This window comes from Primulina eburnea, chromosome 11, assembly GCF_022965805.1.
Source record: "Primulina eburnea isolate SZY01 chromosome 11, ASM2296580v1, whole genome shotgun sequence".
Classification (NCBI taxonomy): Eukaryota; Viridiplantae; Streptophyta; class Magnoliopsida; order Lamiales; family Gesneriaceae; genus Primulina; species Primulina eburnea.
Window position 1 is genome coordinate 40901162 of NC_133111.1, and position 72089 is coordinate 40973250.

Here is a 72089-nt window from a genome sequence, read left to right on the forward strand (position 1 = left end):
CAAATGAAAGAAAATGATGTTTATAATTCAAAATATTTGTAATGTTAAATATAATCTTTTGTGGAACCTTGTGGACAAAGTCGTCCAACTCGCCATCTTTTGGAACATTTTTGTAGAAAAAGTTGGGGAAGAATATATAATTGTGGATTTGTAGTCAACTTGGAAAATTAAGGAAATAAATAATTAAATGGAGTCAATAATTGGCTTGAGAATTTATTCCACATTAGTCGTAGGGCTGCCATTATCTTTCCACGCTTGCGTCTTTCAGTTTTCTTGTTTCTTTTCCTAGTATTTGCTTCTTCTTTTCCACATACACACACACACTTGTAATATTTCGGCTTAATTTTTTTTTTTAAATGTAAAATAAAATATATACCCTGAATATTTATCAATGAAAATAAATATTCCAACTACTCAAACGCACTTTAGGCAATATAAATTTTAAATTAAAAAAATATAGTTGAAAGAAATATTAAAACAAGGATGATAAAGACATGACTTACAAAACTATTTTTCATTTTGTTTTTTTGCCATTTTTTAATTTGTTATTTGAGCCGGGAAATTGTGCTATTTGATTCACATTCCCGGAAGTATTATGGGCCGGTTTTTGGGTTGGGTATCATGGACTAGGTTTGATATTTCACAATGAAAAAAAGTGTTTCCCATTCCACAATTCGTATAACTAAACCATGTATATTTTCTTATTTACACAAATAAAAAATACGTAACTGTAATAGTCACGGTTAAAGTCATTAAATATCTAGATTGAATACATCTTACAGTAAAACAATCGACTTTTGCTCGATTACAGCTTCTCGTGAAATTAGAAGGGATGAAGTTGACAAAGGAGTTGAGGTTGGTGTCCAAGAGTCAGGTTCATGCGGTCGGATCAAGATAGGCAATAAACTTTGTTGTCAATGTCCTTTAAACAACTCGAAGTATAGAATATGTGTTTTTTTTGGTATGCCTTTAATTAAATATTTAGACTAGTCTAAATATTTAAAAAAATTAAAGTGGAAAAATATGTTAGTTACAGAAAAGTTACAAATTTAATAAATCTGGTTTCTTATGGTATTTTTTTATTAAGTATAACAACCATACCAAAATCAAGAAATAAAATAATAATGATAATGTGTTTTTTGAAAAGAGAATTAGTATGCGAGAGACTTATTTAATATGTGAGACATGACTAAAATAAGTCATAGATAATATTGAGATGAACGTGAGAAAATAATTTAATACTTGATTATGTAAAATATATTAGACAAATGAATTAGTTTAAATAGTTTATTATTTTAAATATTTAAACGACTTTTTATTTTTTTAAAAATAAAAGTTAAATCAGTTAGTTAGCCGATAATCTAAAATAAAATATCGAAACCGAACCCATTTTGGCCAATATTTTTGAAAATTAAAAGCAAAGTTCCGAATTATTTTGATTTGATTGGTTAATTAAATTTACCAAATCAATGGTCGCCCGTTTCTAAATGGCAATTAAGCCTCGAGATTTTATGTATGAATATCTCTTTTTCATTTTTATTTTATTACACACAAAATGGGTGAAAATACCATTAAAAGTAGCTCCTATTGACGTTGATGGTCGATCCAACGGCCGAAAGAAGAATTGCAACGAGACGTCAAACTACTGGGCTTAACCTACGGCAGTACACAGCACGGTAATTTCACTGCCACTGTTTATAATTTTGTGGGGTTTTTTCATTGGATTTATTCTTACGAAAACACCACTAATTTACATAGCAAAATAATAGAGAAAAATGGAGAGCGGCGCTGTGTTTGCCGGCCGGCACCCAAATCTGCCGACCCACCACCATCACCTTCTGCCTGGTCCATTGCGCAGCGCTATCCAAATCCTTCCGCCTGCTTTCACCGAGAAAAGGCTCTTTTCGCCGCAACCACTCCAGGTATGTGCTATGCTGTTCTTGAATCACATGAAATGTCGTTTATTGGGTTATACTTGTATCCCCTTTTCTTCCCTCTTCGTTATTTTTCCTATGCTCTTGTGGGTTTCGTGATTTGTTCTTTTCCTGTATGAATTTTGGAAGTGTTTGATGAATGTTTGTGCAGTTACAGAAGCAATCGCATTTTTCTTCTTTCAGTAAATTCAATAACAACAATGTTAATAGTCTTCAAGTGGCCTCGCCTTCGAGGTACTATTTTTCATAAATCGAGGTTTTTCGTTTTTTTTTTATCGGGCGATGATCTGTGGTCAACTGGGTTGCCTTTTTTTTTTTTTCCTGTGATTGGGTTTTGTTTTGATGTTTAATTTTTGCAGCAACATAACAGTAGAATTAGCCGACGTTGATTGGGACAACTTAGGTTTTGGGTTTAGACCCACCGATTATATGTACATGATGAAGTGTTCCCAAGGGGAAAGCTTTATGAAAGGTGAATTACAGAGATTTGGAAACATTGAGTTAAGCCCATCTTCTGGAGTTTTGAACTATGGCCAAGTTAGTTTCGCTGTTTTTCTTTGCCATTTTGTTTTTTTAAACAAAAGTTTGATTCTTGATCATGTTTTTGGTTTGTTCTGCATAACTACTCATTCAAAAGAAATTTGCAGGGATTGTTTGAAGGTTTAAAAGCTTATAGGAAACATGATGGTAAAATTTTGCTCTTTCGTCCCGAAGAGAATGCGCTACGACTCAAAATGGGAGCTGAGCGAATGTGCATGCCTTGTCCAGCTGTAGAGCAATTTATGGAAGCTGTAAAAGCTACTGTTTTAGCTAATGAAAGATGGGTATTGTCATATTTCTACCTGTAACTCTAGATCTTATTATTTTCCAGCATTGGTTTGAATCAATAATTTTTTCTTGATTCATTCTCTGTTTCAGATCCCCCCAACAGGTAAAGGTTCTTTATATATAAGACCGTTGCTTATGGGGAGTGGAGCTGTACTAGGTCTGGCACCAGCTCCTGAATACACCTTTCTGATTTACGTTTCCCCAGTGGGAAACTATTTCAAGGTACACAATGTTTTCTTTGAAGTCTCTGCTGCAACGTTACTATGTGCCACTTAAATCATTAGCTTCATGAAATGCTGTATTGGTGTTTAAGTATTTATCATTGTATTTCATCTACCTGAATCTGCAATTATGCCGTGCTTCTTAAGGATTATGCATGTCTTTTAAGTCCCAATTAGCATTTTGCTGCGGAGAGAATTTTGTTTAAAATGAATTGTAATAATTTTGTATATCAGATATAAATGTTGTCTTAGATGTCATAACATCTTGTGCCAATATGTAGCAGAATAATAAAACATACAAATAATTAACTTAATTAAAATAACTGAAAATAATTATGTACAATTATAAATACTTGTACGATGCCTCAAACAAAATAATCACTAGAAAATGTAAATGTCAGTCTACAAAACCCATACCAGTGATTTTTTAAAAAACTCATAGTTGTCAAGGGCGCAAGGCGCACCGAGGCACACAAGGTCTCTGGAGCCTGATGCGCAAGGCGCAAGGCGACGCGTGCGCCTTACTGAAGCAAGGCGCTAATTATTAATTTTTTTAAAAAAATATATTTAGCTTATAATAATATATTAAAATATGAAATAATTAAGTCACAATGTCACACAAAACAACAAATAATTAATAAGTTCATAACAATAAGTAACATAATTAAAATTCTTCAATCATCCTCAGAAGTTACGTTTGGGGTTGGTTTGGATTTTTACATTTAAGTTACTATTAAAAAAAAACTGAGAAGTTGCATTTTCAGAATGCAACTTCTCTGTTACTGAATTTGTTTTTTTTAAAAAAAGCAACTCAGGCGCGCCTTAGCCTTTCCAAGGCGAGCCCAGGTGTGCGCCTGGGCGAGCCTTTGTGAACCGTTGCGCCTGGGACGGCCCCAGGCACAACGCCCACGCCTGGTGGTGCCTTTCGCCTCAAGGCGAGAGGCGCTCGCCTTTGACAACTATGAAAAAACTAATTCAACAAGTTGAAAAAAACAAATTGCACCCTAAAGCAAATAACCAGATTTAAAACGAAACCAAGGAATGCAATACGATCGGTTGAAAATTGGAGCAATAAAAACGAAATCTTCAATCAACACTTTCACAAGTGTTGTTTTTAGATGTCGCCAACACTCAACGATAACACAGTATAAACAACTACGATCTCCTTTTGAATATCTTCAAACTTCTGATCACTCTTCTTATATGAGGCACTCTTTTTTTTATTCTGTCATCGTGTGCAGCAATCCTTCATAGGTATGTATTGAGAGGTGTTGTAACCTTGATAGAGTTCCTTAATTTCCTACAAAATGTGGAAATAAATCTTTTAGTCGGTAACAATTGTTTTTAACATAAGATAACAACAATTTTAATTAATCAGTAGTCTTAGAAAGGCAAAATTCATAAGTAAAATCTTATCAATTCAAAAAGATAATTACTAAGAAATTTATGTCTTACAAGGCAAGCCACACGTTTCCTTTCAATCTACTATTTTTTGTCTTTCTGGACAAAATAAGCATAAACGTCTTGATTTAGCTTCCCTGAATTTGAAAAACATATCTCCTCCTGAATTTGATCATGTTAGCTTAAATATTAGTGTTGACAACATGGGAACATAAACATTTAAAAGCAGAGCATATCATTAAGACGACTAAAAAGATGAAGGACCATAAAAAAGCCTAAACTAAACAAACTCAGGCTAAACAGGCTTAGAGGAAACATAAAGCAAACACTGATTTCTTGCATCTCTTAGGCATATATTTTCTTGTATTTCTGTCGTAGATAATTTGTAATAGAACGTCTTTCTGTCTGTTTTCCTACCTACAAGAATTTGACTGTAATGTTTTTGTGCTTTTAAGAACATTATATTTGCTGGGTTAGTATGTAGATGTATGATATTTAGTTTTATAACATTTATCTTTAGTTATCGTCTTCATCAATTTTACGAGGTACAATGATGCTATTTTTCCTTTTATTTTTTACATCTAATTCCAGGAAGGTTTGGCACCAATCCATTTGATAGTCGAGACTGAAATGCATCGGGCAACCCCTGGTGGTACTGGAGCTGTCAAGACTATTGGAAATTATGCTGGTGTAAGTGACTTTTGTGATGATTATAGTTACATACCATCTCATTGTGCTGCTTCTCATTTTTCATGCCTTCTGCATTTGCTTGCATAAATACTCTCTTCCATTTTCTGGCTTTATGATCGGATGAAATGATTTTGCTCTTCTTTTCACATGTACATTAAATATTTTGAAAAATATTTTCTGTTTGATATTTCTCTGAAAATTGTCCTTAATGACTAGTTTCTTGGCTTAACATCGTGCCTCTTGGTAACTCTCAGAACTCTTTGTTTATGGTACGATGTTTTTTTTTACATGAATGTTCTTTGTGTTTGACATTGAAACCTGAGAGCTATATTTTTTGATACATCTTATTTGTAGGTCCTAAAGGCACAGAGTGCTGCAAAAGCAAAAGGCTTCTCTGATGTTCTGTATTTGGATAGTACTTACCAGAAATACTTGGAAGAGGTGTCCTCCTGCAATGTATTTGTTGTTAAGGTAAAGTATCTTCTAAATTAGTATCGGCCATTAAATGCAGTGTTCAAACAATTTGCAAATAACTTGTTTTTAGTGATCAAGTACTTAGAATACATTTTTATCACTTTAGAAGGTTTTTATACTGTTGCTTATAAGTGCAATGGATAGAAAAGTTCTTCCTTTAAAAATGTTATTCTATTATTTTTTAAAAACATTGATGTTTGGATTGAGAAACTCTCTTAAAAATGTGTATAAAAAATGTCAAAATTCAGATGCCCGGAAATTTGGCTTATCACCTTTTGTGCTATGCTTCAACTTCTATGTGAAAAATAAACAAAATTCTCTTTTATTGTCACATCCACACGTTAAAACCACTTAAAAAACTGATTTCAATAAATGCTTTTATTAATTTATAACATCTGTATTCAACTGACTTTGAACCAATTTTATGGCTTTTAGTTTAGCTTACAAATTTTTTATTCATCCTTTGATAAGCTTTGTACTAGTGTTTAATACTTTACAATTTCGTATGAAAAGTACCAGTGTTTTAAGACTTCACAATTTCATCTGAAATCGAATTACCATATTTTCAGGGTAATGTGATCTCAACTCCAGCAATAAAAGGGACCATCCTACCAGGCATCACTCGGAAGAGCATAATAGATGTTGCTCGGAGTCTAGGATTTGAGGTACTTGTTTGAACACTCAGCAGATTGATTGATTTTTCAGCAGACTTCTCTGTTGCCAGCTAATAGTTTTGTTCCTCATGATTTGTAGGTTGAGGAACGTTTTGTGGCAGTTGACGAATTGCTTGATGCCGATGAAGTTTTCTGCACTGGAACTGCTGTTGTGGTTTCACCTGTGGGCAGTATAACGTACTTTGATAAACGGTAATTTCTCGATTATAGATTTTTAGTTACTTCATGACGAAAAATTGTGAGAACGGACCGAAGGAAATCTAAATGGATAATATTCTATTGGTCTCACATTAGATGAGCTCCTCTCGGCTTTTTAATTGTAGACATCCCATTTTCCCTCTCCGGCTTCCCATTTTCCGGTTTGCCTGTTCTGTGAAACCCAACTTATAATGTCAGCGATTACATTTGAGTTTTTAAGTTCTTGTATTACAGTATTCTCAATAAAGTATGGTTGTTTTACGATGTTCAGGGTGAGTTATGAAAGTGACGGGGTCGGTCGTGTGTCGCAGCAACTCTATTCTGCTCTTACCAGCCTACAAATGGGACTCACAGAGGATAAAATGGATTGGATTACTCAACTCTAGTAGGCGCAGGTTCTTGTTTTTGTGTTTCAATCTGTCTCGAGTTCGGATCTTCTGTGCTGGTTTAGTACTTTTTCTTTCTTGGCTTTTCCGATGTTAGTCACCGTCTCTGTTTGTATACCATGGATCGTCTTTTCCTGTAATTGGACGACTATTTGAGACAATATCTCTGTTAGGCCACGCTGCAAGATTTCACCCAACCTTGTGGGACACTGTCCCATGAGAAGATTAAAAGCTCAATTTTAACCACGCATATGTGTGGTCAATCAATTTCTTTAAAATCAGTGGTCCAGATACTGTGGAAGTACTGCCTCCACAGGTAACATCGACACTACCGGTCACAGCTCTTGTCTTGAGTCGAATTCGACAATAATCGAAGATAAAAATAATTATGTTATTGATAATTTTCAAATTATTATCTCATTAACCCATTTTATTGGTCCTTTAGCATTCCGTCGGATTCAAGTTTTGATTTTTGTTATATTTTCCCCTACAAAAATTGAAAACTTTAAGAAACGATCCACGTGGTTGGTTGTCAAGCAAGATTTTTAAATAAAATCGAATTCATTTCTACACCGACTATTTCTTTAGAGATTGGATTTATTTCTACTGTTTTAATTGGCAAACCAATTTTGAACGAGAATTGAATATACAAAATAAAAAAAAATTAAAACATCATTTATGGGACAGCGAAAAAGAAAAATATGATTTTTTTTTTCCTCCAAAAACTAATCATCCATATTTCAATTACATCGGGGAATATATTATTATTTTGAATAAAAAAATGTGTCAATTATTTTATGTTCAGTTCCTATTTCCAAAAATTCTTTATATATTTACTCCCTAAATGCTCAAAGTATAAAACAACCCTTCTATCCACCATTCTTCTTCATAAATCATAAATGAAAAGTCAGTTATGCCATATTAAACAAATATAAAATAATAAATCAAAATACAAGTCAAAACGTAAGAAAATATTTAAATAAATATTATCATAATTTCGATCCCAAGCACGGCCTTCGTGTCCAAAACTTTATTTCTTCTTTTTTTTAAAAAAAAAAAAATCTAACATCAAGAATATGTATTAAATTAAAAAACAAAAGGGTATAAAAAGAATTCAATTTATGAACCTAGATGTAGGCAAGTTCGTTTTTTAGTCCCCTAAGTTCATGGAAACCCACAGAACCAATCCCTCTCTGGGTTACTGTTTCGATTTCGGATACGTCAAATGTCACGCTAGTAATATCACCATGTGAGCAATATTCGACGCAATATCATCAACGTTCACTTCTACGCCGTCACTTGAAAAAAAAAAGAACTAAAATTGATGAAAAATATAACACTGTCATGTAGAAATTTACCAACAACAAAACAAGATAGCTCCAATAATGTCTCAACAAACTAGCCCCACCCCAAAATATTCCGAATCTAAACCTTTTAATCGGATATGATTATCAAGAATTCATTATTTATGATTTTATTGTTAAAATGAAGGTGCAGAGGAAAACAAAAAACAAAAGCTAACATCCAACGATAAGTACTACAAAGTACAAGCAACCAAAAACCAACTAGACGTTCCGGTTGGACCTACATGGCGACCCGGCCCATGAGTGGCCCAGCTTCTGCATTACCCTCTAAACGGTCCAAAATTTTGGAATCCACGAGCCACCAAAAACGTTTTGTGTTAGTTTCTTAAAATACAAGCTCCATACTTTCTTGCAAGGAAAATTGCAAAAATAGCTTTATAAATTAGCTCGTTTTGGCTATTGCCTATTAGTTCCTTGATTTTAATTCAATAAGGTTTTTTTTACGATATTGCTGATATGACACCAGACACGATATCAGTATCCAACATTATGTCGAAATTTTATGGGTTTCATGTCAGTAATGTTCGACATTATGTCAGCATTTCTATCATTGGATTAAAATCAAAATTTGACTTTTCGTAAATTATTTAATAAATTGAATATATCAATATCCCGATCAAGTTATTTGTTTTGTGTATCAATCAGATCAAACAGTGTACTCCAAGAAAGTCATTGCCAACTTAAATGCACTATAACGCTTAGGATCCAAGACATGCCACGTTATTCTATGTGGAGCCCAATTCAGCGTTCATGTTCATTTGCCATATCATAACGAACGCAATTTGTCTCGTTCCCGATCTATACAAATTGGCGTGAGAATAATTGATATACACACACACGCTATTGAAATTAATGAAATCAGTTAAATTTAATTTATTAAAATCCGAACATAATATGTCATTTTCAAACTTAATAAATTTTCCAATTCGTCACGAAATGTGAAGTCCGAGCCCAGGTCCACGCCTGCATAACTGCACAATGAGCGACTATAGCAACTATTTCGTATTTGTCATCGCTTTACGAAAATGATTAACACAAATTACTATAGAAGTCCATTGTAAGCCCATTATAAACTCATTTTAAATATCTAATTTTTAAAATGCGAGACAAGGGTATCACAATCACCCTCATTTAGAACGCGACGTCCTCGTCGCGGCCTGCCCATTCGATCCATCAGCGCTGAGAATCTGGAGGTGGCTCCTACAGGTTCAAGAGGTGGCTACCGTCATGTAGCACTTTGCCCCGCAGGTTAAAGAGGTGGCTCCCATGCACGTAACACTTTGTCCCACATAACACTTATTTCTCGGTGTTCCTTGCTGATGACCGGCTCCGATACCATTCTGTCACGCTTGAGCCCGTGCTCGCGCCTGCGTGACTGCACAATGAGCACATATAGCAACTACTTCGTATTTATCTTCACTTTACGAAAATGATTAACTCAAGTTGCTATATAGGTCCATTGTAAGCCCATTATAAATTTATTTTAAATATTTAATTTTTAAGATGCAGGACAAGGGTATCACACGAAATAGCAAAACTTATGTTATTAATTGTAATAACAACCAGGTTTTATTATATTTATTTACATGAAAAGGTCAAAATTATAATGATTTTATGATAAAGTACTCATCAATTGCGACTTGTACTTGAATCTTTCTTTAATAATCTCTTTTTTGAATTGAAAACAACTCAGCATCAACTATTCCTATGATTGCTCGCCCAATTCAAATCTTTCAATTGTGTCCCAATCGATTATATATATATATATATATATATATATATATATATATATATATATATATATATATATATATATGCGTGTGTGTGTGTGTTTTTGAGAGGTAAGAGGAGTTTATTATAATCGAGTCTTGAACCTGATACCCCGTTTGAAGCCTGAGCATCAATTTTATTTGGCATCATTTCAAGTTAATTACTAATTTTAGTGCATTGAAAATCAAATATAAAGTGGTGGTGTAAAAGACTAAACTCTCGCCTTTCATCATTCTAGTACATCTGATGCTATTCATTTTTCTTTACTTAACCGATTTAATTATAATACATATTCATCATACCTTAAAAATGCATGCCAAACATGGCAAATGTGACATGCACAAATAGAAGGGAAAAAAAAATCCAAAAATCATATTGCAAATTAATTTGCTTATACAAGATTTTTATCGTCAAATTAGTCAAATTTTGTACAATAATTGATTGTCTGCACATTTAGTCCAATTGTTTCTAGAACACATGAATACAGGATTGACATTGCTAATAAATGTTTGGTGTCGTGTCATTATCGGAAAAAACAACTAAATATGAGGAAAAAAAACTAATTTATTATGCTAAGATAAAATTTTGAACCAATTAGAGAAACAAAATCTATATATTAGCCCAACTTAAAAGACCAAATTTAAAATTGCCCCGAAATCAAAACATAGAGTAGTCTAAAGAACAAAATTAACGAACAAAATAAGTGTTAGAATTCATCTAAAAATATTGTCGAATTCAATCCTTTTAACCAAAGCATGCCTAGTAAATGTGAACAAACACAAAATTATTGGACAAAATATCATTCTACCCTTCAAATCTTTATGCCATATGACTTATATTTACCCATCTTATTTTTATGAACTTTTGTATTTTTCAAAGCGCCAAGAGAAGAAAATGCCTGGAGAAATGAAATGCTATATATTAAAGATTTAGCTGTAACCCGCAGAGGGCTTTGCAAGGGCCCCAAGATTTCATACTAGAAAACAAAAATGGAGAAAATCAAACCCTCATTTTAAACATAAAGTGAAACTGATTGTCTCTAAAAGGAGTATGAACACCAGAAGAAATTTCACCTTTCCCCCAAGTCAATGCTTGTGGGTTCAGTTTATATGAATTTTTTTACCAACTTTAACTATATACCGGAGTTGAATATTACTGCGATTGGTGGATATATCAATCTTTAATACCGATATTGCAGGAAAAGGAATGAAACCCTAATAAATTTTCAACGAGGAAGAGGGAGCAGTCAACTGGTATAGCCCCACTCTCCACCAATTTTGATCGGTTTTCTTCGAGAGGGAAGCAAAAATTATATATATATATATATATATATATATATATATATATATATAAACGCCTTTATGCGAGAACTTTATAAAACATCATTGGTTATTCATATGACAATTTCCACTGTGTGTGGAATTGTAGGGTCGATGAAGTTTTTATTCTTGATGAAAAAATTTGATCTTGGAAGAAATCTTGTTATGTTATGTGTTATATATATATATATATATATATATATATATATATATATATTTCATTAAATGATTTTTTTTTCTTGTAAAAGAAAAAAAATGAAGAAGATCGCTTTGCTTTCTTTTGGCTACGTAAATTATACAGAATCAAATAAAATAGAAAGAGGTAAAGAAAGTTGAATTTTGTGAGATGATGACGATAATTTGGTGCAGATTCAGTTTAGGAGTGATCATCATCCACGTGTTGTTTGATCTATCTCCCACGATAGTATTTTTCTAATTAAGTTTTGGATGATTGAAGCTAAATAAAATTTATTTACATATAAATGAGACTATGATTTTTGTCACTAACGGAAAAAAGCGAAATTAGTTTCGTAAGTTGATTAAATTGGAGTTTTGATCTTCTAATTGATATTTCTTTTTTAGTACTGTACATTGGTTTTGTTTGCACATATAACTCATTTTTCGCTTAAGCTTTCAGTTTTAATCATATACGTTAGTTATATATAATGTTACATCAGTAATGTTTGATGACATATTAATATTGTTCAATGTCATCTCTAATATCATGTCGGCATTCAAACGAAAATCAGATTGAATGTGCCAAAATCCAATTTGTTGCGGTAAAATTCAAATCTTAACCAATTAGATCATAGATGATCAAAACTAGGGGTGAGAAAAAATATCGATATTTCGGTATACCTAGATTACCGTACCGAAATTTTGGTATACCGAAGATTTCGGTACTGTATAGTAACAATATCGAATTTTTCTGTACAGTAACGATATGAAATTTGAAAATTTCAATATATACCGGAATACCGAAATATCGAAATAATATATATTATTTTAAAACAATAAATTTATAAAATTTTAAAAATGTAAAGCCTTTTCGGTATAAAATGGTATATAGATAGCGTACCGAAATCTAGTTATACCGTATAATTTCGATATAATCGATATTCTAGTCATATGTATCGAAATTTCAATATGGTATCCGTATGAAATTTGCTTATATCGTAATTTTCGGTACAATATACGATATATAATTTTCAGTACAATATGTTAAGGTATGATATACCACCCCAAAATCTTATAAAATCCAACTTAAAGGATCGATTTGATTTTTCCCTATTCTAAATGTAATTTTTATCAAAAAATTTCTTGGAAAAATTGATTTTGTATATTCTGAATTCCTGTATTACTTTAGTCAACCAACTTTCTAAGTCAATCATGGTTATTGGCACCCTTGGAACAAACAAACGTACGTAAGATCCCATTCAACTCACCTTAAAATAAAATTTCTATTGGGGTAAGTTTGTTTTATCATTAAATAAGTTCGGATAAGTTGCCCGAAAAAGTCCATCCTGAAATATGTACAGTAGCCATTATGACTCACACTACTCCAAGAATTAATCTAAAGATGAACATTTATCGAAATATGTAAGATTTATTGATATTTCAGTGGACGTGGTACATAATATTAAATATTCACCCTTATATACATCATTAGTGTAATATTTATATATAGTTTGAAATTTTCCCATTGGGTAGTAACAATTTCATGTTTAATTTATTTATAATTTTCACCTTGTTTTCAAAATAGAAATGTGATTTTTTTCTTTCTTTTTCTTAAAGAAAGACTTCACTTTTTCCTTATATATACCATTACTGTTTGGTATGTGATGCATGCATATATATTAATTTTTGTGTGGTAAGTAAATTTGTAAAAATATTTAGAGATTATATTATGATTAAAAATTAAAATCCCAGGGATAGTTTTTTTAATTAGATTTTTATACACTAATTTTTGGAAGAGAAGTGATATGTTAAACTTAGATAAGATTAACTGCATAAAAGTAAAATAATTTTTTACAATAATATAATTTTTTTCGATGATGTTAATCTATATCTATATATATGTATCATGACAAAAAAGTTACTAGGCCTATCCATAATTAATCAAGGTTTCGAATTCTTTCATTTGCGCTTGTGTGTGTGTGTGTGATCAAAGCTAGCTTGCGAAAGACGACACCAAACAAAAGGTTTTCCTCATACAACATGAATTTGATATGTGCATTTTAAATTGATTTATTTTAAAAACTTGCTTTTAATTAATTAATGGATTTTATCGAAGAGGGCGGGGTGATCGTCGGTGTCATGAGGTTGCACGGACAATGAGCGACTTTAAGTAGGCTTCTAGACGAAAAGAACACATCGGATTGAGAGAGATTCTAAAACAGTTTAGATAGGAGACTTTACAGTTGATGAGTGCTTAAAAGATTTGATGTGTACTATTCATATCAATAAGATTCATATTTTATTTAGGAACTCAACACATAGAACTTCAAAGTTAAGCATGCTTGAGTTGAAACAATTTTAGAATGAGTGACTCCCTAAAAGTTTTCTAGGATTTGTTGTGAGTAAAAACAAAAAAAGACTCGTTTTGGTACAGTGGAGGGCGTCACAATTGGATTTCGGTTTTTTTTTAAAAAGAACAAACATGAAGAAAAAATATTATAAGATTAAAAATGCAAATTCACTATTAACAAGATCAACAACAGAAATATACAAATTACGGGATAACATAATTTTTCCTTTACACTAATTTATTTATTTAATTTTTTGTTCCATTTATTTCAAATATATTTGATCTCTAATCGATTCCTCCAACTTTCTAGACATTTGTCGAAACAATAACTTGGCTTTATTGTTTGGTTTTATTAATAATTTTTGGTAACGGAAACGTGGAGATCAACAGAGAAATTTGTAAAGAAATTTTGGTCAACTATTATTTTAAGAAAATAACATTTCAACCGCATTTCAAATAATACACTTGAGAATTTTATTTTCTTAAAAAAAATAATCAACAAAAGTTAAAAAAAAATACCCAAGATGAGCTTCCCTCGTTTATATCTTTAATTAGCTTATTATTTCAATTAATTTTTTTATAAAAATATGAATGTCTTTCTAAATATCTATTCGCTGTATAAGATGACAACATTTGTTTCCCAAAATTTCTCGTCTCGAGAAGTGAAATTAACCTTGAACTCTCCCTATGATCGAGTAATTAATTAATTAATTAATTTAATTTTACAGAATTACATGTACCCTGTGTGTGTGTGTGTGTATACACACACACACACACACACACACACACACACACACATATATATATATATATATATATATATATATATATATATATATATATATATATATATATATATATATTGGTTTAATCCATAATGTTACATATCCTGTGGATAAATTGTCTTGAAACTAAGAATTATTATAATTCGTCCTTTATGCACATTATTTGTAGTTTGTTTGATGTGGTTGTAGATTAGTTTAGCATGGAATAGCTTTTTGAGGGAGCCATTAATTAAAGGTCGTCTTCCACTGCGAATTAATAATTAAGGACATATAATGTGAGTCATCGTATAATAGAATAATTAAAGTATATCATCTATTTATATTCTCGAATTTTTTTTTTTTAAAAAGTGTGCGACTTAAGTTAATATTCTGTAATTATTTACAGCGGCTAGTTTCGATGTGTTTACCCATTTTTGAACTGAATTATCTGCTTTAACTTTTAGATGTTAGAACTCATTGATCTACTAATTGTGATGTGATTACCAAGTACAAAAGTAACTTAGTAGGCTACTTAAATTTGAGCCTACGTTAATTTGGTGTTTATGGAGATGATTATCTAATTACTAGGATTTTAAATTATCTAAGTTATAAAAAGAATCCAGTGAAAAAACATTTGTGGTATGTAATTATACATTTTCAATTTTTATTCATGTTGTAGACAATTCATAGATTTAGTCAGTTAATTTTTACTTATTTTCCAAATTTTAATAATTTTTTGTCGAAATAGTACTGACGTTACATGTTACACATAATCATTTTTTAGTGTCACATCAGTTGATGAGTGCTTAAAAGATTTGATATGTACTACTCATATCAATAAGATACATATTTTATTCAGGACCTCAACACACAAGAACTCCAAAGTTAAGCGTACTTGACTTGGATCAATTTTAGAATGAGTAACCCCCTAAAAGTTTCCTAGCGTTTGTTGTGAATAAGAATATAAAAGATTCGTTTTGGTACAGTGGAGGACGTCACAATATTGGACTTTGGTAAAAAAAAAAACATGAAGAAAAAAAAGTTATAGGATTAAAAATGCAAATTCACCATGAACAGGATCAAAAATAGATATATACAAATTATATGACTAAAAATATAATTTTTCCTTTACAATTTATTTATTTAATTTTTTGTTCCATTTATTCAAATATATTTGATCTCTAATCGATTCCTCCAACTTTCTAGACCTCTGTCGAAACAATAATTTGGCTTTATTGTTTGGTTATATTAATAATTTTCGGTAACGGAGATGTGGAGGACGGAGAAATTTGTAAAAAAATTTGGTCAACTATTTTTTAAAGAAAATAACATCTTCAAGCGCATTTCAAAAAACATTTGTGGTATGTAATTATACATTTTCAATTTTTATTCATGTTGTAGGCAATTAATAGATTTAGTCAGTTAATTTTTATTTATTTTCCAATTTTAGTAAATTTTTTGTCGAAATATTAATGACGTTACATCGAACATATCCGTATTTTTTAGTGTCACATCGCCATTTTTCCAAACATATAGTACTTATTTAAGTGTTTAGAAGTCAAAATAAATCAAAATAAACATTCCTCAACGTCGAAAAAAATTATGGCCACCGTCACATCTCGATTTTTCCGTTGGCTTCTTTATTTAATTTTTAAGTCATAAATTGCTAAAACATTATTGAAGTGAAATAAGAAAAACAAAAATGAATACACCTTATACAGTTATACTTTCAAATCCAACAAAACTCAATTAATAAGTTTGTCTATTGTTTTCAAAAAAAAAAAAGTAATCAAGCCAAACTTAGTATATTTCCCGAAATCCCATTGGCTTGGTTTATAAAGGCATGTAAATAAACCGTGTATGAAATTTAATGTTAGAACAACTTCATAGGATCATTAGTATGTGACTTTGTATTCCTTCGTCCCTCCTATCCTAAATTTTTGTGGCTTTAACTTATTAGGAATTGACCCAGTTTTCGAAAATCATTTTAATACAGAACAGTATTTCAAGAATATACAGAAACTCTTACTTTCAGAACAGGAATCAGTATTCAGAAATCAGTAATCAGTAATCAGTATTCAGTAATCAGAAATCAGAAGTTTAACAAGTAAGCACTGAGCACATTCGTGAATTTCATGGCTAAACTGATATCAGTCCCCTATATGTTCTCTCCTCTAAGGGGTGAGGCCAGTAATCAGTAATCAGAATTCAGTAATGTTCAGAATATATATTCCTACCATTAGTTCACTAAGTTTCAGTGCTTCAAAATTAGAAATCGAGAATATACTTTGCTTTAAAACAGAAATCATCAAACGGGTTCTAAGATATTTATGTATAAGCCCACTTACAGTAATTTGCAATAAGGTTTCGGTAGAAGTCTGGAATATGCTCGTTCTTGCCACTGGTTTCTACTGCTCGAAAATAAGCACCCTCCCTTAGCTCGAAATTCAAATGATAATCTCAGATTTGTGTAACACCAATTCAGAGATTTGAGAGTGTTATTTATAGGCAAGATTCTGACTGTTAGTCTCCCAAATAAATGGCCATAATCTGCCATTAACAGCTTTTATTTCGACTTAAATGCTTCAGTTACAACTCAATAGCTGAATCAGTAACTGTCTGCTGGAATTCGCTCTTCTGCTGCTGGATTCGGCCTGCTGGATTTTGTCTGCTGGAAAATACCAGCTTTTGAAATATTAGCTTCTACTGGAATTTTTAGCTTATGCTGAAATTTGCTAGCTGCTGAAATTTCAGGTTCTCACACTATCTATGCCAGTGGGATAAATGGAAACATTCTTGCATGTAGAGCCGGGTATATTTAGTACTGAAAATTGAGTCATTTCACTCTTACTCGTTTCAAGTATCTACCAAAATTAGTGGCCATTTTTTGCTTTGGATCTCAAACACCGGCATTTTATCACAATTTTGGAACGTTTTTGTCAGATGACCTATAAATAATCGACAAAAATAAGCAATGATTTACGTAGGAACATTAACCTATATTTTTACAATCAAAAAGAAAAACCCGTTAAAATAATCGTCAACAGTTTTAAAAAATAATTTTCTATCAAAATTATAACCTAAGCGTACCCATGATTTTACAATATAATAAAGTAAAGTGAGGATGATCTCTGATCACATTGTACTGTATAAAAATTAGATTCTGGACTAAGAATTAAAGACAATGAGAAAAACTTGGTCTACAGTTCTGGCATTCAAATTCCTCCATTAGTTTAATATATTACATAAAGAGGTCTTCCTTTTTTCCACTACACTTTTGAAATCCCTCTGATCGTTCCATACTGTTCCTCTCCTTCATCTCCAGCTATTATAATCTCCACTTCTCTCCCCCAACCTACCGCAACCCACAGCATATATATACACGCACACACATATAGAACCTGTTGCAGGTAACAGCAAAAAGAAAACAACACAATTTTTCTTTGTTTTTTCTTACATATTGATTTCGCTTTTCTAAGTTCTGCGAAGAAATGGGGAGAGCTCCATGCTGTGACAAAGCCAATGTAAAGAAAGGTCCTTGGTCACCTGAGGAAGATGCAAAACTGAAATCTTATATTGAGAAACATGGAACTGGAGGAAACTGGATCGCTCTACCTCTGAAAATAGGTATGATTGTAAAGAATTTGAAGTTACTGTTGTTGTAATGAGATTTTAGTCATGATTTTATGTTGTTGTGTACGTTAAGGTCTTAAGAGATGTGGTAAGAGTTGTCGGCTTCGATGGTTGAATTATCTCCGGCCGAACATCAAGCATGGAGGGTTCACTGAGGATGAAGATAACTTGATTTGCAGTCTCTATGTCAGTATTGGGAGCAGGTGATTTATATTAAGTTATTTAAACTTGACAGTTTTCTAGAGATTTCGAAAGGGAACGACTTTAACCTCGTGAAACATTTCGATATCTTGTGTTTTTCTTGATTTATTTAGTACTTATTTTGATGTGTGTGGATTGTATAGATGGTCTATAATAGCTGCACAGTTGCCTGGAAGAACAGACAATGACATAAAGAATTACTGGAACACAAGGTTGAAGAAGAAGCTGTTAGGCAAACAGCGAAGGGAACAGCAAGCTCGAAGGGATACCAAGAAAAGGGATGAAAATTTTCTGAACAACCAATTATTCAGCGTGTGCCCTCCACCGCCACAGCTGCTGGTGGCACCGCCCTTGTTGGTGGGCTACGGGGTCCAAGAGTCTCGTCTGATCAGAGAGCAAACTGACGACATTCTCAGGTCTCAGGTTGAAGGATTAATCTTTCCTTACGATTATGATCCACATTCCGACAGCAAAAACCCGGAAAATGATGAAAATTATCGCTATGTTCTGGAATTTTCTTGCGGTGGAAACCCGCCACTGAGCAAGAACTCGATGATCAGGCTCGACCCGACCACGTTCCCGCCATTGGAATGCGATCCGCTTGCTATAAATGGTGCAACAAAGAATCATTTTCAAGAATTCGACAAGATAACAGAGATTCAGGAGATAATGCAAAGCATGCCGCAAGAATTAGGTGGATTAAACAGTTTATCGGCGGCGGAAATGGGCAGCAACACAAGCTGGGGGTCAGATATAAATCCTGATCTATTGTACCCTTGTAACACTACATTCTCAAACACTGAAGCTTTCCAGCAAAAGATTCAACAAGATTGGACATTATTTGATGATCCAAGGTTCTTAGGTTACTTACAGTAATCATAATATATATATATAAAACTATTTTCTTGATTAATATTCCTGGTTAGCTTGTGGGAAATTCAGGTGTAGTTTGTTGGAAAAGGAATTATTACCTTGTTGATGCATGTACTATCACTTTCATCGAGTGAGATGCTTTTTTTCATTTATTTTTATTTTTAAAATTCTTGGGTTTTTAATTTTATGTCGGATTGTATATTAAAAGTTAATTTGTGGTATTCTTTTAACATCTTTTCTCTGGACAGAACTCTTTGTTGCTGCTGAAACTGGGAATCTGGGGAGATGACAACTATTATGATAGTTTTACTGACATGAATAATGTGTTCTTCAGTTTTCAATGCTTTCTACTTTTCAGCGCCTCTTGTTTGATTCACAATTTTTTAACCTTAAATATAAAGGAATAATCTCTAACATGGAATCAATTTTGATCAATGTAAAGACTAACTAAAATGTACAACAATGAGGTACACAAAATTTTCATAAAAGATTGTGTTCCGCTCGTTGTATTTGTCCCATTTTTTCAATCATGCATCATCTAAGTTCTTACTCATCAACCACTAAAACTCCTCATAAATTTTTTTAGAAATTATAATTAGTATATGAGAAATTTGCATTTTAGTCCTATAGACTAAATCATTTTTCTAGGCATCAACACTCTCAATGAATTTAATTGTTCTAATTTTTACGGCTCCAACGTTCAAAGACATGGTCAAATGGTGGCGTCCTTTCAGAAGTTTAATTCTCAGAAAAATCCACCATGAAAATCAATGAAGGGGAAATAATATTAAAGTAAGAAAAAGGTGGTTTGACGTTTTGGCCACAACTTGTTAGGATTTAGTAAACAAAGCATCCTAAAATGGCGCCATCTTTTTAATTTTATCTCACACTGTTTAACTACTGTGAGAAAAGGATTTGGCCACCATTTCTCTTGAAAGTGACAAACAATGAGTAGCTCATCATCACCATCTATTACTCTCTAAAAAGTTGAAACTTCACAGTATATTATGCACGTACAATGCTAAAGTTTCATGCAATTTTTTTTGTCAGGTCCAGTGGGGGACATACATAATATATGCAGGTTGCACGTACAAATTTGATGTTGGGTTTAGGAAGTTAGATTTTGGTATTTATCTATATATTTTGAAATGAATTACCACATTGAATTCAATTGTATATTATCAGATATATTAGGTTACCATGCAACTAATTAAGTCTTTTTAAAGTATAGGATTTGGACCAAATTATAGCACACTTCGGATGAAAATAGACCACCAAGTAAAACTCATTCATTTTCCGTGATATTCTGTCTTGTTTTTCGGGTAAGTCCCATAGTTGAAGCCTCCAAAATGACTTTTTTTTTGGGTATTATATTGCAGAAAAGGGTGAATCAATGCATAAAAATATTTTGAATATTTGTCTTAATTTTTAGATATTCCTGGCTGTGCATGTAAGTCGATACGACAATGGATCGATTTGTCATATGATTTGGATAACCGGTTCATGATTTAATTGTTTTTCACAAGTGAGATGAGAACGAGACCATTAGATATTTAGATTATTCTCTAGGCTTGTTACAGAATTTCACAATTTCAACTCGAGTAGGTAAAGAAAAACTGTATCGCCTTATTTATATCCAAATATATTCACTTTTACCATTCTATGTAAAACTAGGTATATCTTGAGGTAAATCTTGATAATGAGTAGTAGTTCTTTGTCGATGAGAGCGAGCTCGTTTAGTTTGTTCGATTGGATGAGATGAAAATTAATAAAATGTATACTAATTAATTATTAAAATGGTAAAATTATAATTTATCACATTGTTTCAAATTTAATCAATCGAACTGAATATATTATCATTTATCAATTACTATTCCATATTCGACTCACACGTTTTAATAATCAAACAAATTTTTCTATATCGAATCTCATACATCCAAACAATTTTTTTTATTTTTTTTTATCATATCGAATCTCATCCATCCATATTGCGATTTCTTCAAAGGGCTAGTCAAATTTGGGAAAATAGATTTATAGGAGAGGTGGCGTGGCAACTCGACGAAACTTATTAAAGTCTAAGGGGAGTTGGGATTTAGTGGTGGTCCTAAAATAAAAATGCGTATAAAAACATGAAAAAAGAAATTTTTTTGACCCATTCAACCAATCTGAAATGCGTATCTTTTGCAACAGAAAATTTATCCCTTTTTCTGAGAGTAAAAAATGGGAGCAACTTAACATGCCTCTCTTAATGCTAACGTCAAGCGAAATAGAAATTGTCGATTTTTTCAAAAGTTTGTTGTGAAATGTTCCCATTATCCCCAGTCACTTGATGCTTGGTCTACCACTTTCTACACAGGCAAAAACTTGTATAAGACGGTCTCACGAGTCGTATTTTGTGAGACGGATCTCTTATTTGGGTCATCCATGAAAAAATATTATTTTTTATGCTAAGATATATTATTTTTTATTGTGAATATCAGTAGGGTTGACCCGTCTCACAAATAAAAATTCGTGAGACCGTCTCACAAGAGACCTACTCTTCTACACAAGCCAATGAAACTAGTTTTCCTCGTGTGGATGTGCCTAAGTTCTCTTTTATTTGACACAAATTAAGAATCAAATTATCTAATGTCTCATATAGATCTCATATTGAATTTTGAGAGAGTTGGGAATTTGGTTCTATTAGGTCGGAAATAAAAAAAAATGGACGTGTGGAGCGTAATATAGGTGTCACATCAATACGCATATGGCAAATGAACAAAAATGACATACGTACTAAAATTGAAATATAACAACATATCAAGAATAAAAAACATATGCGAATAACAATTTCCCTTTTATAATTTTATGTTTTGTTGCATGATTTTTCATTATTGCACCATAAATAAGAAAGCTTAGTGTTTATAAATTACTAATGTGGGGGATATGATGCCGCATTGACCAAGTTACCTTTCACCATTTAATCAACTTTTCTAATGAATATAAATCAAGATATCGGTTTAATTTGAGGTTATTTCTATTCTTTGATCTCGTTAAAAGCATCTTTATTATATTAAAATGAAAGTCTTGTCTGAGCCATTAGTGAAACAATAGTTCATTCTTTTTGTGGTATAACTTGTGGGTGTTTTTATCTTTTGATCACGTCAAAAGCATCTTTATCCACTAGGTCAATTTGAGAATTTCCCTTTCAAATTAAAATGATCCGTTTGGAGAAGTACTTATAAAATATTTTTATAACTTTTTTTAATAAATAAAAGGTTTTAGAAATTGTTTTAAGAATAGATATGTGTTTGTACAACTATTTTATAAATTAAAAATGTTTTTACAGTTAAAAATGTTTTAAAAAATCTCTCAAATATTCTTTTAAAAAGTTTAGTTAGAGAAAATATTTTTTAAAAATATTTTTATAAAAACTTTTACAAAAGTCTTGTCCAGACACTTATTTTAAGTCTTTTTCACAAATTTTTTTAAAGTGCTTGTACAAACAAAATCAAAGTTGTTAAATCATATTATATTTAGAAATCTCATTACTTTTACTTAGGTTATAGAAATCTGAGTGGTTTTTCCATTAGAAAAAAAGTAGTAGAAGAAATTTAAGTGGTTTGGTCGGCTGTAGCCCAGTTTATACTCAAAGCCCGGCCCATCAAGGTGATTGAATAGTCCATGTGTAGCACTGAACATGCTTTACATAAAATCGAGGCCTATGGAGTCTTAGCCCATTAATTTCACCCACTTTCGACCCCAATTTTTACACATTTTTTAGGTTACTGCAACATCATCGTCATTATTACTATTATTTATGACACTAGAACTTGCTGTCGCTATTTTTCAATACACACTAGATAAGCTTCATATTAACGCATTAGTCTGTAAATTATACTCTATAATTTTATTTGTTTTATATTATAAATGTTGACTTCATACAATTTCTTGTTGGATAGGACAAGAAAAATGGGCAATGGAACTAAGATACCAAGTGAATGGATAAAGTGGTCGGTAAATTGAACATGGATACAATCCAATGCCACGAAAACCCAAGATCTCTTGTCAGAAATTTAGAAATTATTATACTTTTGGAACATATTGAAATTATATAATATTACATAATATTATATAATATTACATAATAATATTACATAATAAAATAGAATCAAGATAATTTTTTTTCAATTATTCCATGTGGGAGTATTATTTAGATATTTAAAAGTAAACAAGAACCCATATCTTTCTTTGTATAATCCACCGGGGAACGTGGGTATTCTTCGTTTACCAGTTTGAACGTAATGCAAATATTCGTTGGAGAATTAAAAACATAAAAATATTATTTATTTAGAATTGGACGGCTAAAAGGGCCAATAGTAACAAGTCTATGTTAGTTCATTCTGATTTTACAAGTTGGTAATGATTTGAAATTTTATATAATGATATTTGTCTAATTAAATTAGCAGTGGTCGTACTCATGTTCTTGTAAGGTCTCTTACGAGACGATCTCATGAATCTTTATCTGTGAGACATGTCAACCATATCGATATTCACAATAAAAAGTAATACTCTTAGAATAAAAGTAATATTTTTTATGGATGACCCAAATAAGAGACACGTCTCACAAAATACGACCCGTAAGACCGTCTCACACACGTCTTCTATTTAATTCAATATCTATCTCTCCAAATTACTATATTATTACATTAAATCATAATCCATAATACAACTCGATATAAATTAAAATTTTCATATATCCACGTATTTAAAAAAACTCAATTACAAACCAAACCAAATGTGATAATTTTTCAAGAAATATTGCTTTTTTTTTTTTATCTTTTTTTTTTCCTTTGCGATTTTGATATTTTATTTTATCAAATTTTAGTCTCAGTTTGTTATCTTTGTCTTTTAATGAGCAATTGCGGTCCTTTCTCCGACGCAGTGTCAATACGATGTTGATGCGATGCTGACAGATGTAATGCTATATCAGCATTCCCACTGAAAAATAATAAAAAAATTGAAAAATATAGAAATAGGACTTAAGTCTGTATATATACACCACAAAAATTACAATTTTCCCAATTTGTGAGGTACAATAAACTTTGATTTTTATTGTTTACAATTATAATATATCAAATAATCCATCTCCTAAATATTTATTTTGTTACATCACGTATTGATGATTCAAGACCCTCAATCCCCTCATTAATTCTTCAGACCATTTCACGTGGAAATCGTACACACTATTTCTTGTGATGGTCCTAATTCTTTGGGGCCATATTTTCAATTGAATAAGAAGGTATGGGAAGTAGGTCAAAACATTGATGCCCATGTAAATATTACAAGACAAAAATGGGTCATGTTCATTTGGCCATTCCTGTCTTGATCAGAGAGGAATACGCATACCAGGTTGTTTCTTCACTCCCATCCCCGCACATTATGCAGGTGTTCTATGTTCTCTTTCACTTGCATGTGATTTCCACATGAATCGCCATACCACTCAATCAAATTGGTCACTTCCTGCCCGTCAACTTGATCCGGATATCGTCCCGTAGGTCTTGATATGATTTATCAATCCATTTTTCGGGGGAAAAAAAGAAAAGAAAAAGCAAATAGGCACTTTAAATATATCTTGAAATGACAACGAGTAATATATTCTACGTTGCATCAGATTATCATGTGTGTTTTGTCTCTACCTCGCATCAAGTATTTAACGTTAAATGTCGTGTAATATTTTATAGCACGCAAGCATGTATTATGAAAACTTACATGGATTGGCATTGCTCATATAAGTTTTATGGTTTTTGTTCTTGTGCAGTAGTAAATTAAATGAGAACATACTACATACTATATATATATAGAGGGTTGTTACCCTGCACCCAAGGGGTGCAGGGTAACATGGGCGCCTGCACAGCTGGCGCTGTGCTGGCGCCGAGCTGGATGCGCATAACATAACAACATTTAGCGACGGTTTCGCAAAATCCGTCGCTACTAGCGACGGTTTACTATACGACGTCGCTAATAGCGACAGATTATGAGAAACCGTCGCTGAACTCCAATTTTTTTTTTTAAAAAAAAACTGACACAGACGCGCCCACTCACAGTTCAATAGGTGTTACACCCCATTCTAAGTGCTCTTATGGACGTGATTTTGTATCCATACTGTAGATAAATTGAGATCAAACAACAAAATGCAAAATTTCCAAGATGTGCAGGGTGTTTGAAGGTAAATCTTGTGTTTGAAAAATCAAACACTGAAGCTGTTGGATATAAAATCCGGTTTCGGTTGGTGTCCTATAAATCTTTAACAGCCTATATAAACCTTTTTTTATACAATTGTGCCACTGTTTGAAGTTCAAACAAAAATATTAAAGATGAATACAAAATGCCGATAGAAAAGGTAGATTTACAAATTTTATCGAACAATGAAACACCCTGTACATCTTGGAAATTTTGCATTCTGTTGTTTGATCTCAATTTATCTACAGTATGGATACAAAATCACTTCCATAAGAGCACCTACAATGGGGTGTTAAATAGGTGTTAACACCCCTCTATATTGTGAGTGGGCGTTGGTGTGGGGAGTTCAATTCTTTGAACGCTGTAAGTTTTTTTTAAAAAAAAATTGGACAATTAGCGACGGTTTATCACAATCTGTCGCTATTAGCGACGGATTTAATAAACCGTCGCGATTGGCGACGGATTCATCAAACCGTCGCTAAACGTGGCGCCCAGCTGGCTCAGGCGCCCATGTTACCCTGCACCCCTGGGGTGCAAGGTAACAACCCTCATATATATATATATATATATATATATATATATATATATATATATATATATATATATATATATATATATATATAAACAAAAGATCACGATTAGAACAGAAAAATTGAATTAGTAAGTCCGTCATATTTTCTTTCCTAAAACGCTTATAAAATATTATAAAAAATTATAGAATCTATTTTATACTTAGCAAGTAAAGACATCATATGTTAGTCTCTTTATACATTGTATTTAGTTTCCATGAAATATGTAGTTGGATTTCAGCAGGAAATTTAAAATTGTTCGACACCTCTTACCCTTAAATGCTGCATGAGGCTCCAATATGAATTTTTTCATGATGGTTAACTGGTGGTATATATATGGAACATCACAATGCAAGAACAACTTTGTAAATATTCTTTTTGGAAAAATTCAATATTAGTTCTTTTAATTAGTTGACATGTTTTAGATTTTAATTAACATTATGACTTGTCAATATTTGGTTTTCATCCAATAAACTGTATTTTTTTTTGTTTTGATAATTTTTCGTCCGAACCACGAAATCAAATAAATATTGTTTATTTGATACTGGTTCTCTCCTACATGACTAATATGACGAGAATAAAAACTATATTATACATATTAAAATTTATCTAAGCAAAATAAGGGGAAACAACATGTTTTTTTCCTCACATTTTGAAATGTTGGGTGTCATTTTGACTTTTTTTTTCATTTTTTTAGACTTATTTTAATGTGTTTATTATATGTTTATTATCGCTACATAAGCTATATATGTAGGAGATTATCAGTGTCAGATAAGCAACATTCAATTATTTATTGGCTTATAGCGGAAAAAAAAGACGGAAACAAAAAAAAAATCCGAGTTATTGTATGAAAAACAAACATGCTCAAATTAAAGGACTAAAACTCAAAACATATCAACTTAAAATATCGGAATTTCAATTTTCCCAAATTTATATGAAATACATGTAAGGCTCATACTCCACTAACGGCGACAACTACAATTATAAATTCTTTAGTACTCGATAATAAGTGGAACCACTTTGAAAATTTAGAATGATTATTGTCTTCTGAACTCATCTCTTAACTATCTATTTGTATATGTTGATGGCTTTATTTATGTGCCGATGATATATTTTTTTTTTTTTGAAATGATGTGCCGATGATTGTCTCTAGCAAGAAAGTCAATATCATCTTTTTGAACGGCTCATCAATGATGTGAAGACCCGAAATCTTGCAACGAGAAAATCTATATATGTCATAGGAAATTTCATTTCATTTTTTACACAACATTTTTTTAGTTCCATACAATCATAATCATGAAAATTTGAATAATCATTGTCCCTTCATTACTGACCATTTATCACTATATGGAAGTGCACCAATCTTGGAAGAAATTAATGCAGCCAAAATCACTCTCCATTTGCACTTAAGGAAAACCAAAATCACTCATGAATCTCGGGTGTGTATCTTGAATCAAGAAGAGGCCACGTTCATTCGGGAGAGAAAAGTGCAATCATCACGTTAATTAAGCAATCAACGACATTCTTGGAGTAACACGGGCTTACCTTTATAGTTGATTATTCAAGCATATATAAGAAGAAAACTCCCTCCCCATAACTTCAAGAATTCGAAATTTAGCATTTGCAGCATCCTAGTCGAAGCTCTACCACAACCTTGTTCGAACGAAGTTCTTTTAGCATGTCTCTCTAGCGCCTTAATCCAAACGAAATCAGGTAAGTGGGCTTTTGCTATGTATTTCTTTGTAACTTAAACTTTGTATAAGTATTTCATGACATGCGTCTATGTGTGTCAAAACATTTTCAGAAAATGCTATTATATATTTTATAAAATCTCGATCGATGTACGATATGTTCTTCTATTTCCAATGTTCTTTGATTCTGCTGAGTTCATTCAAAAATTCCGATAAGTGTTGTTTGATACATCTGATTCTGTGGTGCACTGTTATGATTCGAGTGAGATATGGAACGACGATTGTAAATTTATATGGCCCTCATCAGTGGGTATAAAACTGTGTTTCGGCCCTCATCAGTGGGTATAAAACTGTGTTTCGGCCCCCATCAGTGGGTATAAAACTGTGTTTTGGCCTCACCCCTTAGAGGACTAACATATTGGGGACAATTTGACCATGGAAAACGAGATGATTAACAGTGTTTTCGTTTGTTCTGATTCGTTCTGTTCTGAATTGTCTGATAATCTCTGTTTCACACTTCGATTCCGATTCTGATCTGATATAAGATACTATGTTTTGAAAAATCAGTTTGCAATATGGGTTTTAAATTATATTTATATGTATTTGTGGTAATCGATCGGCCCCCACTTGCTGAGTGTTTCCCAAACACTCACCCCTTACATTTCTCCCCAGATAAGAATGAAGATCAAGTAGACGAGGATGAAATAAGACATGCTTTGGAGTTGGTGAGGAAGTTTTGAGATATGAAGATTTCTCGCTTATGTTCTTCCTAAGTTTCGATTCAAGTTGTACAATGCTTCCACACATTTTATTTCGTTTTGGAATTTATCACTGTAAGACAAGATTATTTTGAGTTATTAATGAAATAGACTGGTTTTGGTTTATACTGAACTACGAGGCTTGTTGTTTGACGATTATGTGATTGTTGAACAACGCCGGTGTCGACTAACCCAGGTCTCGGGGCGTGACAAATGAAAAATAAATGTAGTTATTGTTAGCTAGTATATTTGGGTATTCCAAGAAACGTGTTTTAGGTGTTTTACGTTTCCTTGTTTGACCAACTACTATAAATAGTAGCTTGCTTGTTCCTTGTAAACAGTTAGTGCAAATACAGAATAAATTTGCAGTTCATATCTTGCACACTCTAACATGGTATCAGAGCTTGTGATCGATCACTTCTGATGAGAGATTGCGGATTATTAATTGAAATGCAGACAATGTCTAGCTCAGCTTGCTGCGATTATTGTAGCGTTACTTGCAATCCTTTTTTCCTTGAAGTAAAATCGAGATCTAGCTCGCGATTGGATTTTTTTTTCCAGCAAATCAGTGCTTAATTGAGTTCTTCCGATTGTACTTGATTGCAATTGATTCAATTTTTCTGTAATGGCAACCATTACCGCTTTCAATGACCCGTTGTTTCTGCATCCTTCGGACATGCCAGGGATGAATTTGGTGACTGAGTCACTTCGGGGTGTTGAGAATTACGGCATATGGAGTCGAGCTATGATCATCGCTTTACGAGCTAAAAACAAAATCACTTTTATCGATGGATCATATCCACGACCTGAATCTGGCCATGCGACTTTGAATCAGTGGGAGCGCTGTAATGCTCTGGTTTTATCATGGATCATGAATGCTGTGTCCAAAGAGATTTTTAGCGGTATTGTTTATTCCATTGATGCTTCCGTGGTGTGGTCGGATTTGAAAGAGCAATTTGACAAGGTAAACGGTTCTCGAATTTTCTCCATTCATCGGGATATTAGTCGTCTGGTTCAAGGAAGTAATACTATATCTGTGTATTATTCGAAACTAAAGCATCTTTGGGATGAGTATTCCTCCTTGGTCACTCTCCCCTCTTGTGAATGTGACACTGCTAGGCAGTATTTGAAGCATGAACAACAGCAGAAGTTACTGCAATTCTTATAGGATTGAATGAGAGCTACATGTCAATTCGTAGCCAAATACTTATGATGGATCCTTTACCGAGTGTTGGCCAAGCATTCTCCATTATATCACAAGAGGAATCACATCGGTCTTTGATTCCCATAGATGTTCAGCCAGCTTCTGTCTTTTATTCTTCTCAACATAAATCTGAGGCACCTAAGAAGTCTCAAATTCAGCATTCCAAGTCCAATTATTGTGAGTATTGCAACTGGACAGGGCATACTAAAGCTACATGTTACAAATTAGTTGGCTATCCTCCTTGGCATCGTCTTTATGAGCAGAACTCTCGTTCTGATAATAAGAAAACCTTCAGAGGTTATGGAACATCAAGGAAACCATCTATGACTGCCAATCTAGCAGAGGATTCCCCATCTATTATTGCCGAGTCATCCATTCCTCAGCCCATTGCTTCAGTGTTTACTCCCGCCCAGTATGAGAAAATCATGAAGTTACTGGGGGCTAATACCATCCATCATCCTGAGACTCCGGTTGCTAACATGGCAGGTAACATGCTGCAGTTCTGTGATGATTGGATCATTGACACTGGTGCAAATGAACACATGACAGGTTGTTCTTCTATTTTGCAATGTGCCAAGTCCATGGCAGACTCTTCTAGTTCTGTCCGACTGCCAAATGGTAGCAAACTTGTTATTAGCCATGTTGGTTCAGTTAGGATATCACCTACTCTTACCCTTTCTCATGTTCTTTACATTCCTCATTTTCATTTCAATCTTTTATCTGTCTCTAAGTTTATCAAGACTCATAATTGCTTCGTCATATTTTTTCCACGATTTTGTATATTTCAGGACCTAACGAATGGGAAGATAATTGGGATTGGTGAAGAGAGAAATGGGTTATATCACCTCACAACTCATTGGCTTCAACCAGCAAATACAACACCTACTGAGTATCCACCTTCCTTTTTCAATTCTCGTTGTAACACTTTACGTGTTCAGGATAGTCTTGTTGTTTCCAAGAGTTCTATTGATTGTGATATTTGGCATAAGAGATTAGGTCATATGTCAGTTTCTCGAATGTCTTTGTTACCTTTTTTAACTAATAATTTGTCCTTGGGACATTGCACAATCTGCCCACAATCTAAACAAACCAAGTTGGTATTTCCCAAAATGAGTGTTTCAAAATCTTTGCATCCTTTTCAGCTTATACACATTGACATATGGGGTCCTTTTCAAACACCTACATATAATGGGGATAGATATTTCCTAACTATTGTTGATGATTTTTCCCGAGGTACTTGGGCATTTCTTATGCAGTCAAAACTTGATGTCCTTCGTCTACTCAAGAATTTTTTTGCCATGATCACACGCCAATTTTCAACTAAAGTTCAATCTATCCGGAGTGATAATGCTGCTGATTTCTTCAAAGCCGAATGCCGAGAGTTTTTCTCATCTCTTGGTGTGACTCATTTCAGTTCTTGCCCTTATACACCTCAACAAAATGGGGTAGTAGAACGTAAACACAGACATATTCTTGAAATATGTCTAATCAACAGAACACCTACCCCATTACGATTTCAAGCCTCTTTACCCCTTCGTTTTTGGGGAGATTGTGTTTTAGCTGCTGTTTATCTAATCAACAGAACACCTACCCCATTACTGCTCAATAAAACTCCTTTTGAGTCTTTGTTTCATAAAGCTCTTTCTTACAACCATTTGCGAACATTCGGTTGTCTTTGTTATGTCACATCACCCCATATTGATCACAAATTTTCTGCTCGTGCGACAGCATCTGTTTTCCTAGCATATTCAAATGTCCAAAAAGGCTATAAGGTCATGAATCTTGAAAATAGGAAGGTCACTACTTCCAGAGATGTTATTTTTCATGAGGCAATATTTCCTTTTGCTAGCCAACCATATGTTGTTCCTCCTTTTTCACACCATGTTCCTAGTCCAGAGCTTTCTGAGTTTTTTCAACATGTCCCTGAGTCTTCCCCTTTACAGATACATGATCCGAATGTTTTCCCCCTTTACGACGTTCATCTAGGATACGAGTCGCCCTTAGTTGGACCAAAGATTACTCTTGTTCTACATTTCCTCGGAGTCATGCTTCTCAATGTGTGTACTCTTTATCCAATCACCTTTCCTATTCCAAAATTTCGCCTCCTTACCAGCATTTTGTGACTGCTCTTTCTTCTATCTGTGAACCTCATTCTTATCATGAGGCCGTTCAGGATCCTAGATGGAAGTCAGCAATGGACTTGGAACTTGCTGCTTTGGAATCGAATCATACTTGGGACGTTATTGATCTTCCCTTAAAGGTTAAACCCATTGGATGTCGTTGGGTTTACAAGGTTAAACACAACTCTGATGGGTAAGTAGCCAAGTTCAAAGCTCGTCTTGTTGCGAAGGGGTACACTCAGCAACCAGGAATAGATTTTTCATGATACTGTTTCGCCTACGGCCACAATTTGTCACCATTCGGTGCTTTATGAGCTTGGCCAGCTGCTTTTCAATGGCCCCTTACACAAATGGATGTGGCCACTGCATTTATTCAAGGGGATCTAGATGAAGAGATTCTCATGTCATTGCCGCTTGGTTATCATATTTACAATGAACATAAGGTGTGTGTCGTCTCCCGCAATCTTATATGGACTTAAGCAAGCGTCTCGACAATGGAATCTCAAATTTGCTGCATTATGACTGCTTCAGGATATTGTTCCGAGATTTGGGCACTAGCGGGGAGCTGCTGGTCTTGTAGCAGAGCTGTGCTCTAGTTGGGAGCTAGCGGCATCAGCGGGCTAGCGACGGACGAAGGTTTGGAATTTTATCAGTATTTATCTCAGGATTATCTAGTTAAGTCTGGTAGATAAGTTTAGTGATGGTTTTCACTTGATGAATAGGCTTGGATTAGACCTGTTGTCTGGTGGTTCCAGTGGATTAGGATTGCTGTGATAGAGGTACGAAAGTACTATCCGAGATATCCTGGTTGAGTATACATTCTTATATGTGTTGCATGATTATGTGGTGCATTGATATATGTCATATGATGCATGCTATTATGTCACGTTTATTACTGCACGTTGCATTTCATGTTGAGCCGTATCTTCTTCGAGATAGCCTTTACTGTTGAGCTGTATCTCTTTCGAGATAAGCTATATCTTGGGGCCGCTCAGCCCTGTCTTGTGGACGCATGGACACCGAGAGTACACAGTGGCCGACGGGTCGGGAGGGCTTCGGTGGTCCGGGACATTTTAGGTCCACGTCTGTCTTGTAGTGGATGCAGTGACCCAGAGGTTGGACCGCGCGGCACTATCCACTTGGCGCCTCTAGACTGAGCAGTTTGAGATCCTTTGTGATTCCTGTTTCTTGACTACCCCGGTATCATGATCATAGCATGTGCATTTCATATAGGTCTGTATACTCATACTTTTGTACTGGGCGTTCTTATCGCTCACGTCCTCGGTTTTGTTTATTCTTGGACACCCCATTCCCACGGGGCAGGCCTCAGGTTGGACAGCTCAGGAGGAGCAGGAGGAGGACGTGAGTATCTGGTTGGTTTAGTTTATCGGTATTGTTTTGATTCGATATGGTTGTATTGAATATTTTATTTTTGAGTTATTCTAGACTTCGATTGGGTTGTATAATCGGTATTGTTGTTGACTTTTCCGCTGTTATCTCTGATTATTGTTAATTAGGTTAATTGCATGCTTAATTTTTAATTAGTAGGTGATTCTGGAACGGGTCACTACATTTATGGTATCAGAGCATGCATGCGATTTTGGGATATAGATTCTGTTTTGGGATTTCCGTTGACCAATTTACTAGTTTCTCCATTCTATTGTTGTAGCAATGGCTGACCACTTTGGTGATGAGAGTAGTCAGGGAAGTGTAGGTCGTTGGGGTGACCAGGACGATCGTAGGCGGCATCGTGACCATCGTCATCGTCGGGATGGTCCTAGGCGTTTTGATATGCATCGTTTCATGCAGATGGGGCCTAAGCCTTTAGTTGGCGGTGAGACTCCCGATGATGCGGAGGATTGGTTAGAGCGCATGGAGAGTTGTTTCGTTTTGTTCATCCTCTAAGCTTGATTTCGAGGACGAAATCGTTTTTAAGGGGGGGAGAATGTAGTAGCCCGAATGCCGAATTGGGTAATTAACGGACTAATGGTGATTGATCATGATCGGAAGGTCTGAAGATGGTTCGGAAGCACCGAAGAGGTCGGAAGGTCCGAAGTGAGTTCGGTGGATCCGATCATTAGGTGTCAAGAGTTGATCGACACGTGGGAGTTCGGACGTTCCGAAGTGTAGGTTCGGTGGATCCGATCATGAGGTGTCAAGAGCAGCTGGACACGTGCATGTTCGGACGGTCCGAAGTGTATGATCGGAGGATCCGATCATGAGCTGTCAAGAGCCAATGGACACGTAGCGTTCGGACGTTCCGAAGTGGTGTTCGGAGGATCCGAACATGGCCTATAAATAGTGGTCGGATTTCCTCATTTTGACTCGCCAATTCAGAGAATTCCATAGCATTTCAGTCGTTTCTGACAGGTTCTAGTCTTGTTCCGAGATTTGGGCACTAGCGGGGAGCTGCTGGTCTTGTAGCAGAGCTGTGCTCTAGTTGGGAGCTAGCGGCATCAGCGGGCTAGCGACGGACGAAGGTTTGGAATTTTATCAGTATTTATCTCAGGATTATCTAGTTAAGTCTGGTAGATAAGTTTAGTGATGGTTTTCACTTGATGAATAGGCTTGGATTAGACCTGTTGTCTGGTGGTTCCAGTGGATTAGGATTGCTGTGATAGAGGTACGAAAGTACTATCCGAGATATCCTGGTTGAGTATACATTCTTATATGTGTTGCATGATTATGTGGTGCATTGATATATGTCATATGATGCATGCTATTATGTCACGTTTATTACTGCACGTTGCATTTCATGTTGAGCCGTATCTTCTTCGAGATAGCCTTTACTGTTGAGCTGTATCTCTTTCGAGATAAGCTATATCTTGGGGCCGCTCAGCCCTGTCTTGTGGACGCATGGACACCGAGAGTACACAGTGGCCGACGGGTCGGGAGGGCTTCGGTGGTCCGGGACATTTTAGGTCCACGTCTGTCTTGTAGTGGATGCAGTGACCCAGAGGTTGGACCGCGCGGCACTATCCACTTGGCGCCTCTAGACTGAGCAGTTTGAGATCCTTTGTGATTCCTGTTTCTTGACTACCCCGGTATCATGATCATAGCATGTGCATTTCATATAGGTCTGTATACTCATACTTTTGTACTGGGCGTTCTTATCGCTCACGTCCTCGGTTTTGTTTATTCTTGGACACCCCATTCCCACGGGGCAGGCCTCAGGTTGGACAGCTCAGGAGGAGCAGGAGGAGGACGTGAGTATCTGGTTGGTTTAGTTTATCGGTATTGTTTTGATTCGATATGGTTGTATTGAATATTTTATTTTTGAGTTATTCTAGACTTCGATTGCATGTTGTGTTATCTCTAATTGTTAAGTTAATTGCATACTTTTTATTAGAATTCTGATCATACACATACAATCTCAGCATGATCATTCATTGTTTGTTAAAAAGAGTTCCGAACATATTGTGCTTCTTGTTGTATACATTGATGACATCGTGATTACAGGGAGTAATGAGGATATGATCAATGATTTGATGCGTTTTTTGCATTCTCAGTTACAAATCCGGGATCTTGGTCGTTTGAAATATTTTTAGGCATTGAGGTAGCTCATTCCCCAGCTGGTCTATTTCTTAATCAACGAAAATATGCATTAGAACTTATTGAGGATACAGACATTTCTAGCAGCAAACCCTTTGATACTCCAATGGAGCAACACCTCAAATTGACCACTGCGGAATTAGACTCCAACATCAATCAATCTTCTACTCCATCAACTACTGATTCCTGCCTTCCTGATCGTGATGTCTATCAAAGGTTGACGCTTGATATATCTTACCATTACACGTCCAGATATTTGTTATGTTGTGCAGCACCTAAGTCAGTTCATGCATTCTCCAAAGAAGTCTCACATGGATGCTGCTATTCGTGTGGTAAAATATTTGAAAGGTTCTCCTGGCTTGGGTATTTTATTGTCTTCACAGAACTCCTTCACACTCTCGGCTTATTGTGATTCTGACTGGGCTTCGTGCCCCATGTCTCGACGTTCATTGACTGGTTTTTGCATTCAACTTGGCACCTCCTTGATTTCTTGGCGTACCAAGAAACAAAACACCATCTCACGTTCCTCAGCCGAAGCTGAATATCGTGCTATGGCAGCTACAACTTGTGAGATTGTATGGATTCGTGGTTTACTCACTGACATGGGTCTTACTCTACCTAGTCCAGCACGTTTGTTTTGCGACAACAAAGCTGCACTTCACATTGCTTCCAACCCCATGTATCATGAACGCACTAAGCATATTGAAATTGATTGCCATTTGATCCGAGAAAAGCTCAAGTTGGGAATTATTCAAACAACTCATATCTCTACGGATCATCAACTTGCTGATGTTTTCACGAAAAGTTTGAGCAAAGATCACCATCATTTTTTACTGTCCAAGCTTGGTCTTTATAATTTGTACCAAGCTTGAGGGGGGGGTGTTAGCTAGTATATTTGGGTATTCCAATAAACGTGTTTTAGGTGTTTTACGTTTCCTTGTTTGACCAACTACTATAAATAGAAGCTTGCTTGTTCCTTGTAAACAGTTAGTGCAAATATAGAATAAATTTCCAGTTCATATCTTGCACACTATAACAGTTATTATAGTTAATAAAATATGTATTTCATGAGGTGATTTACCATTTTGGTACTTAAACGTTTGCCTATTTACTATTTCGGTCATCAATGCTGTCACAATTGAGTTATAGTCTCGCATCTTTCAGTTTTTGACAATTTTGATATTTTGTTTCGATAAATTTAGTTCTTATTCCGCGGGAATGTTGATGCGACGTTGCAAACATGAGCATCATGTCAATGCCATTCTGGAAAACACAAACCGCGAAAAGACCAACATACCAAGTCACAATTATATTGCAATTTTTCATATTTCACGATTGACAACCATTACTAACCACATTTCACATGAAACAAAGAAACTTCAAAAACTTTATCTATATCTAAGCTTTAAGCATGGATGTACGTATAAAACGTGCTAAAAAAACTAATGTTCAAACTTAAGATATATTAAGAATAAGTAACAAATTCAGCCTAATGTTGGTGTTTGTATAATATTTTGAAATGCGGGCGTGCCAGGTGCTAAAAGTTTCAATTTGTATAAAAAAACATAAAAATCTAACTTCTACAAATCAAATGAAAATAAATATTGAATTCAATCATAAGTTATAATCTCATAAACTGATATACACCGAAATAAAGGAAACGGATTGAACAACACTAGAAATTGAAGAAAAAAACTCCCAACATGATTTTATATTCATAAATCTCTAGGCATCTGCAATTATAGAAATTACAATAAATTTGATAAAATCTGGAATGAAGATGACCTAAAATACTTGGAAATATAATAAAAAAGACTAAAACGCTTGAAGATGAAATTTAGAGAATTTGTTGTTGAGCGATTGACTTGTCAAATAATTATTCAACTATGTACACCATGATTTTACAGTACAATAAGATAAATACAGATATAATGAAAAGAATGGAACGATCAAAATTTCATAGTTTTTTGCTTGTTAAGTTTAATTAGGATACATATTGGGAAATAAATATGAAAAATTAAATCTGAGGAAAAGAAAACAAGAACGGAAAAAGCGTAGATGCCATTATATATCAACCTGTATGATTAAAAATTATTCCTGAGCATCTTTTATAAGTAATAGTAATGGTAGGGATGAGAAAAAAAACATTGAATTTATGGTATATTTAGGTTATCGTACCGAAAAATTCTGAATTTATCAAAAAATTTGTGTGGTACAGTATTGATACCAAAATTTTAGGTAACGTTTTGAAATTTGAATTTTTTTGTTATATATCGAAATATAAAAATTAAAATATATATAATATTTTAAATAATAAGCTAATTTTTTTTATAAAATACTTTTTCGATATAAACGGTATATACCGACACCGTACTGAAATCGCAATATACCACAATATTTCAATATAATCGGTATGCTATAAATACTGAAAATATCAAAATTTTCGGTACGGTTTTGGCATAAGTATTTTTAATACTGTAATTTTCGGTACGATATACGGTATGTATTTTTGGATACGGTACTCTATGGTATACCACACCCAGTAATGGTTCATTGTTCAAAATATGAGATATTTCACGAACAGGGAATGACTTAATTAATCCTAGTTGGAAGACCTGACCGGTGGACATCAGGCTCTTTTCACCCCCGGATCTTTTTCCCAGAATTGCCATGAATCAGAACCTGAACATAATTTGTAAAAAAACGTAATATTTCGTATATCAGGTGTTTGGTAATCTAATTAATTCTGAACCCTGATTACGCCGTTTGGCTTTTGCGATGTCATTTTGATCAACTATGGTGCATACCAAGGAGGAAATGTCCCTCCAAAGCACTAAACAATAACCCAAAATACAACAGTTATTATTTTTTTCTTCATTCAAAAGCAAGATTTGAACGCTAATAACCCGATTTAATTAGCCCGCAAAGAGTTGGAAAATTAGTAATTATGTCGACAAAGTGTTTACTCTGTAGTCGTACGACAGGAAACAACTCCATAAAGCTAAGGGGTTCATGTCTGGAGTTGGCCTCCATGCAAGCCCACCAATTAGTAGTCCCCTCCTTTGTTAACTTCAATCTTTGTTTTTTATAAGCATATTAAAGGCTTGATTTGTGTGATCTGCCCAAGAAATTAAGAAGATGGGATCCTGAGAGCAGAAAGAAGGAAAAAATAATTGGTCATTTTTGGAGTTTAGTTGGATCTTGAAATTTCTTGGAAGCTACAGACCAATGCCTAACTAGACAAGAAAGTCATTTGTGTAAAGCTCGTGGATCCTTTACAGCTTCACTTTTGTACACATATCTCAAAAGAATCTGATTTTAGTAGAAAAGTTGGGGTTTGGTATAAATATCATGATTCGTTAGTGCTCCTTTTAGATTTGTTTTCCTTTTTATTTTTTTAAGAGGGAGGTATATTTTCGGTTGAAATAGCTCAATATTATCTACACCTATATATAACGAATCATGTAGTTGAATATGCTTCCGATTTTTGGTTCGAGACGATTACAACAGTAGAAAAATATATTTGTGGTCCTTTAACTTGTGTGGCTTTCATGCATGTCTGGCCTTAATTATCGATCAGTTTAAAGTATTATTAAACTAATTTATAAATATTTTTCAATTTTAATTATTTTTCATTGAAATGCTAGCGTAACGCTTAGAAATAATGACGTGAGGTCAAACAATGATGATGTGTGACATGGCGTGCTAAAATGTTCGACACCATGACAACATTTAAGTTAAAAATGACTAAACTTGAAAAAAAATTAAATTAGTGGATTAAGATAGTGAATTGACCTCTAATAAGATTAAAAATAGAAAATTTTCAAGTAACAAGGATAAAATGTTATTTTCTCATTAAACTGCCATATGAATTCAATATATACGATGGTGAAATGATTTGGAGAATTGTAGAATAAATTTGTATAGTAGCGCTCCTAATCAATCAATTTCGTGTAATGAAAACATATATCAAATCGTTCCAATAAGATATCTGAGTTGGTGAAGTAGGTGAGTATTTGTCCAATGATCATGAATTAAATTTGATTACCCCTACCAATAGTTTCTCGGGTGAGCCTGTTGCAGAGGACTTGTCTAATGCGATTTACCTGAATAACGTGATTTAAAATTTATTGTATTAGCCAGATAGTTTATCCAATGCGCACTGATTTAAAGATATCGGCAGCAGGTTCTCACGTCATCAAAACAAACATGAATAGATATCAAATAGTTGTCAACATGACATAATAATAACTGTGTGATATTTATCATCTTCATTGAAAAGAAATGGTAATTAGTAATATTTTTTTACTAGGTCGCACATCTACTAGCTAGCTAGTAGCTAGGATATATTTTTTAGATTAGTCGATAAGTAAAATGGCAAATTGTTATCTGGGTTTTAATATAATTAGTTGCGTAGTAATCTTTGTATTGCACTTTATTTTAAAATTTTGAGGTTAAAAACCATTAGATGAAAAAATGTTTTTTTTCAAAATTACTTTAATTACCTGAAGTATGATTTTCTGCATATATTTCCATGATATAATTATTCATGACTTTTTAGCCCGTTTCAAGAATACATCTCGTAGGAAACTTTTTAAAAAAGCTAGCTAATTTTTTTAAAAAAATAAACATGAAAACCCATGAATTAGTAAAATAAAATAAACCACGAAATCACTTCAGACACTTCCCGAGATTAAAGCACGTGGATATGGTCAGCAAGAACATGGGAACATAGACAGAAATTCGGACCCTAGCTAGTTCTGTTTTTTTTTTTTTTTAAATATTTTTTAAAATAAAAATTAAAATAATAATAAAAAGTTATAATTGATTTATAGCTCAAAACATATGAAAGATATGATATAGTAAGTTTTAGAATGACATATTGTAGGCATATATCGTAGGTATCTGATTACTAATTATATCATCTATGCTACAGAAGTAAATCCACTCGCAGATTTAAAGTAAGAACATAAAACGAGAATTGAGAGGGACTGGATGCCATTCAAACTCATGAAAAGAAACCCTTGTGCTTATATGATCCATTTTTCTTAGAAAAGAAGAAAATTGAGCTCTTGATTAAAAATTATGCAAATAATCTATCTTGAGAAAATTTAAAGTTAGATTTAAATCGTATATAAAAAGGAGATTATTTGAACGTATCTTCCAATGAAATACTATGTTAAGAGGTGGGATTAATACCCTTAATTCAAATTTAAGTAATAATATATACAATGAATGAAGAACTAAGCGAAAAAAGATGGTGTGAGATGTCACTCGGCTCAGGAAAATTATATATATTCAATAACATATTGATTGTAATATATTATACACTGGTGTCATTTAATTTGTAGGATGAAATGATAAAAAATGAAAGTAATCGTGAGATGAAATGATGAATCGTGTGATAATAAATACACTCAACATGTTACGTGAATATAGTTTTCATGGACCAAAACGGTGCCTAACACCATTCCAAATTTCCTTGACTTTACTTCATTTGTCGTGCAAAAGAGGATTTGACAAACTTGCGATCGAGCTAGGGTTTTCCTGGTTTCTTCCAGCAGCCGAAGAGGCAAAGACTTTTGGCATCAAACCCTAATTTAAAAAATTACATTCTTCGACTCGTACTACAATGCTAATTATCCGGGGTTCGCACAATGTTGAATAAAGTCCATCGGTTGACAATTATTTTATATAGTATTTCCCATTTCATAAAGTCCAACGTCGGCAACAATGTATTTCCTCATTGTCTTTTGCCGTTAATGTCGCCGAGGCAACTGACACAAATAGTCTAAAAATTAAATTTATGTTCAAATGAAGAAGTAAATAAATAAATTTATCAAGAATGATTTTGATTATTTCGAGAAGATTTTATGCAACTTTAAAAAAGGGATTAATAAAGATTGAATCAATACGGAGTAAAACACTTCCAAGTTAACAATGGAATTAATGTGGAGCAAATCACTTCAAGTCCACGTGATGGACCGAGCGCTCTCTTTACATGAAAAGAAAATGGGAAAAAAATTATACAAAATTAACTCGTAACTCAACATGAAAATATTGAGAAAAAAATCGAATCGGGGTGTCGACACAGACTATCGTTCATCGTTCACGTTCCCGGTCGTTAAACGATAGCCGAAAAACCCACTTGGCCAGTGACTTTCTTCTCGGATTCTTGCTTGAACTGTGAGAAAAACCTTTACTAATTTTACTTGAAGAAATGGTGTTGACGAATGACTTTATACGTCGGATTGCGAGGTCTAGTGTGTCCTCCGACATGTTGGCGAAACAAACCCGGAACCAACCCGGTTCGTCACAATGGCACGAAGAACCGGGCGAGATATTCAACCCGACTTCGTAAACAATTTTCTTCCATAGATCCATTTCTGCTTCAAAGGTTTTGGAGCTTAAAAGATGCCTCATGTCCACCCAGCAGAATAATCCAGCATTACTCTCCAAACACGAAATCCCGGTTGCTTTCAGGCCGTTAACAAGCATTGCATGCCTGTTTTTGAGCCTTTTCTGATTCTCAACAATGTAATTTTTCGCAAACTTCTTGTCCGAAAGCATGGCGGACAGAAGATACTGAGTCTGGGACGAAACCAGCCCGAAACTCGACATCTTGGTGGCTGCCGCCACAACGAGCTGATCATTGGAGTAGATGGCTCCGACGCGGAACCCCGGAAGGCCAAGATCTTTGGAGAGGCTGTACACGATGTGAACCCGGTTCCAAACTTCCGTGTTGACGTAATTCCGGTTCACCAAAACCTCCATGATGCTGACAAAACTCGGCGAGTTAAAAACGGTCCCAGAATAAATCTCGTCGCTGATCAGATGGATTCCTTTCGCATCGATAAAGTTAATCAGTAGATCAAGCTCGTGGCGGGTAAGGGTTATCCCCAAAGGATTAGAGGGATTAGTCACTAATACTCCCTTAACTTTTAAATTACGTTTATGGGCTAGTTGATACGCCTCTTCGAGTGCTGGTGCAGTGATTTTGTAGCCATTAGAGCTGGTGCACTGAATCGGAACGATTTCGACTCCGGTTCGCCACTTGAGGTCTCTATCGAAACTGCATTAATTAACCAACTTTAATCAGACTAAATTCTATGTCCTTCAATATAATTCATTAAAGTGAGACATCCATTAATATTCTACGTACCCTGGATAATATGGAGTTGGGAGAAGAAAAGCCTCGCCGGGCTCAGCAAGGCAAAAAATGAGAGTTTCATTGGCGGAGGTAGCGCCTGCGGTGAGTACAAGCTTATTCGGGTCGAAGCTGACTTTGTTTCCTCTTATTTCAGCCATAAATTGCACCATTGCCTGAAAATAATTATTAAAAAAATTATACACAGTTTTATAATAAAATATATACTATTTATAATTAAATTTATATTTTGTGTTAGTTGTTAATATTGCATGCTTACATTCTTGAAAGCAGGAAGGCCATGATAATCTTGAAAGAGAGCCAGCTCTCTGAAAATGGACTCTCCATTTCTCTTAAACCCTGCTGCATCTGGGTTTTCCGCCAGCCATGATTCGAGTAAATCAAAAGAGAGCTGCAGAAATATGAACACAAACTTGTTAAAAAATCAACAGTACCCATAATATCAAGAAAAAAACACGGTACAAAAACCAAATCCAAATCCCAGTAAAAAAGGAAATACAAACATACTTGATTCTCTGCAAGACCCATCTGTATGATTCCGTTGGGATTCTTGACCTTATCGTAGGGATTCTTCTCGTACTCCTGCCATCCCAGAAAGTAGGAAGAATCTTGGCCATGGGAATTACACGTGGCTTTGCTCGAGAGAGTCATTTTTGTAAGTTTTCTCAACAAAGTGATTGAATTTGATGCTCAAAATTTACAAGTAATTTCCGAAAATAAGATAAAAAAGTTTTATAGAGAGAGATGTTAGAAAATGTTTGTGTTTCTTGAGAAAGAATTGTGGCATGTTGCTATCTTGGCTTATAGGGGGGCGGGGGCTTATATAGTTGTTGGGGGCAGTAAAGGAGTGGACATGACAGCATGTTTTTGATCCCACAGTTATTATGTGAATATAACTCACAGGGTTTACTTTATTCTCACTTCATTAAATTGCATTTCAAGTAGTTTGCATCATTTGGTGTAAGTTTATTATACTCTCACTTTATTATAATGATAAAATGGTAACAACTAGACTAAGAGATATGTGGCTGCTTTCTTTAATTTTCGTCGAATCTCAATTTCAGTCGATTACATCAGCAGACATATCAACAATATCAATACCATGTCGACTGACATCTAATAGGCTATAATGTGTTTTTATTTTGACATTTAATTACTGTAAGCTATTTAATTTTGAAGCATGAAAAGTTTGAAAAATAAAATTGAGGTGCTAAATATATTTAGTTTGACATATTCAACATTAGATTTTACCAAATGTTGAAATAGAGAAAACTCGACCGACAATGAATCCACCGAGTAAAGACATAATGGGAAAAGTGGGACAAAGCCCATCTTAAATTGGACCTGCTACCGTGGTTTGGTCCATAGCATCGCCAACCAGTGTGGCCCATTTTTACTTTCAGGTCGGCCACTAACATTCTCCCTCCCTCTCTTCTCTCTCTCAATTTTTTTTTTAAAAAAATTTCCTAGCATATAATTAATTTGGTTTTATGATGCTAACAACCCAACAACCTTTTCACTACAAGTCAACCATTCCTAATTTTTGAGAGAAATATATCTATATCTATATCTATAAATATATATGACAAAAACTTGTGTGAGACGGTCTTATAGGTCGTATTTGTGAGACAGATCTCTTATTTGGGTTATTCATGAAAAAGTATTACTTTTTATTCTAAAAGTATTAATTTTTATTGTGAATATGGGTATGATTGAACCGTCTCACGGATTTCTCACGGATTAAGATCCGTGAGACGATCTCACAAGAGACCCACTCTATATATATACATAGACACATAACAGATTGTGCCTTAAATTATGGTTCATTTTATGATTGTTCTAATAAATATGTTAGTGTATATAATAAAACGCTTACCACTTTACTAAAAGGCAAAAACTTGTGTGAGACGGTCTCACGGATCGTATTTATGAGACGGATATCTTATTTGGGTCACCCATAAAAAAGTATTACTTTTTATGCTAAGAGTATTACTTTTTATGCTAAGAGTATTACTTTTTATTGTGAATATGGGTAGGGTTGACCCGTCTCACAGATTATGATCCGTGAGACGGTCTCACATGAGACCACTCTTACTAAAAATGTAGATGTTGATAATGTTGCAACTCAAATATTTTAAACTGTGCATAAGTTAAAATATCACGTATCGATTTCTCTCTTAGCTTGGTCATTATTGCATCCCAATAATTTCACTTCTAGCAATATATGAGAATTGTACACATGACTTCAATTGTCCAATGACTAAAGTTCAATAATGAATAAAGTGTTATTTAAACATGATTAAGTGTCATTACTATGTAATTATTCAACATCCAAATTCGAGCCTCTTAAGTTAGTTCAATCGGAGCTTCTGAAGTATCGTGTGAAATGAGGGTTGACACATTGAGTTCAGATAGAGATTGGAGCTTCTTAACTGTGAGGTGTCGAGAGGCAAGCGACATGTATAGTTCGGACCATCCAAATCAGAGTTCTGAGCTTTCGAACTCCGCTTATAAATATAGGTCATCCAAAAATCAAATTTATCACATCATATTTAAGAATCATCCCTCCATTTTCACTACATTTTAGGCTTTTCCAGTTATTTCTCAAGGTTTGAAAAGTTTTGAAGCGCTTCCCGAGTGATCGGCAACTCGAGGTTAAGCTTCGAGGTCTATGTACCCAAAATGACCGAACATAGTTCGCTCACATTCTTGCTTTTATCATGGACACTCTATTCTCACATGGCAGGTCTCATGTTGTACGGGTAAGGACGCTTTAAATTGTATGATCAAATGATTGCCACTAGCAAAATTTATTGATGATAACGTTTTAATTTAATTTTTTAAATTGTACAGTATCCAACCATCATATTTCGATTGCTTTCCTAGATTTTTTGCACAAAAATTACGGAATACCCAAAACAATTATTCTCAAAAACTCTAACTAATAAGTACATAATGTAGGCACCTATACAATATATAATATAATATACTTCATCTTTTTTTTTTCATTCTAATTAAAAAAATTAGTGACCTCTGAGAACAAAATAAAAATAAAAACATGAAGCAGAAATAAGATAGATTTTATTAAAAACGTAAAAACTGTTCAAACAAAATAAAAAACAAAACAAAAACTTTTTCAACATATATTTACTTTTTAAATTAATTACAATATAGGGGAAAAAATTGTAAATTGTGTGCTCCGATCCGGTGCAATGTGTGTGTGTAAACCCTATATTTTATGTAACATTAGATATAATGATTAAGTATTCTATATATAACAGGATAATTTATTATTAAGAACACAAAGAAACAGAATATCAAATATATATAGTAGAATTTGGATTCATTGCGATAAACATGAATTAACTATAAAATATCATAGTATACTAAGAAAATAATCAAATGAAAGAGTTGTAAGAATTTACTTGGGTAAATAAATCGCTTTTGATTGTGCCAAAACTTTTAATTTGTCGCTAAGTTATGAACAAGGATTTTGACAATGCTAACAGTAAATTGACAACGTAATAATTATCGAAGCATGAATGGTTGAAAAATGGTGATTTCATAATGATTTTATCAATATTCAATGGCCATTTCATCGTATTATTTTAGCCGACTGTCATTTCACCAAAGAAAGAAATGAGGCGTGCGGGAATGACAGAGTAACAATTACTTCAAAAACAATGAGTTTCGCCATTAGAATCAGCCAATTGATTCATCAATAATTCCATTTTTAGGCTAAAAAAATAGTTATTGTTTTAATTATGATTTGGGTAAAAATCATGAAAGGGAGGCGGGAGCTGCTGATTTTGAAGCCAGTTCGATTGATTCTCTTTTTGGAAAATTTTGTTGAATAAACTTAAACCCCATAAAAGTGAGGGACAGCTAATTAATTGCTTAATCGCGATGTTTGATTTCCATTATTCAAGTTTGAGGGATTTGTTAGACCACTTTGGAGGCTTGACCACCAAAAGTAAGCAAAGTTATTATCGCTGTCATTTAGGTATATTTTTTGACTTTTATATTGTATATTAAAAAAAAAATTGTTCTTTTTGAAATAACAAATATTATTTACATTTTAAATAAATTTTGATACTAGCTAGCTACAAATAATTTATTTTAGATAATTTAAATAAATTGACGATCATTACGTTACGGAGAGTCTATAATTATAAACTTAAAATTAAGGTCATGTGCAGCCATATGATACCATGATCCCAAATTTGGGACGGGATCTCACGTTCAAGAGTCAATTGTATTAAATCATTTTCCACACTCAAAGAAAAATGTCAAGGTTTGGTTTTATTTTTCAAGCGCATAATTGGTCTTTTTGTTCATACTTTTTAGTACATGTATATTTAATTTTCTATGAAGCTAACAAAAATCGTAGTAAGTCTTCTTCGAATTTAAATGTTTCAAGACGATGGAAAATTCCTTAATATTCTCTATTTTTTTTGTAATGCAAGTGAACGACAGTTTTGACTTGGATAGCTTTGTCGACTTACTAATAAATAAGGATAATGTCATTTTAAAGAATTGACTTGTACTCTTAATCAATTTGTCAAATGTAAGAATAAAGACGGAGAATATTTTGGGAGACTAATTTTTAAATTATTAGGATATGACATTTGCTTATAATTTCTGAATGCGACATAATCACAATTAATATTTATATTTTTGTTTCGTTTTGTTAAGGTTATACGAGAGCGTCTAGTTCTCGTTTGGACCTTGAATTGAGAATTTTTAGGTAATCCATATATATAACATCACCATATAATATTTCTAATTATTTTCATTCGTGCTATTATGTATAACGAACATCTGGATAAAATATTGAAAAGCATTCAAAACTGTAAAATTTAGCAGGAAATAATGGTATGAAATTATCGATGAGGCGTGGGCCATGTGTTTGCTGTGAGAGAAGGCCGATTAAAGCATGTGAAACCCTTGTTTATCTGCCCCCACCACAAATAAATACATTTATATACCATCAACGTTTTATATATCATGTACTGTTTTATTAAAAGATATAGCTGATTATACTGATCTAGCTCAAATTTTTTAAATTTCACGATATTTTATGTGTTAGATGTCAATTGCTAACATAATCTTCATAAAGAATGCATTCCGACACACACACACACACACACACACACACACACACACACATATATATATATATATATATATATATATATATATATATAGAGGATGCATAGAAGGGACCATTAAGTATGTTGCTTATGGTGACAACTAACATGACTACCACATTAAGTCCATCCCGGATAAAGCCTACCGAGGAGACACCAACTTGGACCATTTGCTCCCTCTATTAAATTCCGTAGGTCCCTTATATCTCACCCATGCCTCCTAAAGGGTTATCGAGTTTCTAAACATAAATCTTCGCTCCAAATTCTAACAGTGCTTGCTAGATAATTGATCTTTACATGAATATCGTCTCAATTTAATTGGGTCATCGAGTTACGTACACAAATTGCTACAGATAGGCTCGCATGTCAAAGAGTCTTGTAACAATTTGAGACGAGAATTAGCACAACTTGGAAGGAAAATATACATGTCTTGCCTCACCTACTAGATAGCTTATCCGGCTTCGATCGATGATTCCCGGAATTTTATGTAGTTGTTGTATTTAGCTGAAATGATTCGATTTAGATTGAATATATTATTTGAAGGAGTGTGTCTCATGTGAGACCGTCTCACGGATCTTAATATGTGAGACGAGTCAACCTTGCCCATCTTCAAAATAAAAAGTAATACTCTTAGCATAAAAAATATTATTTTTTCGATGACCCAAATAAGATATCTGTCTCACGAATACGACCCGTGAGACCGTCTCACACAAGTTTTTGCTTATTTGAAGAGTAACATCAATGTTGGATATGTTCGAAATCATTATGATTAATAGTAAATTGATAAGAAATCAATTCGAAATCCCCTAAATTATGGGAACTAATTATAAATTTTGTTTAGAATAATGAATATGGAATCTAAATGACTCAATCCAAACGCAATTTGATTCCCATTCTAAAGGCTATCTAGCAATCAAATTTTTTCCAAATGACTAACTAAATTCATTGTAAGCATCTTTATCGAAATAGGGTAATAACAACTTTCATCCCGTAAATATCTTCCGTACGAAATTTTATACAGTATATTTTGAAAGAGAATAATTTTTAAATTATTTGTTGAATAAAATTATGGGTCCCCATTAATAAACATTATCGTAAGATTATTATTCATATTCGCGTGTGACTTGAAAGCTCGATATGTTTACATTGAGGGCTAATTAGTTGTTGAAGGTCAATGAAAGTCACGTTTGCCCTATAGATATTGAAAACAAGAATAAGTCTCTGTGAGACGGACTTACGATTTTTTATCTGTGAGACAGGTCAACTCTACCGATATTCACAATAAAAACTAATATCATACCGCATCCTAGAAAGATTACTATTCCAGATTTTACATTAAATACTAGTGAATTAAGTTTCTTTGTAATATCTAATCATTATCCCATCAAGGTGACCGTCATAAATAACTTTGGTATCTTTGCTCAAGAACTAGGGTTACAATACCCCACTTTTTTTAAGCTTTGTTCGTTTCCGAACCGAACTCATCGGTTCAAGTCTTGATTATGGAACTACATATATACAAGTTGACCAAATATTTATCATCCTCCCTCACTTTCAAATGAAAACTATTTTAAATTTCACACAAAATCATCCCATATTATTTTAATCTCATATTTAATAAGTCAAAACTCTACATACACAGCTAGATATACGATACGTGAAATTTTATTTTGATTTTCCATTTAGCATAGAAGATTTTCATGTGAATATCAAGTTTTATTTCAAGTTTTGACAGATATCAATTTCAAGTTTCTAGAGGAATCGATCGAGCCAAATTTTGCATACTTATGTCACATCAAGTTTATCATAGATCTACAGACAATAATGATTGATTGAAAATATGATTCTTGTTCGGTTTTATATCGAGAACCATAATACTATATTTGGTTAATTGATTGTATGATATATATTTTATGTGCAAGCTTTATGATTTTTTTCAAACGCTTCCCCCGAATTATTGAATCTGGCTATCATTTACACGACTTCTATGCATATATGTGATATTTTTGTGTTATTTTTAATTTAATATTTTTTATAATAGCTTTTTTATATCAAGAATGATACAACCATTTAAATAATCAAAAATTTGGATAAATATTAAAAAAATATTTAGTAGTTTTAAATTTTTGAAAATTAGATATGATAATTATGAAGGAATAAATGAATTTACTAAAATGGATTTTTGTACTATTTTTTATTAAATGAAAATAAAATACTATAATTTTGTTGATATTTTAAAAAATCAACCATTATACCAAAGTTCGTTATTCTAAATGTTTCAAACTTAATAAGATAGTGTGTGTGTATCTCGATTAGATTTTATGTACCTAGTTGATGTTCTGATTAAGTCGAATTTCTTTAAAAATATCTCTATAACAATTCATTAAAAAATTTATTAGTAAGTTTATTGTGATACAGTCTCACGAATTTTCATCTAATCTATTAGATGAGTAACTCTGCCCATATTTAAATAATTAAGTAATACTTCAAGATTAAAAGTAATACATTTTCATACTCCAAATAGGATCGTAAGACCATCACACGGAAATTTTTGTGTAAATTTAAAAGTAAATAACATTAAGAACTTAGAAAATATATTCGGTTTCTCTAAATAACAAATAAAAATTATGTAAATCAAGGGACAACTCATAAACTCCCTAGACTAACCCAATTTAAAGTGAATTCGTAAATATTCATGGGATAAACATAAAATATTATGTTTCGACCGCGGAGTCAACTTATGCATGCAAAGATAGACGCCTTAATTCGAAAGACAATTGTACATATAATTTTAGTTTAAAATTAAAAAAAAAAGCATAAAACGCAATTTTTTCGAAGAATCGTACTCATCTCCATCGTGCCCCCTTAAATAATCAATATAACTTGACAAAAAAAAATATCAAAATTTTGATATGTTTCACATATTTATGATTTAAGGTCCCATGCAAGCTTGTTCTAGTCTTTGATGTTTCTTTCAGATGTAGCCAATATTTGTCAACATTTATGGTAATCGATGCTGTCACAAGTAACAATCAAGCATGTAGTGTAGCAACGTCAAATGATCCGAGCATGGGAGCTGATAAACTTGCACACAATTATTGAATAATCCATCAATTTCAACCCAATTCGTGACTCCTTGTTCTATCTTAACTAGCCTTATATTACATGGGACTACTCCAGCCAGCTGAGATTGATGTCGATTATTTTGTTTGAACTCACTTTAATGCTCTAGCTAGGTGTTAATTAATTATTTCCCATTTTCATTTCAACTTGCAAGAAAATTTCCAGGCTTTATCTTGCATTTAAGTATCAATCAAGTCGATACGGATTTGATGTATAATTCAGCATCTAACACATCATAGAGTAGGTTTCTTGTGAGACGATCTCACGAATCTTTATCTGTGAGATTGATCGATCCTATCGATATTCACAATAAAAATAATACTTTTAGCATAAAAAATAATATTTTTTCATGAATGACCCAAATAAGAGACTCGTCTCATAAAATACGACTCGTGGGGACCGTCTCACACAAGTTTTTGCCCACATCATAATACTATGAATCATATATACGGTAAAATATTATTACGAAATTTAATTTTCCGAACATTAATTACATATTTGTATTTTTATAATCAACTTGGTCATTGGAGAACTTATCTAGTACGAAGATTTTTTAACAACAATTTAGGTAATTGGTGAGAAAACTATGGTCATATGGCCACCAAAATCGAAGAAATGGCACGAACACTTGTCTTGTGGAGGAAAAGATTTGTACCAAAGAAGAGGAACACTAATGATCAACCAAATGATTAACATTTGATGATCATGTTGGCACATCCGAATCATCTTGATCATATAATTTCAAATTTCAAGTTAGTTGGAATCAAAATTATTTTTGTATGTAACTCTCTTTTTTTTGGTTTCAATAAAAGTAATAAATATATGTTTATTTTTGTTGCCACTAAGGAAACCATAGTACATGGCTTATTCCCACCATGTTCATGTGCCTCCTCAAAAGGAAAATTTAACAAAGTTGAGAGAAATTTATAGTGGGCCTACTGGCCCATACAGTCTTATTGAAGCGTAAAACTAGGAGTGTTTATTAGAGATATAAATGGGCTTTTTTATTATGTTATTCTATTATTCAAATGCGTAAGTTCACCAAATGGTGTAAACCCATTTAATTAGCGTAGCTTGGGCCAATTTTGGGTTTAACTTTGGGCTTAAGGCATGCACGGCCCAAATAGGACTTTCTTGTTATAGCCCACTTATCGAAAAGGAAGGCCCATTGATTATACTAACAATTAGCTTTTCACTACCGATAATAATAATAATAATAATAATAACAACGACAATAATAAATAATAATAATAAATATATATATATATATATATATATATAGCATTAAATATAATCTGACCTCTGGTCTCAAACTTAGACATGAGAGCATGATAAAGTCCATGCGCACGGGTAACTTTCATTTCGTAGATGGAAGTGTTTTCCCGGCCAGTTTCCGGCAGGTTGAACTCAATTTTAATTGTAATAAATTTGGGGTTCAGAAACTGAAATCCAGTTACAACAAACTTATTTTGCAAAATTAAGTTATAATGTGACTCAAGGTAGGAAAAATCCAATCAATCAGTGCGCGAGTAGACTCGACTCATTCTGGAGTCTGTACCCCTACTCTCCCCGTTCAATGTAACTCAATTTCGAACTGTTACAACTAAAGCCAGTTTACGTCAGTGGTTGAACACCCTTCCACCAAATCATGAAAGCTCAGCCTTCTTATGACCTCTTCCCCAGCGGCGTTGACGAGCCCTCCTCTTCCTTCCATCTATTTTTGCCTTGGCTTTCTCTTTCAAATCTCTTTCACCCCGTCTTTTATACATTTTGAACGTCACTTGTCTCTCTGCGGCCATTTCCCTTACTTTCTCTGTAATCTCAGCTGCAATTTGTCTGTTATACAGCTTCCTCAGACCTCGCATTAGCTTTGCAAATGTATCAGGCTGAGGCATCAAGCCGGCATCCATCATATCCAAACAGTAAAAGCAAGCGTCTTTCACATGACCATTCGAAAACAGAGCATGAATCCAAATCGTCCATGCATACACATTAAGCTCGCATACTCTACTTGTCATACAACTCCATACATCTTTAGCCATCTGAATCATCTCTGCTCTCAAAAGGGAATTCAACAGGCCCTTCAAAGTCCCGTACTGGGGAACGGCCAGAAGGCCTCTATTGACCATTTCTTTGAAGTAATCACAAGATTCAACTAAGCATCCTTGCTCAATGAGCCCATTAATCAAAATGACAAAGGTGTCAACTCCAGGGCTGAATCCATTTGTCTCTATTTCGTTCATAACTTTTATAGCTTGTTTAGTCTCCCCAAGCTTGCATGCCAATCTGATTATGATACCATAAATGATCAGGTCAGGCAAAACATCAATCTTCCGCATCTCCTCCAAAAGCTCCTGGCACTCCTCCAATTCTTGCTTTTTCTCATGAGCTAACATGATATGCATATAAGTTGTCTGATTTGGTGTATGCCCTTTCCGTATCATAGCATCTAAAAGCTCGTACCCTTTATCAATCTTGCCCCACTTACAAAAGCCACTTATCAAAGTTGTGTACACAATAATATCAGACTCACACCCAGCATTTTCCATATCCATAAACACTCTCATTGCCTCTACCATTTTTTCTCGAGCGCAAAGGGCCTGAATCACGATGGTATGTGAAGTTGCAGTTGGCTCACAACCACTACTCCTCATCTCTTGCAAAAGATGGAAAGCATCAACCATTTTCCCTGCCCCAGAATATCCTTGAAGCAAATTGTTATAAACTACTATATCAGGCTCAAAACCTGCTTCCCTCATTTTCACCAACACAGATTTTGCTTCCATCAGCTTTCCTTCTTTACACCAACCATACAACAGAGATGTAAAGTGCTTGATAGTTGGATTGAATCTAATCTTCATATCCTCAAACAGCAAAGCAGCTTCCTTTACACTGCCATTCTTACACAAGGCATCCAACAAGCACCCAAAAACATACTCATCAGGTTCATGCCCATACTTGGGCATCTCGTCCAACACTTCAATAGCCTTTTTCACCATTCTTGCAGAAGCAAATCTCCTCATTAGAACAACAAAAACATCTGGAGTCAGAAGCTGAGGATTTTCTTTCCTCATCTCCTCAATGAGAGCCCAGACAGCTCCAAATTGTCTCATTTTCCCTAAAACCTTAATGATTGATTTGTACACGTCGTAGCTATGCCTGTAACCTGGCTGCTTTGACGCCCACACAAAGAATCTGTATCCTAAATTCCCAGCATCACCACAGCGGTTAACAACCCTTTCAGTTAACCCAGCCCTGACCACTATACCAGATTCTTGCAATGCAAGCTCCAATTTCGGGACTCTAGAGTGAAATTTCCGTAATATTCTGTATACCTTTTCAACTTCAGCAGAATATTCATCATAGGGTGGTACCAGACTTTCCTTAGGTAATTCTATTTCATTCTTGAGGTGGATGAGACCAAAACCTTCTCTTGGTTCGTGTACTGCTTCGAAGATTCCATTTGGTATGGTTGGATGCTCGGGCTCAAGAGTTTGTGCGATATGTGATGCCACCTGGGGCGAACCCACGAATGAAGAGGCGGAAAAGAGAGAAAAATTCAACAGTTTATGATATTGAAAATAAAGAACAGATAATTTCTTCGAAGCGACTCTCTGCATTTCTATGGCAACAATAAAATTCTAGTATTGGCAACACCGGAGACTGCCAGCTTCGTCGTCTATTACATCATGGATCACCCGTTCAATAATTCAATTTCCTTCAACAAAAATTCCAATTCCAAAATATTAAAGGAGGCGAAATATCAATATGAAGTCTTTCTCCTCTAAATCTTTTCCCCAAATTTTCGTGCCTATATTGGCAAAACCCAAAAACCAATAAATCTCAATCCCAAACTCGGCAAAACAAAAACGATTAGAGATAAGAAATAAAAACAAGAAACGCAGTAGACTAGCACTACAGACCGATCAATTGCAGCAGTCGCTTCAGTTACTCGTGAGACGACTATTCTTTGGAGAGAGAAAAAGGGACGGAGCCAAAATCTGTCTTAGTTGCGCAATCTGCAATTTGCCTTGAGCCTTGCAAAATCTGAAAATCACCACAGAAGCAGAAGGATCATGAGGTGCGATTGTTAGCTTAATTTGACGAAAAATAATTCAGTAGGCCACCTGAGCGTAAGACGTAGATCTGTAGAACAAACAAAGTAATTTGCTGGACTGGGCAATAAACAGAAGCCGGCGATGGACATAATTCGCAAGGGGCGGTGCAGGACGGAGGCGGGGAACCAGTTGTATATGTTTCCGATTTTCACTTTAAATTGAGTAAAATTCTTTTTCACCGTAAGATTTAAAAAGTGATAATTTCCAAGTTATTTCAAACCTCCGGTGGTAGGCCTCTTGAAAAGTTAAATAAAGGGAAAGTTAAATGAAGGGGTCGAGATCTCCCTTTATTTAACTTTCTCATTATTTTTTTAAAATTTATTAATATATATTTTTTAAAGCAAATTCTAAGATAGACTTAATCACATCAGAATTTTCTTTTTAAAAAAAAAAGGATGTATAACTTTATCTACAAAAACAAAATAAAACAAAATGTAGTCAGAAACTAGAAACCGACAATCTTTGAAGATCAAACTCTAACTAGAAATATCATGTCTGAATCTTGTGATCATCGATAACTGAAAAATACATCAATGATATAAAAACCAATATCAACAAGGGTATTCTGATTTCTTGAAGTTCATCCCCATGTAAGTATAATTAGATTACAACCAACTGCAAGACATTTCACTTCAGCAAAAATTTGAAGAGCAAGCCAGCAATTTTAGCACCACCACTGCACAAACAACAACAGCAAAACACAAGCAGACAAAAAAGAGTGTAAAATACAAGAAATGAGCCGTTCAGTTTCTGGAAAATGAAACACGCAAACGTCCCATTCCCATCCCGAACATTCTTTATCTATGCTAGCGTCCTCTTTGCTAAAACCGTAGCTCAACTGAAACGAAAAATTAACGAAACAATACAAAATCAGGCTGCTACAGACAGTAGAATTTAGACAAAGTTTTGGTTTAGGAATGGTCACTCAAGGAGTTGGTGGTGGCATAATTCTGGAGTTCACTTCTTGATCGCCTTTAGTTGCTGCAATTACTCCTTGTGCAGGACAAATCTATATGGATATGACTTAAGCTTAGATGTTTACATAATGTCGTAAATACTTACATCCTTCGACATAAATTGATCTGGTTTAAATTTTTCGCTTACATTCACAGCAGTTAGCTTCCTGTACAGAAACTGTTAGAGTGCACACATACACTCAAGACAAAATGAAGAATCTTATTTCATCAAAGGAAAAAATTACATTTGAAGTTTCTGTACAAGTATTTATAGCTGGTCATTAGCTTTTCCTAACTACTGATAGTTAGGCTAACGGTCTAACTAAATGACAATTAAGTAAGTAAAGAGTTGACTGTGTTGACCACTAACATCCCCCCTCAAGCTTGAAGAAGGTTGAACATTCCAAGCTTGGAGAGTAGAAAATAATGTTGTTCTGCATTCAATGCCTTTGTAAAAATATCTGCAGGTTGACAATGAGTAGAAATATGAGAGGTGGTAATAAGCTTGGCTCGAATCTTCTCTCGAATAAAATGACAATCAATATCAATGTGTTTCGTCCGTTCATGGAACAAGGGATTAGCTGCGATGTGAAGGGCAGCTTGATTGTCACAATGCAGAACCGTAGGGTGAGCAAATTGTAAACCCATATCAGAAAAAATACCACGCAACCATACAATTTCACAAGCTGCAGTAGCCATGGAGCGATACTCGGCCTCGGCAGATGATCGCGAGACAGTGTTTTGTTTCTTCGTTTTCCAAGAAATGGGGGAAGAACCAAGGGAGATGAAGTAACCAGTGATGGATTTTCGACTCATTGGACAGGAGGCCCAATCGGAATCGCAATAAGCATGCAGCTGCAAGTCACAGGAAGCTGATAACAAAATGCCTGAACCAGGAGATTGTTTGATGTATGCAAGAACACGGTGAGCAGCATGCAAATGAGAAGCCTTAGGAGCCTGCATAAATTGACTCAAATGCTGTACCACATAACAAATATCAGGCCGGGTAATAGTAAGGTATATAAGCCTGCCAATCAATCTCTGATATACAGAAGGATCTGTGAACGGCAGATCAGGGACATCAGAATCAGAGGTAAAGGTTGCATCAAACTCGGCCGTGGTTAACTTTAAGTGTTGCTCCATGGGTGTGGCATATGGCTTGCAACCAGAAAGGCCAGCCTCAGAAATGAGTTCGAGAGTATACTTATGTTGATTCAGACACAAACCACGCTTAGATCGAGCTATCTCAATCCCCAAAAAGTATTTCAAAAAACCTAAATCACGAATATCAAAATGTACTTGAAGATAGGCTTTCAATTCAGAAATGGAAGAGAGATCACTCCCTGTGATAACAATATCATCCACATAAACCAAGAGAATAGTGATGTGCACATCATGTCGCTTCACAAACAAAGAATGATCATGGGCAGATTGAACAAAGCCATGCTGTAGGAGAATGGAGCAAAACTTAGCATTCCATTGTCGAGAAGCTTGCTTTAAACCATATAATGATTTCAGCAGCTTGCAAACATTGTTAGACTTAGGACGTGCAAAACCAGGAGGAACATTCATATAAATTTCTTCATTTAAATCACCTTGTAGGAAAGCATTGGAAACATCCATTTGAAAAAGAGGCCAGTTTCGGGCAGTAGCAAGAGACAACAAGCACCGAACTGTGACAATCTTAGCTACGGGTGAAAAGGTATCATGATAATCAACACCATATTCTTGAGTATATCCCTTAGCAACTAGCCGGGCTTTATACTTATTGACACTTCCATCCGCATTATGTTTGATCTTGTAGACCCAACGACAACCAATGGCTTTCTTATCCGGAGGAAGTGGTACGAGCACCCAAGTATTATTGGCTTCTAAGGCTGCAATTTCCACAGCCATGGCCTCACACCATTTAGGATCAGAGGAGGCTTCTTTGAATGTCTTTGGTTCAGAAACTTGAGATATAGAAGCAAGAAAGGATTGATATGTAGGTGAGAGATGATCATAAGTAAGGGAATGTGAAATAGGATAGGGAGTAGAAGTGGCAGAACAAACATAATCTCTGGTCCAAATTGGGGGACGTGACGGCCTAGATGAATGTCGGGAAGGAACAATCTGATTTGAAGATGGAGTAGCTGCAGATTGTGACTGGGAAGGAGAAGCTGGGGAAGAGTAACTCGGCAATGGAAGATGGTCCTCATCGAAATCACATAATGGGGGGTGAGGAAACAAGGGCAAGGCTGGTTGGCAGGAAGCAAATGGGAAGGTATCCTCATGAAAAACCACGTTACGAGACACAAAAAATTGCTTGGTGGTGAGATCAAGCAACATAAAACCTTTCTGATGAGGAGGAAAACCAAGAAAAACATAAGGTTTAGCCCTAACATCGAACTTGTCTATAGGCTTGGGATTAGAAGCATAGCATAGACACCCAAAGTCCTTAAGTTGAGTATAGGAGGGAACTTTGTTGAATAAAACTTCGAAAGGTGTTTTATTTGACAATAATGGAGTTGGAGTACGATTGATCAAAAAAGCTGCATGAAGCACACATTCTCCCCAATATATAGTAGGAAGTGAACTTTGAAACTTAAGAGCTCGCGCAACATTGAGAATGTGACGATGTTTACGCTCGACTAGCCCATTTTGTTGAGGTGTATATGGGCATGAACTTTGATGCACGATACCAAGGGACTGGAAAAGCATTTTACATTCATGGTTAAAGAAGTCAGATGCATTATCGGTTCGAATGGTCTGGATATTTTTCCGGAAATGCGTAGACACAAAGACAAAGAAGTGTTTGAGGATTTGAAGTGTATCTGATTTAGAATGCATCAAGAAGACCCAAGTGCATCGAGAAAAATCATCGACAATGGTAAGGAAAAAACGTGCACCATCATGAGTTGGTGTCCGATATGGACCCCAAATATCTATATGAATAAGATAAAACACATGAGGGGATATAGCACGATCACTGATTGGAAAGGAAGTGCGTGTTTGCTTTGACAGTGGACAAATGGAACAATGCTTGGTAAGATTCTTTGTTTGATAAAAGGCAGACAAGATAATCTTGACACGGACATGTGACCAAAACGTAGATGCCATATATCAATATCATTGTTAGCATAAGCAGAAACATTACATGTTGGTGAATAAGGGGACAACCCATTATTGTCAAAACAGGAAGAAGAAAAACATTGGTGTGATCTAACTATGTTCAAAGATGTTCTAACAAGATAGTATAATCCATGCTTGAGTTTACCAATCCCCGTGATCTTCCCAGTCAAGAGTTCCTGAAACACACAAAATGTGGGATAGAAAGTGACACAACAATTATTGTCTTTGGTAAATTGGGATATGGATAACAGGTTAAAATTGAAGTCAGGGACATGAAGGACATTTGACATAGTGCAAGAGGTGGATAAGTGCACTGAGGCACGAGATAAAATGGGCGCAGATATACCATTTGGGAGACGAACAGATCCAGTAGGTAGAGGACATGTTTGTGAATCTTGCAACCATTAGAAGTTCCTGTAATATGAGCATTCGCACCAGTGTCCAAAATCCAATCATTAGCTTCAGAAATAGACAACAAGCTAGTGATATTACCTGCCAAATTTGCTGTAACTTCATTGGACACAGGTGAAGCCACAAGCAATCGTAGAATCTGATCATATTGAGAAGGTGTAAACATGCCACCAGGGGAAGTCACTGGTCCAGATTCAGTAGAAGATGCCTGTGAAACTGATGAATTACTAACAGGAACCTTAGACGTGTGATGAGCTGACTTAGAGTTCTTCACTTGAGGAAACCTTTTATGCAGTTTGTGTCCCGGAGGATACCCAATCAAACGAAAACAATGACTGATAGTATGGCCTGGAGTGTTGCAATTATCACACTTGACATTGTCAAATCGTTTAGAACTTGAATAGAACGCTGTGGTGGGAGCATCAGCAATCGGATGTGAAGCAAGAGCATTGCGATGAGTTTCCTCTTGACAAGCAAGCGAATAAGCTTGATTCACCGAAGGAAGTGGATTCATCAAAAGTATTTGGCTGCGAATAGCACCATAACTCTCATTCAAACCCATAAGAAATTGAATTAAGCGTTGATGTTGATCATGCTTAACATATGCCTTCGATGTTGGACATGAACAGGTCGGTAAGATCACCAAAGAAGCATACTCATCCCACAGCTGCCGGAGTTTAGAGAAATAGACAGAGATTGTGGAAGAGCCTTGAGAAAAATGGACAATCTCTCGGTGAAGAGCATAGATCCGTGAACCACAAATTTTATCAAACCGCTCTTTGAGATCTGCCCAAACGCTTGAAGCATCGGTCGAATAAACCAATCCATAATAAATTTCTTTGGATACGGAGGATAAAAGCCAAGAGAGAACTACCGCATTGCATCTCTCCCATTGATACAGAGTTGGCGATTCCGCAGCTAGTCGTTTACAATCTCCGGTGACAAATCCGACTTTGTTCTTCGCGTGTAAAGCTAGCTTCATCGCACGGTACCAAACTCCATAATTCTCAGTGCCAATTAACGGATCAAGCACAAGAGAAACCCCTGGCGCATCGGAAGGATGCAAATATAGAGGATCGTTGAAGCTGAAAGTTGAAGTGTTTGACATCCTCGCATCAACAAGAACAAAAAACACCGATAATTTGCAGAAAACGAGAAAGCTGCTGATGAATCAATTTGCGGAAAAAAAACTCTGATACCATGTTAGAGTGCACACATACACTCAAGAGAAAATGAAGAATCTTATTTCATCAAAGGAAAAAATTACATTTGAAGTTTCTGTACAAGTATTTATAGCTGGTCATTAGCTTTTCCTAACTACTGATAGTTAGGCTAACGGTCTAACTAAATGACAATTAAGCAAGTAAAGAATTGACTGTGTTGACCACTAACAGAAACTGAAGGAAGAGTGATATTATTTACAGTAAAAGAAGAATAATTATTGCAAAGACGAATGACATTTTGGCAATGGCCAGATTATTAACTATTTCGGTGTCGGCTTTTGTGTATCACTTTATAGACAACAAAAGAAGAGAAGCCAACGGGTCTATATGCCCAAGATTGCTGAGGTAAATAAACTTCAGATATTATAACATCGGACTCCGAAGAAGGCGGGCATTACCTCAACTTGATGTTGCATTGATAGTATATAGTTGATGATTTCGTCAAGCATTACCGCTTTCCCCATGATCTGAAATGGAATGTGAAGCCAGTGATTAGTAATATACTCCAGAGGGAGGTAAACTTAGTTTGTCCCAAGCTCACCTTATCGCATCCTGGAACGAGGCCCTGAAGAAACTTCATTCGCTCGTTTATCCGCTCTCTTCTAATCTATAATACAAACATTTGCACACATTAACCGATGTTGGATACCGAGAATTCAAGAATTAGATTAAGTAGACATTGATTGAAGCTTACTCTTTCGGCAAGGTTGTGTCTGTTGACCGATTGGTCTCGTTTTAATCTGGTTTCGATGTGATCCTCCTCTGGGGTTTCTGTATTAGCTTTTGGATTTATAAGTCCATTCGGAGCATCAGCTTTGTGATCAAGCTGTTCTTTTTTCTCCATGATTTGTTTTTCATTTTTCTTTCGAGATTTTCCAGCATCCTGATCACGATTTGTACCAGATTCTATTAATATTTTGATTAATCATCTTAACAACACATTTCAATTCATCGAACAAAACAAATACTTGACAAAAAAAGGTGTACAGGAAAGAAAAAGAGTCATATTTCATTTGAATTTTCTGACCTTGGAGTCTGATAGTTCAGATTCACGCCACTGTTTTCCTTCTCTTTCGAGAGAACGAGCGCTCCAAGCTTTCCACAAAAGAACCCTTTTGAAATCCCTCACGAGTGTCGGATGCCATTTGATCAAAGAAGTTTTTCGGATTATGAACAGAATCACTAATCTTAGGCACATTTTCATTGCAAAAGGCACTAAATTCAATGGTCTCCATCTCCACTAGATGTTTGAAAAGGTCCTCCTCAGTAACAGATACTCGAGTTCCTTGAATATCGTCGAAAGAAAAACTATCAATCTGATCACAGGAGGCAAATGAAGTTATTCTAATAACATCCTCCGTTCGAGGTTCATTTCTTGAATCTGAACCCATTGCTATCCCAACTGTTTCTCTCGCAGCCCTTTTGAAGTTTTAAAGTGTTTTTCATTCAACTCTTGTTATCAAAATCAGAAAAGGAGTAAACGATATGATGCTAAATATTGCTAATCCAAAAAATTTCAAAAACCCATAAAAAGATGCTGAAACAGATTCAAGAATCTGTATTTTAAATGTTTTGACTGAATTTGGGAACATTCGATGCTATCTTATTGTCCACAACCATTCACATTTTGTCACGTGTCAATAGTTTTTTTGTTGCTTGAATCTAAATCATGAGTTGAAATTGGGATTGTCACATGTCATCTAAAGTGCCCTTAAAGCCAACATCGAATGAACCAGATGAAGGGAAGATTAATCTATTAGCTGTAAAAGAGAAACATTCTCCAGACAATGAGCATAGACAAACACCTTTTGCAGCTTTTTATATAGGCCATGGGGTAGGATAGGTGTATGCAAACAAAACAATATCTATGTGCAAATCTTATCTTCTAGCTGATTATTTCTTAAGCTTCTAAAACATAATCTTCTTGCGAAGATTTTAAATTGGTACAACTAGCCCATTAAATTCTCTCCAACTATGATTGAACCAGGTCCAAGATCTTGAGGGCTTCTCTAACGGCTGATTTTATCTTACATGTAGGGACAATATCACCATGATAGAATGAAGAGCTCAAATTTAGTCACATATATATGGAGTCCATTATTTTTTTTAAAAAATCACATGTGTGTGAATCTTGTCCATACAACTCATTTGGGGGCACTGCCCCATATGTCTACCCAACACCATTTTGGCGTTGGGTTTGGGCCTTCTTTTTTATTTTTTTAAAATTTTTTAATGTATTTTAATTCATATAAATATGTATTAAATATTTTTAATAATAATATTATATAATTGATGAGTAAAAATTAAATTGTGTTGATATAAAATATAATTAATAATAAAAATTAAAACACAAAAAAAAATTAATAATAATTATATTAGAAAATTTATAAAAATATTTCTAGTTTTTTTATTTTATTTTTGATATTTTAACTTTCGTAAATATATAATAGATAAAATATCATAAAAACCAATAGCAAAATTTTGAAATTAAAATTACAATACTCAATTGAAATACAAATACAAAGATAAAACATAATTAGAATACAAATTCGAAGATAATATATAATTGTAAATTACAAAGATAACAAAGATAACAAAGATAATTCGTATTATAAATATTAGAGTTAATATATATAAGAATCAAATAAATAAATTTAACTATTAATAAAAATAAAATTATAATTAATACTAATATTAACATTAATTATAATTATATTGTTAAATTTATAAATAAGTAGCAAACAAAAAGAATATTCTAGGAATACACTTTTTAGTATAATATTTGAAGTAAATGGGGTGGAGATGAATGTTATATTTAGTGCAGAAACTGCACTATTTTGATGCAGAAACTGCACCAAAATAGATTTATGGGTTGGAGATGGCCTAAACAGCAAAAATGTGTGCAGATAAAATTTGCCAAACTTTGAAAACATTCAGAATCTTTCTGGAGGATTGCACTAAAATAGATTTATGGGTTGAAGATGGTCTAAACAACGAAAATAAAATTTGCCAAACTTTGAAAACATTCAGAATCTTTCTAACCCAACTGGGCTCTAGATATTACTTCACACAAGGCTTTTTAACACCACTTATACACCAAATCCAACTTGTTGCGATGTTAATAAAATTTCAGTTTAGTTATTAAAATATATGTTTTTCTATAATTATTTGTCATTACAATTTTTTTTTTGTCGACATAGACCTTTGAGAGAGTGTTTAGCATAGCTTGTAAGTTTCAAAAAACATCTTATAAGTTGTCTTGAGCTTATAGACTCTCCTTATTTGTTTGGTAAATAAAGTGGTAAACCGCTTAAGACGTCAAAATAATTTGTTTGACAGATTATAAATGGTTTTAAAAAAAAGTTGAGATATCTCACATTTTTTCAAAGAGATCTATTTTTATATTTCACTTCTCAAAAATATCTTTATATATTTTCTTAAATATTCATTTTATCATCATTTCTTAAATCTCCACTTTATCACTTTATTTTTTTTATCAAATTTAAAATACAGTTTTGTTATATATTTTTATTAAGATATATATGGAAAACAAAAATATTAATATTTAATTGAGTAAATTATTAAATATAATTTTTTAGTCAAAATTTTATTTATACATATTAAAAATAAAATTAAATATTTTTTCTCAAAAAAAACATAAATAGATTTATTTATTTAAATATTAAAATTATATAACTCTTTTAAAACAAGACAACTTATGACAGTAATTTCGGAAAGAAAAAAACCATAAAAACTAAACCACTTCCATCCCCTAATATTTTTATACATGAAAAACATATATTCAATTCCTTCAATGTCGTCACATCATGTTATATCTGTCCACGCAGCCAAAAAAGGCACTCGAGGTCTCATCTGTGCCCCAGGGATCCAAGAATTTACGGTAGTCGTTTGAACCCGAAAATACTTAGATACCGGTTGGGTTATCGCAAAATCCGTTTGAGTGGTATTGAGAGGTAACACAAATTCCCATCTTCTGTTCCAGTGCATGGCTACTTTGGTAATGTCTTGCTACCAAGTTTGTGAAGGCAGATATCCCCTCACCGGCCCTTGTCGGAAGATGAGTACAGTTAAACCCTGGATGTTCATAACTCGAGAACAGTTCGCAGAACATGGCTGAATTCGATGGTGATATGAGGAACCCACCATGTTTTGTTGTGAATCGGATTTTTTCGTGCTCAAACACAACGGAAATTTTAAATTTTAAATTTTGACATTCAAAATTATTGTTTGAGCACTCGTATGGTTTTAATAAATATTCATAGTGTGTTTGAAACTTTTATCTTTAGTGAAATATTCACGTGTCTCCAGATATTTCGGGATTAGCGGAGATAGCTCTTGATGTATTCTCTACGAAATTTTTTTTGAAACTCATTTCTTCAATCCTTCTATCAAGCCCACGACTAGGTCAATTATTCATCTTCTAAATTTCATTAGATTTAGAAGGAATTTACGCTAAGATGGAAGAACGGGATGACGGCTCAAATCTTCGATTTATATGAAGTGGCCGAAAACAAGGAGAGTGGGAAGAGGCGATTTTTGAAATCCCTTGGCTTGGAAGTTGGAGTCTAGAGTTTTCGAAAATTACGAGTATAAAAATATCCATAACCCTATATAACCTAATACACATATATATATAAGTTTAGGGACGATTAATTAAACTAAATATTTAATAGGCTTAATCAATTAATTATTCTAGTCCAACTAGTTTAGTTAATTAATTAATCTTTTAAAGTCCAATTAAGAACCTTAATAATTTTTATGTTGGACTTGTACTCCTACAAATCCATTATACATACACTCATTATAATTAATTTAAATCCTTCATAAATTCACCATTTGAATTTAATATTTAAATTATAAATTCAACTCCTTGAATTTATTACCTACAAAATTATATAATCATAAAATAAATTCCTTGAATTTATTTCTCAATGTTTTCTAGAAATTCAACTCCTTGAATTTATTATCTCAATGTTTTATATAAATTCAACTCTTTGAATTTATTATCTCAATGGAGACAAAATAATTTAGTACTTGTGTGACTCTCAATGGTTCAGGGATACAGCTAGCCGTGGGTTCACAACTCTTCGTGATTCAGGACATAATCCTTTATACATGTTTATTCTAATTTGCCTCATTCTATGTATCAACAATTGGTCATGAGAATGTCAGAAATCATATTTCTGATTAAACTTATCAAATAATGATAAAAACGTCCGGTAGAATCGCCTCATGATTTCCTAGGTATCATTGATAGTGCCTGCAAGAACTAGTCGGTTATGATTAACGTACAGTACGGTCCATTCATCTCATATATCTCGATTGAATCTGCAACCATTGGTTCATCGAGGGTTGCATAAGAATTCGATAACTATGTGACACATCTTTGAGAATAAATAGTGGCATCGCATATACAATTGGAGAACTCCTTCTCTAATGTACATCTCATACTCTGGCCCGAGATTTCATGCACTATTATTTTATTAGATCACACATGATATCTACACTCGTAGGTGAGCGGTGAATTCTCGACTATAATGCAAAATTGTACTCAATCTCGCCACCTGACGATCATCCTGGAGTCGGTAAACGAGTCAAAGAACAGCCCTAGCATATAGAACCTCAGTGTTGTCCCGGGTCGTAAGACTAATGGTGTACAATCATGACCACGGACTTATCCTCTCGATGAATGATAACCACTTGGAAAGTCCTAGGGAGGACAGTTCGGTAACAATCATTATATGACTATCAATCTGCGTATTTGGGCATCTCTATGCTCTTACCAATAAACTTTGTACAAAATATTACATATGCTAGTCTCGAGCTCAAGCGACATTTATCCATGCTTTAGACGGCTGAATCGACTAAGAAAAAATTTAGATTATACAGTGTTTACAAATGAATTTCAACATCGAAGTACGATTTATTTGTATTAAAGTATAATCAAGGTCTTTATATATGTTGATAATATGTGTATACAAATAAAGAAATAATAAACCATAGATATTAAAGCATTGTATTAAAATAAAAATTGTTTATTACAACCGAGTCAATAAATTCTCTAAGCAACAATTGGTTTACAAGACATCTATTCTAAAAGTTTAGAGCAGAAAGAGAGAAACAAAACCAGTTGTTATTTTAAATCCTCACATTATTCTATTTTGTCCAAGAAAAGGGAAGATTCTTGTCAAAATTTGTTTTTTCCGGTGCAGGAGACTAGTCAATCATTGCAAACAAATAAACAAAATATAATAAAAATAATAAAGAAAATATATCAGAAAAACATATTCGTTTGTTTTGTAGCTGCAGACTTAAATAGAATGAAATTTAAACCAAAATCTAGCCGAAGGTATCTCCTGCTGAATCACTGAATTTATGGCCTCTCTAAATTCTGAAAAGCTCTCCACCGAGAACAGAACAAAAAGATTAGTGAGTTCCAGCAAGCAATACTACGCGTTCATTCTGCATTGCTTTGGAACTGTGCGTGTGATTTGTTAAAACCATCTTCTTTTTTCTTTAATTTCATGAAAAACGCAGTGCATTATATTTGTCTGGAGCGCGTCTTATTCTAAATTCGAATACGTAATGAACAGGTCCTTATTTCCCAATTATATAATAGTGGCTGACAGAATAAAACCCAGTAAATTTTCAAGACTTCTTTCCCTCCCCTCATTCTTGAATTTATTGAGGCCTGGGAAAGATGGCTGCCATTAATACCATGCTATATAGCAATCAATTCCCCTGTGTTCTTATGTGGGGCATAATTTTTAAATTTAGTTTTATAAGGATTTTGGCACGGGAAATTAATTTTTTACACGTCAAACTTGCTTGTTTTTTTTGTTTTTATCATATTTTCTGTCAATTTACTATTTTATTTTATTAATTTGTATTTTTTTCAAATAGTTTTTTTCATCAAAATATTGACATGTTAACAATGTTTGGCGTTATATTAACAATACTCGATGTTATTTCATCGTTTTCTACGATACATCTTCCTAGGGGTGGGCACTTCTCGGGTTTTTCGGGTTTTGAGTAGTTCGGATCGGGTACTCGATTTTTTCAGATAGCATTTTCGTTACCCGAATCCGATCTGATTCTGGACACTACCCGCCTTTTCGAGTACCCGATAAGGTCGGGTTCGGATTTTTTTTATTTGACAAAATAACATTTTTTTCAGGGACTGCTGCTCACAATCACCGACCCTCGTTTCACGTAGAGGTCAATAATTGCGGTGCTTTGAAATGAGAAACGTATAAGTACAACTTTGGAAAAGAATGTAATAATTGATTAGCCGTGGTGCAATATTTTTCAATTTATTAAATTGGACCAGTCCAATTATAAGCCCATATATATATTATTTTTAAAAAACAATCGGGTACCCGAGGATAGCAACTCTATATCCGAACCGGATTCGAGTAGTTTCCGAACCCGACTAGTTACCCGATTTTACCCGAAAACACCCAATTGGGTAGGGGTGGGCAACGGTCGGTTTGGTCCGGTTTTACTCTACAATGGTTTGGTTTTTTGGTTTCCGGTTTTGAATATCTCTAGGCCAAAACCGAACCATTTTATTACGGTTCGGTTCGGTTTTTTTCTAATACGGTTCGGTTTATATGGCCGGTTATATACGGTTAGCTAAAATTTTTTGCGAAATAAAATTATACGTCACTTTATGCCTTTAAAATCTAAATTATTATATTTTTCAAACATTTAATTTTTAGGACTTAATTTTTTATATAAAAAATTTAAAAAATATATACATAAAAGAAAAGAAAACATCGACTGGTGAGTGGTGAGAAACAAGAAAAAACGATCGGATTGAAAATCGAGGGTTAATAATACTAAGGCCATCTCCAATCATGGCACCACAATGGTGTGGCACCATTGTGGTGCCATGAAATTTTACTCGCAGGATTGGAGCCACGCCAAAACCTGCACCACATTGCTGCGCCACATTTTTTTTAGTTTTTTTTTTATTTTTTTTTGTTTTTAATTTGATTAATTTTATATTAATGTTTAATATTTAATTAATTAATATTTTTTTGAAATTATAAATTTTTTGTAATTTTAATTATAAAATTGTTAATATTTTGATTAGAAATTAATTATGTGTAAAAATTAAAAATAAAAAAACACAAATTAAATTAATAATGCGTTAAAATGGTACAAATTACGAAAAAAAACAACAATAATTCGAATATTTAATATTGTATTTTTGTTGTATTATTAATTTAATATCAAATAAACGTGTTTTTTTCAATGATATTTTGATTTTATTAAAATATAGTTTGTATTAAATAATTGTACGTAAATCAAATAATTATTTCGTTAATATGAAATAATTAACTCACATTTTAATATATAAATTAAAATATTTAAATATATAAATTTTAATATATAAATTATAATATTTAATTATCATTAAATTATCAAGTTACAAATAATTAACATAAAACAGAAAGATTAATATTGAAAAAAAAAAGAATATTCTTGGAATATTCTATTGTAGTGTAAAATGTAGTGCAATGTGGTTGGAGATGATTTTAGTGTAACACCAATGTAGTGCAGAATGTAGTGCAGAAGGTAGTGCAGTGGATTGGAGATGGCCTAAGGCCATCTCCAATCATGGCACCACAATGGTGTGGCACCATTGTGGTGCCATGAAATTTCACTCCAATCCAGCACCAAAGCTGGCGCTGGATTGGAGCAGCTCCACAAATTGCTGTGCCGCAATTTTTTTTATTTTTTTTAAAATTTGATTAATTTAATTTAATTGTTTAATATTTAATTAATTAATATTTTTTGAAATTTTAATTATAAAATTTTTAATATTCTGATTAGAAATTAATTAAGTGTAAAAACAAAAAATAAAAAACACACAGATTAAATTAATAATGCGTTAAAATGATACAAATTACCAACAAAAAACAACAAAAATTACGATTGGAGATGGTTGGAGATGATTTTAGTATTGAAAAAAAAAAGAATATTCTTGGAATATTCTATTGTAGTGTAAAATGTAGTGCAATGTGGTTGGAGATGATTTTAGTGTAACACCAATGTAGTGCAGTGGATTGGAGATGGCCTAATGTGGGGACCCGGACACTAATCATCTTCTTAATCATCTTCGGGGCTTAATTATCAATTAAGATAAACAGGGTATAAAAATTTTTCTTTTAAAATGCGGAAGGTAATGGAATCAATCTATTATACAAACTAGTATAATAATACAAATCTTGTATAACATGCCTCTAATTTAAAATTAGGTTCAACTACTACATTCAAGTAATAAAACCTATCTACATCCAAGTCCGTGATCACCACTCTAATCTCGATCTCTCCTCATCTTCTGGACCCTGATCCTGCCCCACCTGTTGTCATGCACACATACAAAACAAGACAACAGCCGGATAACTCCGGTGAGAATAAATCTCAGTATAAGACATGGTAAGCATGTATATACACAAAGTAAATCATGAGACGTTCTATCATGAATAAAATTAAATATAATAGATTTCATAATCTATGAAATCAAATCAAAATAAGCATGCAGCTCCAATCAGGTAAACATGCAATTCAAATCACATCATATAAACATGCTATCATACTGAAAGCAATAAACGTGGGTTTCATAGTCTATGAAACCACATCTCTAAACACATGCAGTTCTAGTCAAATCATGTCTAGACTCGACTCAACTATAACTCTAGGGATCCCGTTGTGAATAAGACGTCAATGGCTGTCACCTACCCTCCCACTCGGGGTGACTGTACGTCTTATTCCTAGACTTCGGTCTGAGCTGTATCAACGGCTGCAGTAGGAGTCAGAGCTGCTCCTAAGCTGAGATACACCGAACATCTAGCAGTTTGACTGATCTGTCAAGACTCCCTAACTTAAATGCAATGCATATAAATCTATAAACAAAACAGTAACATATCAGCATATAACCAAAGTATATTCATATCAGAATATAACAATAATCTAGTATGTGATTTTATTGGGAAACTCAAAAAGGATCTTATTTGAGTTATGTCTTCCCGAATATCACATGAATTATACCTTTGTCGTCCCTGTCTGACGAAGACGATGACCTGTATTCAACTCTGTCCATATCCAATCTGAAAAGACAATATCGAATACATAGTATCAATGAATAACTCAATTCACAATCTGTTCTGATCAATACTCAACTCAGTACATAATCTGATCAATATCTGAACAAGATACAATTCAATTCATGTCATCGATATCACAATACGATCTGAATCAATACTGAATCTGATCAATCTAAATCAACTGATGTTTCGACGGCATAATAATACAATCTGAATAACCCCGTCAATCTGAACATCACAGATATCATATCTAATTCATACTCAGAAAACACAGAAATTCATAACACATACATATGGTATAATTTCTTCGATATGACTTCACATATCTACTGAATAATCTATCCAGAACATATAAGAATAGTCATCTTTCTATTCTTGCATTAAGACCAATACAATTCTAGTGTTCAATCTCAATCAATATCTTCTGAAATTCATAACAATTGTATAATCAGTCTGTTCTTTAATCTGACTTCGATTATACAATACCTACGGTAGTAGAAACACCATATCTGAATCATGTTCAATTATAACAACATCATATTCTCAAATCATCTCAAAACGTAATGAAACTTACGTCCTTGTGTAGCTCGTAGCGAGAGGATCACGATACTGTGTTCGGATTTAAATTCTGATACACGGATTCCTCAAAATCACAATTTATAACAATTGGGAACTTTTAAGGAAAAGGAGAGAGGAACTCACGATTGTCTTCCTTGGAAATGCTAAAGAAGATGAGAATATATATCTCAAGCAAGCATGATATGCCAAGTGTCCCACTCAACTTTCCATATTTGCACTTTAGTCCCTCAACTTTTCACTATTTGCAAATCAGCCCCCCAATAATTACGAAATTGCCATCAAATTTATTTTCTTTTCGGGATCTCATAAAATTGATAACATCTCATAATCTTGTCTTATCCATTCTATAATTCTTGGGCATTACACCTAAGTTCTTCAATCTTAGGCCCATTGTACATAAAAAGTCATGTACTTAATAATAATATGACACATTATACATAAAAATCTTATACTTAACAATAATATGACCGGTTCGGTTTTTCGGTTTTTTCGGAGATTAAAACCGAAACCGAACCGAAAACCGAATTTCAGAAATTTGAAAACCATAACCGACCGAAAAACCGATAAAACCGAACCATTTAAACCGAATTATTCGGTTCGGTCGGTTTTTCCGGTTTTTCTGGTTTTATGCCCACCCCTACAATCAGGTTCGGGTCGAGTGGAACAAAAAAAAAGCCGATCTGATTGCCCACCCCTACATCTTCCTAATAGAGTATTATTTAAAAAAAAAAAACAAAAACA

The 72089-nt window shown here is 34.0% G+C and overlaps 6 protein-coding genes across 9 annotated transcripts; 3 read left to right on the forward strand and 3 right to left on the reverse strand.

Annotated features, from left to right (window-relative positions):
- Positions 1-1683: 1683 nt before the first annotated feature.
- Positions 1684-7073, forward strand: LOC140806102 (branched-chain amino acid aminotransferase 2, chloroplastic-like). 2 transcript variants are annotated; one of them, XM_073162580.1, is made up of 10 exons: positions 1684-1922; positions 2086-2168; positions 2294-2471; positions 2582-2758; positions 2853-2984; positions 4976-5074; positions 5429-5545; positions 6118-6213; positions 6302-6414; positions 6692-7073. In XM_073162580.1, exons 1-10 carry the CDS (start codon positions 1776-1778, stop codon positions 6804-6806), a joined length of 1257 nt encoding a protein of 418 aa, XP_073018681.1. In that variant the 5' UTR covers positions 1684-1775; the 3' UTR covers positions 6807-7073. The 2 variants fall into 2 exon arrangements, with proteins under 2 accessions (XP_073018681.1, XP_073018682.1); XM_073162581.1 differs by having other exon boundaries at positions 2092-2168.
- Positions 7074-17796: 10723 nt separating this feature from the next.
- LOC140804796 (uncharacterized) lies at positions 17797-19487 on the forward strand. Its single transcript, XM_073160933.1, has 3 exons — positions 17797-18177; positions 18257-18386; positions 18528-19487. Exons 1-3 carry the CDS (start codon positions 18042-18044, stop codon positions 19258-19260), a joined length of 999 nt encoding a protein of 332 aa, XP_073017034.1. The 5' UTR covers positions 17797-18041; the 3' UTR covers positions 19261-19487.
- A 9635-nt stretch (positions 19488-29122) lies between these two features.
- Positions 29123-29665, forward strand: LOC140805632 (uncharacterized). Its single transcript, XM_073161891.1, has one exon. The coding sequence runs from the start codon at positions 29123-29125 to the stop codon at positions 29663-29665; it is 543 nt and encodes a 180-aa protein (XP_073017992.1).
- Positions 29666-41367: 11702 nt separating this feature from the next.
- Positions 41368-43313, reverse strand: LOC140804986 (1-aminocyclopropane-1-carboxylate synthase 3-like). Its single transcript, XM_073161164.1, has 4 exons — positions 43049-43313; positions 42801-42932; positions 42536-42696; positions 41368-42445 (listed from the first exon to the last, which is right to left on the reverse strand). Exons 1-4 carry the CDS (start codon positions 43190-43192, stop codon positions 41476-41478), a joined length of 1407 nt encoding a protein of 468 aa, XP_073017265.1. The 5' UTR covers positions 43193-43313; the 3' UTR covers positions 41368-41475.
- An 8860-nt stretch (positions 43314-52173) lies between these two features.
- Positions 52174-55176, reverse strand: LOC140806105 (putative pentatricopeptide repeat-containing protein At5g65820). Of its 3 annotated transcripts, none has more exons than XM_073162586.1 (3): positions 54942-55176; positions 54738-54861; positions 52174-54436 (listed from the first exon to the last, which is right to left on the reverse strand). In XM_073162586.1, the coding sequence occupies exon 3, from the start codon at positions 54432-54434 to the stop codon at positions 52461-52463; it is 1974 nt and encodes a 657-aa protein (XP_073018687.1). In that variant the 5' UTR covers positions 54435-54436; positions 54738-54861; positions 54942-55176; the 3' UTR covers positions 52174-52460. The 3 variants fall into 3 exon arrangements, with proteins under 3 accessions (XP_073018687.1, XP_073018686.1, XP_073018684.1); XM_073162585.1 differs by having other exon boundaries at positions 52175-54532; XM_073162583.1 differs by having other exon boundaries at positions 52175-54625.
- A 188-nt stretch (positions 55177-55364) lies between these two features.
- LOC140806106 (transcription factor bHLH62-like) lies at positions 55365-62212 on the reverse strand. Its single transcript, XM_073162587.1, has 7 exons — positions 61661-62212; positions 61328-61516; positions 61175-61240; positions 61032-61100; positions 55995-56066; positions 55858-55941; positions 55365-55770 (listed from the first exon to the last, which is right to left on the reverse strand). The coding sequence occupies exons 1-6, from the start codon at positions 61835-61837 to the stop codon at positions 55858-55860; spliced, it is 657 nt and encodes a 218-aa protein (XP_073018688.1). The 5' UTR covers positions 61838-62212; the 3' UTR covers positions 55365-55770.
- Between the last annotated feature and the right edge of the window lie 9877 nt (positions 62213-72089).

Excerpts from the sequence above, each read along its gene's own strand:
- LOC140806102 (XM_073162580.1), top strand. The coding sequence starts at position 1,776 with ATGGAGAGCGGCGCTGTGTTTGCCGGCCGGCACCCAAATCTGCCGACC. Across the intron at positions 1,923-2,085 it reads TTTCGCCGCAACCACTCCAG|TTACAGAAGCAATCGCATTT; the intron begins GTATGTGCTATG and ends ATGTTTGTGCAG. Across the intron at positions 2,169-2,293 it reads CAAGTGGCCTCGCCTTCGAG|CAACATAACAGTAGAATTAG; the intron begins GTACTATTTTTC and ends TAATTTTTGCAG.
- LOC140804796 (XM_073160933.1), top strand. The coding sequence starts at position 18,042 with ATGGGGAGAGCTCCATGCTGTGACAAAGCCAATGTAAAGAAAGGTCCT. Across the intron at positions 18,178-18,256 it reads CGCTCTACCTCTGAAAATAG|GTCTTAAGAGATGTGGTAAG; the intron begins GTATGATTGTAA and ends GTGTACGTTAAG. Across the intron at positions 18,387-18,527 it reads TATGTCAGTATTGGGAGCAG|ATGGTCTATAATAGCTGCAC; the intron begins GTGATTTATATT and ends TGGATTGTATAG.
- LOC140805632 (XM_073161891.1), top strand. The coding sequence starts at position 29,123 with ATGGCAACCATTACCGCTTTCAATGACCCGTTGTTTCTGCATCCTTCG.
- LOC140804986 (XM_073161164.1), bottom strand. The coding sequence starts at position 43,192 with ATGACTCTCTCGAGCAAAGCCACGTGTAATTCCCATGGCCAAGATTCT. Across the intron at positions 42,697-42,800 it reads GCCTTCCTGCTTTCAAGAAT|GCAATGGTGCAATTTATGGC; the intron begins GTAAGCATGCAA and ends AATTATTTTCAG. Across the intron at positions 42,446-42,535 it reads CCAACTCCATATTATCCAGG|TTTCGATAGAGACCTCAAGT; the intron begins GTACGTAGAATA and ends TAATTAATGCAG.
- LOC140806105 (XM_073162586.1), bottom strand. The coding sequence starts at position 54,434 with ATGCAGAGAGTCGCTTCGAAGAAATTATCTGTTCTTTATTTTCAATAT.
- LOC140806106 (XM_073162587.1), bottom strand. The coding sequence starts at position 61,837 with ATGAAAATGTGCCTAAGATTAGTGATTCTGTTCATAATCCGAAAAACT. Across the intron at positions 61,241-61,327 it reads GACACAACCTTGCCGAAAGA|ATTAGAAGAGAGCGGATAAA; the intron begins GTAAGCTTCAAT and ends TTTGTATTATAG. Across the intron at positions 61,101-61,174 it reads TCGTTCCAGGATGCGATAAG|ATCATGGGGAAAGCGGTAAT; the intron begins GTGAGCTTGGGA and ends ATTCCATTTCAG.